Consider the following 60,948-nt stretch of genomic DNA (forward strand, 5'->3'; position numbering starts at 1 on the left):
TAAGACGCAGAGTGATCTAAATGGGATCTTTTATATCTTAATAGAAAAGGACACATGCATTTTCCTTTCTTGGACATTTTTGCAAAATAAAACACCAGGCCACTTGCAAATGTCCTTTCCATAGGAAAGCAGCCCTCTCCCTGCCCCCTCAACACAAATGGCAACATAGTTGACTCAAGAATTGTATTGACATAAAGTCCTATTCTAAAGTTTGGCCATTTCTTCATGGTCATCTTACAGTGGCTGCTAGAACAAATTACTAATTAATCCTAGTGTAGACTTCACATTCATTGGCTTTCTAGCAATGAAACTTCTCTCAGGAATGAGAATTCACACATTAAAAGGTTTTCAGGATTAGGCTAAACTAATTATTGTAATGTACAATAATATAGTAAATCCCAATCTATTGTTCTCTTCAGTTTAGCTTCATAATATAGCAGACATTTTATAATACACATATTTTTGCATGCACAGAAAAACTTTCAATAGAGTAATTCAAGGCCACTGCAAAGGTAGGTAAATTACTATTATGTGCCAAGAAGTTATGTTTTTTCTGTCACTGCCAGAAGAAGAAACAAGGTTCCACTGTTTCTATTATGATATACTTGTATAACTGTAGTATCTACCAGCTCCTAATTGTAAGTCAGGTCTTCATTTTGAACATCATCGAAACTGTAGCCCCAAGTTAGATATTTTGATACTGATGGCTTTTGCTATCAAATTATGTTGCCTTTGCCTCAATTTCTCCAAATCAGAAAACATTTTTATGGTGGATTGGGGGTGGAGAGCAGAAAAAAATCGGAGAGTAGAGACAGCTGATTTTATTTTCTTTTGCCTTGTTCTGATGGTCCCTAGGACGAAATCTACATTCCTCTGAAGTCAACAGCAGCATTTCCAACAGTTTAAGTGGAACCACAGGTTCACCCCTAATAGTAAATGATAGCGTTACTGGTACATGGGATCTTTTTCTTTCTTTCTTGTTTTCGAGGATTTGTTTTTACTTATACAACACAGTGTAATTAACTGTCTAACACAGTGGATCACATCGCATACCTGATTTTTCCACCAAAACTCGTATCTTCATTTCAAATGCATGACAGAAATTTAAAGACTGGGAACTAATGTGGAAGGCAAACATTCCAAGTCATACTTAACTGTTCTGGATGAATGAATAAGCTTTACAGAGCAAATGTAAACCAAAACCAACTGAACATAAATAAGCTGGTTTCAGCAATTCCAGCCTCTGTCTAAATTTAAACTTCCCTTCAACAAAGTAGAAAAACTCCAAGCTTACAATTAAAAGAAGACAAAAAAAAAAAAAAAAAGCTAGTTTGAAATACAGGAAAGAAAAAAAATGAAATATTTTTAAAAATGCAATGGAAAATAACAAAGGTGCCTAGCTGAAAATTACCCAAGAGTATAAACAATAGCAAAGTGGGATGCACAGTTCTAATTGTCAAAATTACAGTAACTGTGGTATTTTGACAGAACTGAAGGCGTCTGAATGGTGACTGTGACTATTTCTAGCAAATAGGGTAAACAAATCTTATTACTATAGCAACAACAGTACTATTTTGTAAAGAAACTCCAATGCTGCCTGTCCCTATTTCAAGAGCTGTATCTAAACATCTGGGACAATTTTATTTTTAAGGCAAAGAGAAGAAACCCAAATGTCTTGCTACATACTAAGTTACATATAAATTACAGGCTGCAAGTCTCAAAGAAATTATAGTCAGGGAAAATATGCCTCTAATTGGTTTAATGATTCTCCAGTATAACAGAGGTTTAAGACATGTATTATATTGCAAAGAGACTATATTTCTATTTATGGAATAAAATTACAATAAGGTCTAAAATTACAATAGGGACTCAACAATATATTTTAATATGGAGCTATTTAGCAACTGAACTCTTCCAATAAAAAAGCCCATGTATTCTGATGTATTTCAAATTATGCAAAAGTAAGCAAAGTAAAAAATCCTTCATATTCATAATTTTTAATATTTTATTCAAGCAACAGAACAAAATACACCTGATGCGAGGTATGATAAAGAAAGCATTATAAGCAGAAAATTCAAGAAATTAGGAAGCTTTTAATGGTTCTATAACCTCAAAATAAAGAGGAAAAAATTGGAGATCAGGTGTCATTCTCATAACAAAAAGGTTTTATTTCTTACTCGACACTATTTCAGTCACAGAAAAATTACACAACTATAGTCTCTTTTCATCTCTAAAGCCAAAAGGAAGGAAAGAAAGCAAAAGTCATGTGTATTTTCTTCTAATAACATTTGGCTTGTACTCAGCTATTTACAGAAAATATAATCACAAAGAGTTCATTCATATGAGAAACCAAGAGTATTACAGATTATTGCTTGTATTTCAAAAGTGAAAGGAAAGCAAGAGTTTAGGTCTGTCCTCTCTACTGCTTTTCATGAAATAACAAGACTGCTGCTGATTTAATTTTACGCCTATTTTTAAGTCTGGAAATTAGTACTAGATAGGATCCAAGTACATTGGAAAGATGATCAGAGCACTGTTAAGACAGAGGATATGAATAGGCTGTAAGGTGAGTTCTTCAGCACTAAGGCCTTGTCTACAGGAAAACTTGTACCATGTAACTTAGTCCATGATTCTACATTCATTAATACCAGCATCTGCGCATTAGTGGAGAGTCTGATAGTATAAATTTGATCTGGATTAAGCAAAGTATAGTCAAGAAAACATGTACCTCCTTTTTCATTTAATCAAATTAGTGTTTAAACAATTCTCACTGCTCAGCCTGGAGTATCAAACAGGCTAGTTTATTTACTTTTTACTCACTGCGCAAGTGCTACAGTGCTGGCATAAAAGTACGATCACCGTTTTGACAGATTAGTTAGCAAACATTATGCTTTGCTTATACTGGCTTTTTGTTAGCTGCTGGAGAGCAGATACGTAAACCAGCAAACCTACCAAAAGAAAATTAACTCTACAGAGTTTTCAGGGGGCCTTTTTATACAGGCTTGGTGCTTTTCATCATGGGGGCAAAGGGTTTTTGTCCAGAACAAGGCTTTCATGACTGACAAAGTAAATGAACGACACTTAGAGAGAAATAACATGTTAAATTAAATTGTCAGGGCAGAGAACAAGTATTTTTTAATGTTTCTGCTTTAGACAGACATGATTTTAGTTTACCTTTCATCCTGCAAGCCCTTATATACGCACTGAACTACTAGCACATACATAGAACTAGTCTTTTGGGACCGTGGCCTAAAATACATTAGACTTAAATAAAACAGAGAGCAACAACGACAAAAATCTTACAAACCTTTCTTTGAAGTAGCCTTTCATTTTATTCAGCTTTTTGAAATATTAACATAAGTCAAACAATACATTTCTTATTGACTTAACTGTATTTTCATTCTACCCTGAAAATAAATTACCTCTATTTTATCCCCTGTCTAATATTAAGCAATAATTTAGTTACAGATCCCAAGATAATTTCAGAGTACTATACAAATACATCCTTTTGCAACTGAAACTACTCCTAATCAAAATTAGAAGATTTGCTTCAAAAGCATCAAATTATCACGGCATGATTACATTTGTAAGTAATTGATTGCAGAAGTGGATAATGTCCTTTTTGCCAGATAAACTACTGATTGGTTTTCCTAGTTCTTCATCCAAACCTTGGTTACCTTAGCAACTTCCCATTATCCAAAGGAATGTAAAAGATATCAAAGCTACAGAACTTCTGCTAAAACAAAGAAGGCATGTTATGCTGTGTAAGGTAGGTGTTTTCTAATAGTTACCATGCCTATATGTAATGCTGTTAGTATATAGGACAGTGTTTAACCACGTGATTCTTTGTCTACCACATTCTAATTTTTTCTTTGAGTAGAATAAAGAAAGGGTTGTATTTAATGGCAGGAAAGATCGTAGGAGTCAAGAATAATTGCAGTGTACGTTGTACAGGTGTGCTTCTGTTCTACAATTCTGCTGAATCCCAAGGGGAAAAAAATAACAGTGATGACTAGTATATTTACACTATCACAAAACAAATTCCAGTTCTTGTATTTTTTCAACAGACTTCTGAAAAAAGAAACCTTGCTTATGCTTTGATACACATATGTATGCCACAGAAATAAACACCATGCATACAAGTATATACATATATAGGCACAAACACATTTAGCGCTGAGAGAAAACAACCATTAGTTTAAAACACTGCATAGAGAGTGTGTATGAAGTAAAATAATTATACTTCCTAAATGCTTCTCAATCTTTCATGTGCATCATATGGCCCACTAACATGCCGAAATGATCCATTTAGGTAATTTAAAAATGACATGCCTCTCAATTTCACAGTCAGTAAACAATAGTAAAAATAACATACAAGCCCCAAATTATGGAAGTCCAACCTTAGCACTGTACAGATTTACGAGGAAGCTATACAAAGGACTAGGAATACATAGGAATTATGCATTTGGAGGCTTTATGAGACTTGCTGTGGGCCATGCAAACTCACAAAGAAGTAACAGGGAGGTTTTATTTTTTGCTACAGTGATGAATGACTCCATATAGAACAGGCCTTTAGGGATTACAGTGATAGTTATAAAAACACGGACGATACAGGTAATTCAGCATAGCTGACATGCTAGATAGTATTTAACTAACTTACACTGACATTTCATGAAGACAGTTCAAGAGTTTTGTAAGTGGTTAAGTACACTACAAAGTCAGTAATGCACTGAAATTTTTAAGCAGCATGTTCAGTTTTTATTTTTATAACTAATTGACTACTTAAGATTACATAAAACTAAATACAATCCTTTCTTATGTACATTTAAAGATCTTGTTTCCACCATCTGTAGAAGAGTATTTCTCTGTAGAAGAGTACTTTTAAGCTGTATAATGACAAAATGGAGACTTTTGTTGGCAGACCACAAAAAACGTCCACATCATTCACCACTCCATCAGCAGCATGAATTATCACCGAAGTCTCCATTTGCTTCTAAACTACAGAGAGCTCACAGTGCATTAAAGATGGCGCAAATAATGCAATTGGCTGCTTTGCAGCAGTAATTGGCTGTGTCTCCCAAACACTGGCCACTTAAATTAAAGTGCATTCATTAGAATAAATGCTGGCCAAAAGAACTTTAGGAATCTTGTTCATCCAAGTAGGCCACATGTTTCACTCTCCAGTGAGTTTTGAATTCGAAGTAATCAAGTAACAATGAAAACAAACTACAAAAACTATTATACATATTTAAAAAAAAAAGTGAAGTGGTAAATGTACCTGGTGATACAGGGAATACAGAGAAGGCAGCAATATTTTCAATATTTGGGGTTTTTTTTTCTCCTGATCTCAGTGCTTATGATTACGCACCATAATAAGAGTGGCCAGGACTGAAGCCCTTTAAACTTTGGTTATAGTAACTAACAATTACAAAAAAGAAATAAAAGGCATCTCCCAAAAAATACACACTGGGTCACGGCTACTGCCTGTGAGATATGATCCTACCGGTGTAGAAGTGTGTGCAAGTCCTGCCATTGATCTTAATGAGAGGAAGATCACACTGAAGACTTTTGATTGTAAAAGTTCTTTGCAGTTACAGTCGTCTTTAGCAGGATCCTATCAGTCTGTCCAGGGTCTATGGTGCTGCATTCTCTTAAGCTAGTGTGACTTTAGCAGTGCTTTTGTACTCATAAACACCATCCCGCTCACAAGTGTGGTACTCAAGAGGACCCCTTGCTACAAATGAAGAATTTCCAAAATAGAACCATCTCCTTTCTCCCTTTATGAACACAAAACAAAGCAGCATGGGTTTATGATAACAGCATCACTGGAACTATAGCCTGATTCTTACCGTCTGTGAAGTAAGCCGAGGGCTGCAGCACTGCAGAAACTAACATGCCATGTATCTTACGACTGCTGCTAATGCTTGCTTTTTGATATTTGTTTTTTGCATAAATGAACTACGGTGTTGAAAAAACTGTAAATCACTTTTGCTCATTTCAGTATTGAGTGAAATAAGGGAAAATCTTCAGAAGGAATGCAAATAATCTGTTTTTATCCATCATTTCCCTTTGGTTTTTAAATCTTCTATCAGTATAATTGTGCATCTCTGAATCACATCTGTTTTTTTCCACGTTCCCCTCCTTCATCCTTTCTGCATATACGCCAGTCTGTCACACCTCAATAGGCAATGGATGAATGACTCCGTTGCCCAGCTACCAAGCTTCTTACTTTACAGTTCCTTTCTCCAAGCAGCTCTTCTTGGGCAAAACAGACGACAGAAGAGGAAATGATACACAAAAGTATCAGTATAATCACCCCCTTTCCTTCATGTCCTCTCCTTTTCCACTTCAAACAGCAATAACAAAAAATAACCAAATCTTACATAGGAACAGATGTTGTCCCCTATTTACACAAAGCAACCTTCAGAAAGAAACAAGTAAAATATTTTAAGCTTTTTAAAATGAACTTAGCTTGTTGACCTTGGCATCTTCAGTATGCTCTTTGAAAAAAATACTAGTTATCAGAAGAAGATATAGAAATTGCACAAATCTTAAAACTCATCTGAACGTAGAACCTGCACTTTAAATGACTGAAAAAAATGCCTTCTTTCAGATCCATCTGTATCAGGAGAGGAGATTACCTACTGTTTGCCGCTAAAGCAGTTTGTGTCAACATTTTTTAATTCACTTTTGCAAGATAAGCTTAAACAATTTGCAGTGAAAGAAAACCTCTGTCATTAGCCTACAGGTGTCCACTTAAAAAAGCTGCACCAGTTTAAGTAGCTCAGCATGAAATCACACCTTTAATTAAACAGGTGCAACTTCAAACATTGGCAAGACCACAGGTTCTTCTCTATATAGGTAAGCCCTAAAGAAACCAAAATCCGTGGCATTGAAAACACAAGTCCATTAACTTAAATGGGACACTACGCAGGGTTTTCTTCTGAGGCTGTTTTCAGGAATAGGCCTTACAATCTCACTTTACAAAACAAAAGAAAAAGCTTTGATAGAGTCATTAACCTGGTCCATTATTTTTACAAGTCTCATATCAATCAGCTGCAGGTTTGTATCCTTATTCACTATGATTCTGATAATAAACAGAAGCTGGACCAGCTCCTAAGTTAACTGAATGACCAGAAATGTTTCATTTCCTGCAAAAGATTACTTACATGCTGCATCTTCTCAGATATGAAAATTAACAGCAAAAAAAAAAAAAATTGAAAGTAGATTAAATAAGGATAAGGCTTTGCTTTTGCTATTGCTGAACACGTTTATTTTTCTCAAGATAAACATTTGTCACAGCCTATTTTATTATATCCCCTGTTTCTATAGCTTACAGACAAGGTTCTTGTTGCTGTTCATGGAGCTGTTTGGGGAAAAAATGCATCTGCTTTCTTGCCAGAGTTCCTGCCGTGAAGTGTTTGAGAGATTACTAAAGGGGGGGGCTAACAGAAAAGTCTCAAAGTCATAACCTGAAGCAGACTGCTCAGTTCTTAGTTTTTGGTTTTCTCGATATCTGAAAATATTGAGGAAATGATTATATACCAAACACACACACAAACTAAAATGGAAGGAAAGTAAAAAAGTATTCCCTAAAGGACTGAGAAATAACAGAATGTGTTAGGGAATACAGAACTTGGATAAGGAGGAGGAACACGCTGGTTTCTCAAAAGCATGAACTCTCTTCAGCCCTCTCAAACAAAATACTTTTCCTTCTACCTTCTCCTCTTTATTTTTGTACAGGCTCTGAATTGCCACTTGCTGCACATGGTATGACATGGTGAAATGTACCTTTGCGCCAAACTTCAAGACCTACACATTGAGTTCTTTGAAGAAATCACTGAGGCCTGCTGTCTATATCCTATTGTTTCCTGTGATGTTATTTATATAATAACATAGTCATGTTAAGAAAGATTTACATTCCAGAGAACCAGTCTTGCAAAGAAATATACACAGGCAATGTTGATTTCAGCAGGGCACTGCACAGAGGCACATCTATATGTATAGTCTATATAGGAGTTACTTAAACCTTTCTTAAATAAGGAATGACACAGTATGGATAGAACTATGCATTATATGGTCAAAAGGTTGTGATAGTTCTTCTATTATTATTACAATGTATTTTACTTGCTTAGTTTGGCCAGTAAATGATCATCATTAAAAAGAGAAGCTAAAGAGGTATATACTGAGAAATAATCTGAAGAGGGTTGTATGACATATGATGAGAAAAGATATTTTATTCTAGGGCAGTCTAGAAGAAACAGCAACTACTAGGGGAGAACAAGAACAAAGCTGGTGGGGATGAAAGCTGAAATGATAAATCAGAATCTGAACATGGCAGTCAGGAGAGGTCAGACCAGGAGAGCGTCTTGAAGGTGAAGCCAAGTTCTGAATTTCTGACATAATGAAGGGTATCCTAAGCAGCCCCTCCCCTACAATAAAAAAATGCTTTTGAAAATGATAGCCAACCTATTTTAACTAACATGCTTTAACCCTGTAAAGATTGGGCAATTTTTTTTGTTTTTGTTCTTTTTTTAATGTCAGCTGATTGAGATGAATCGTAGAGCAGCAGTAAGACTGGGAATGGGAGAAATGAAATTAAAACTATTTCAAGCTCCCTACAAAATTCTTTCCACATGCAGAAGTAACTTGAACGGCAACCTGCCGTCAGTAGAATTATCAGCGTATGATTTTGGTAAGTGCTCTTTAATGTCAGCTCCTTTTCTGCCAAGCACATGTAAGCTTTTGCATTTTTCGAAAACTGTGGGGCAAGAGGAGACAAGTGGCCTCTGATCTTTTCTCTCATTTTTTTCCCAGAAGAATTAAATAGATGGCATTTAAATGATCCTCACGGGGCACCTGCATTAGTAGTTTCCAGGCTCCTTGTAAATTGACATATCCTCCTAAGAATCAGGACTGGTCTGCATTAGAAAAAGCTATATGTAATTGTTCTGGTTACAAGTATTAAGCTGCTGTTTTACATATGACATAATAAAGAGAAAAGTTTTCTAGAGAGGCAGTCAGTTATACTTGATTCAAACTATAAAGCCTCTTTGACAACTTGAATAGCCAGCATCTTCTTTTAAAAAAACAGTAATTTGTCATAGTGGAGAAGCAGGTGCAAAGCTGGCAAAAATATACTAAAGCGTCAAAACACGCTAGGCAATATATTTTCTGATGTTTGTGTATATGTTGGCTGGTTTTTAGGGCCTGTGTAGTCTGACAGCTTGCATAACACAAGCCAGAGACTATAATTTGCTATGCTCTATATATGCTCCATCTGATGTATAGCATACCTTGAGGACAGCAGCCAGCCCTGCCCTGAGAGACTTCAGGGGACAGAGGACCCTCTCAACTGTAGAGTAGCGTTTTTGTTAAAAATGTAGATCTTAGTTCTACCTGAATTTGTCTAACTTCAGATTCCAGCAGCTACTTCCAATGCCTTCTCTTCTAGATTAAGACGCTGCCATCAGAACACTTTCCCTCATTTTCGGCAGCCTGCTGGTCCTGGTCAAGTCACTTCATAGCCTGCTCTGGGGTGAGGAAACAGAATGAACATTTTAGACTTCCCCACAAGGCAAGTTAGCCAAACCTTCAATCATTCTTGCATTGTTATTTCCAAATCTCTTCCCTTTTTGTAAGAACATTTTTGAGCTGTTACCACATCTGAACAGCTTTAGTAGCTTACTTTCATATCATATACAAATGTAGTACGTTTTTACACCTTATTGATTTGATCCTCACTTAGATACCTGCCTAGTGTATTCACCCTTTGATTACAGCATCACACTAACAGCTTTTACTACTACTATATATCTGGACACAGACGACACCTCTCAGATGGGGTCTTTGGAGACACGTCATCTGGTTAATCAATTAACTCAAATTAGAAGATTCCAAGCACGGGAAACCCAGAGGATTACTTAACTGTGGAAGTGTGAGGTGTAGGCAAATGGGGTGGTGATGTTTTAGAAAGCCAATATGTTATTAGCACCTAGATTGTTTTGAAAGAGCCTAATTGGAGGCTAGCAGAGGAGTGTGTTTGGTTTAAAGGAGAAGGAGCAGCAGCAGTAACTTTGAACAAGCCGGGATACTGAAATGCAGGTTTGCAGGTCTATTTTGCCACTTTGCTTCAAGAGGGAATCTCCGACGACAGGAGAGTGAACCAAGAGACTGTGCCAGCAGCCAGGGAAACAAGAGAGCCCGTTTTCCAAGCAAAATGGGTAAATAAAACCCGAACCCAACCTCCAGCTTCGCATGGGCAGAAGGGCGCAGGCAGCTTAGATGGGTCGGGGGCCTGCACCCGCCTCACGTGGTGACACAGCTGTTTTCCAGGGACAACTCTAGCTGTATTTCAAAAAAACACTCCTGGGGGCTCTCTTTAAATGCGTTGTATTTGCTGTGCCAAGCGCCGAGGCGGGCGCATCCCCAGCCCCGCGCCAGGGAAGCCCTCGCCGTCGGGCGCGGCGGGGCCGAGGCTGCGCGCGGGGCTGCCGCTGCCCAACCGCCCCCAACCGCCGCCCCGCGCGGCGAGAACCACGTGACAGCCGCCGGCCCACTCACTGGGAACGTCAACAATGACATCAAACATGCTTTAACGCACTCTCTGCTGACGTCAGCCGCGCGCTCCTCCCCCGTCCCCCCCCCGCCTCTAACCGCCGGCGAGCCCCGCCCCGGCCGCCGGGGGCTCCTCCCCGCTCGGCCAATCGGCGCGGCGGGCCGGGCCGGTGGGCGGGCCCGCGGCGCGGCGGGGGCGGGGCGCGGCGGCGGCTGCGCGGTGGCGGGGATGGCTGGGACGTCAGCGCCAGGATGGCTGTAGCTGCGGCGGCGGCGGCAGCGGCAGGAGGTGGTGGCGGCGGCGCGCGGCCCCGGCGGCGGCGGCGGCGGCGGCGGCAGTAGTAGCGGGGCGGCGGCGGGGGCGGCGGCGGCGGAAGAGGGGGAGCGTAAGATGGCGGCGCTGCGGGAGGGGGGCAGGTACGGCGTGTCCTGCGGGAGAGTCACGGCGGACAACATCACGGTGCTGCACGTCAAGCTGACCGAGACCGCCGTGCGGGCGCTGGAGAGCTACCAGGGCAGCAAGGTGAGGCGGGGGCCCGGCCCGGCCCGGCTCGCCGCGCCCCCTCCCTGCCCGAGGGGGGCGCCCGCCCGCGGGCAGGTGGCGGCGGCGGCGGCGCCCCGTCCCCCGCGGTGCCCGCCGCCCCCTCGCGGCCGACCTGCCGCCCCCCGCGTCACGTAGGCACCACCGGCCGCGCTGGGCAGAAGCGGGGGGCGGGCGGCCCTTGCCGGTTTGGCCGCGCTGCCCCTGCAGGGCGGCGGCTCTTTCCCCTCCCCACGGCCTCCGGCAACGTTGCCCCCCCCCCGCCCCCCCCGGTGCGGCTCCGGCGGGGCTCGCCGAAGGGCCCGAGGGACAATGGCCTCCGTGGCAGGGCTGTTACGCGTCCGCGGGGGGCGCCCCCCTCCCACCGGGCTCCTGGCCCCCCCCGGGGAGCGGGCCGCCCTGGCGGTTGTCACCGGGCAGGGCTCGTCCAGCGCCCGCAGGGGCGGCTGCGGGGCTCGGCGCCTTCCCGCAGAGGCGAAGCCTTGGCAAGGGGCACCCCTCGGTCCGTGGGGGAGGCTTCGTAGGCTTCGCTGTGAGAGATAACTTGGCTTTTTTTAGTATCATGTTCTTTTATTTGATTTTTTTTTTTTCTGGCGAGGGTAACCTGACTATGCTCAGCTCTTTCAAAAAGATGATTGAGCGGTTTAAAATTCCTGATAGCTTTTGCCAAAATTAAATCTTGTATGCTATTCGGAAGCTATGTACACTGGTGGGGTGGCTTCTCTAATTTCTTTCCTTTTTTTTTTTTTTAACTGTAGTTTTCCTATAGAAATTTGAGACCTCAGTATGTTTATTGGAGTTAAAAGCAGCTATGTACAGCTGTGTGTTGCAAGGAGGGAAGGATTAAGCTCTAATTTGCCTATATCCTTCTATTACTTTTCAACTTAAATACCTATTTCTTTTTTTTCTTTATACTCTGTCCTTTCTGTATAATGATGAATAGTGGAGTTCTGGGGAGTGGTGTGTTTTTCTTGGTGGTGTGCAATGCAGGACCTGGGGAGAGAGGTGCTGATGTAGCATTTCTTTTCTTTTCTCTTTTTTTCTTCTGTGCCAGCAGGCTTTTATCCAAAAGGCCTTGCTTGTTGAATCAGCTTCTAGCAGCATGTCTTAAAGATAAGAGAAAAGTTAAAAGTCGTTATGTCAAAATGAGACATAAAGCTCAATGGTGACTTGTTTGCAAATAATAAGCTCCTGACTGATACCAGATTCTTTTCTCCGAACCCAGTTGCTCTTTTTCCCCTTTACATCCTCCTTCACACTAAGGACTGACTCAGACTTGGGCTTCCCAGAACTGACCCCCAAATTGCTCCTTTCCCTATGACTAATGACTGCTTCTCCTTCCTCCATAATAAGTGGGTTACTTTAAAATAGAGCATTCAAGTGTGCTGCCCTGTCTCCTCCGGTGTGCTGGCATCCTCTGTTTGTTTTAACGTGTTTGGCAGCTTGCTTCCATGTTGCGCTTGCGATTTAGCAGTGTCTAGTTGGCCCCCGTTTCCCTGCTGCATAATTACACCACTGCTTGACTCTTCTCTTGCCTGTCTGTGATTCTTAGCAGTTGTAAAGCTGCCAGCTGTAGGGGAATCAAATCTTGATTTGCAGTTCCTATTCTCTTTCTAAGTGAGAATTTGCAGCTATTTCTGGGAAACGCTTAGTTTTGGAATTTGCACTTTTCTTTTTTTTTCTCCTCCTCTGGGTAGATGTCACGCTGGTGGAGTGCATTGATTACTGCAGCCCTAAGCCTTAGCCATCCCTCCCACCCTTTCAGTCCCTTTGGGTCTTATGCATTATTCACAGTAGTGAGAGCTCAGATGCCAGAGCCAACTCCAGGGAAGGCTGGCTGGGCAGAGTTAGATGTCACTCATGCTTTGTAGGCTTTTAAAGACACAGCTGTTCTTCTGAACCACAGGCTTAAAAATGATGGCTTTCAGGTCTTAAATGCTAAATAAAAGTTGTAAATTGTTGCATATTCTGCATGTCGTGCACTTAATTCATTAATTCATAAACTTTCAGCAGCTCTTCAGTAGGCTTTCTGACTAAATTGGTTGTTCTCATTGTTTATACAATTAGAAAGCATTTCTTTGCTGTCCTCTGGAAGTCATGGTGGGTTATGTAATTTCGTAAGCTGGCTGTGGAGGTGATTTTTATCACTGTAAATGCTGTAAAAGGTTTAAAGTGAGCATATGTGTATACAGTGTTTAAAAGTGACTAAGATATCTGATATTTGCAGTTGCAGCTGTGTTTCAAGGTGTGAGGATCCTTAAAGCGTAAAGCTAATTCAAAGTAATTATTCAGGATGAACAAGTTCTATGGTTTTGAAAAGGCTGCCTTTTTACAGGTAGCATAATACAGATGAAACATACTTTTTGGGCTGGGATATTTCCCTTGTGATTGGAGCCAAGCATCAAGGAGTTCAAATAATTCCATGTTAGAAATTAGTGTTGTAATTTGGAGTTGATTTCTGAAGGGTTATCCACACACTATAAAAGTGATATATGTAATGTTGTAGTTTGAAATTGGACACTTTTGCATGTTAGAACATATGACAGCTTGGAAATTGTGCTGACTGAAATAAAACTGCTTTCTTTAGTGCGGGTAAATACTTCTTGGAAGAGGCTTACTTATTTGTAATTAGCTGTGGTAAACTATTTCCCTGTCTTTTTTCTAAACGAAGATCAATTTCCAAGTTCATATCATTTCATGTAAAAATGAGTATGCCTAGTCTTCAGGATTTAACAAACTTAGTAAAGAACTTTGTGATTATGATCAAGAAAATATTGAAATAATATTTCATATTTCACTATTTCTTCATCTCCGTAACTGTAAATGGGACTCCAGCTTTTCCCACAGACCCACTTATCATAATACTGCGGGAGCTAGAATGTGAGGGGCAGTGCAAACTGTTCCATTTGCATAGTGGTAAGTGAAAAAATAAATCTATCATGTAAAACTGTAAACTTTGTTGTTTTAGCCACTGAAATGTATGTTTTTAAAAATGACTCAACTTATAAAATGACCAAATAATACAATCTTAAGTTTTTTTTTTTTTTTTTGGCCAGTATAAAAATTATCAATGCTATTTGAGAAGTGCTTCTCAGGTTATTACATTTGCGATACCTTTCAGTTTTGGTGAGGAGGATCTTTGAGGATGACTGCATTTTTTGGGGGGCTAAGAAGAAACACTATCCATTTAACTTTTAAAGAAGCTCCAGTTATAATATGCTAGTTTACACAGATCTGCAGTGTCTGAGGAAGGCAGAATTTACGGATCTGTAGTTAATACCTTTCTTCTACTTTAATACTCAGCTACATTGCTGACCTATCTCATTTCTCGCTGTGCAATTGAAAAAATGTGTAATGAAGGCTTAAAGGCATTGCAGAGAACTGAAGAACGCTGTAAAGTGAATGCAAAGAACAACCTACAGCTCTGCCACTGCCCCCGTTCTGTGTTGGAAGACCTTATCTACGTAACACAAGCACTATTTCAAAAAGAGTGTAGAGGTGAGAATTCAGGATAACCCTCAAATGACCTGCTTATCCCATCACTTGTAGAAGCTAGGCAACATGTAATCAGGCTCTATAATTGCTGAACATTGAAATTTAAATAGTTTGCATAAAGAATGAAGCGCTTGCTCTGTGTTGTTACCTTTGCTAAGCATCTGTTCAACTTGTATGAAAACTAAAGAAAACTCAGGCTTTTGAATTCTCTTATGAAAAAATCTATGCTCCCCTTCCTCTCTACCTCTAACTTCAGAAATATATATGAAGGTCATATTTTCAGCAGGCCTAATCTGTTCAGCTTAGTGTAGGTAGTGAGAAATTCTGGTTCCCTACTTAGCTTTATACGCTCTGCTTTCAAGGCATCGGGTAGACTGAATTCGAATGACAGAACATTATTTTTGTTTAGAATTGCTTGGATAGTGTTAAGTAGTATGAGTAAAAATACTTGAGCATTATCTGTGACAGTATTAATTTAAAGCATGACTAATTGTTTTTTAATCAAGTTCTGGTTAGCAGGAAGTAATACTTTGGCTCTAGTTCAGTGAAGTGCTGCATGTTGCCATCAGAGATCAGAACTGTAGCAGTGTTTTGGAGCTGCTCTCCAGGACAGTGAAAAGAATAGTGAGAAATGCAGGATCGCTTACAGGGATATGATATATTTGTCCCATATTTGAGGATATATAGGCACAATGTCAGCAATGTTTAGATGCAGACTCTGGGGTCTTTAGTTAGCAGATCTGATCTAAAAGTAGTGCTAAACCACATAAAACACTGCTCAGAAGTAAATAAACATGACATTGTAAGGATGGTGTTTTCCAAATCTGTCTGTGCCAGCTGAGGTTAGGGTAAGCAGGCCCCAAAAGACATGGTGTGAACAGGCCCTCATCTGTTTCAGGCACAGCCATGTGGCTTAGCTCAGGTGTGCTTGCAGGTGAGGCCGCACAGCAAGGCTTAGCTGGTTTGGCATCCCACCATTGCCAAATAAGACTTCCCTGGCCATGATATGTTTCCCTTCCTACCCCGTTCCCCCCCACCCCAAGTCTCTTGCATAGTACTCTGGGACTTGCTTGAACCATTTTATTTTGTTGCAGGGTTCATTTTTCTGCTGCTTTAGCGCTGGACTGACAAGCATGACAGACATAATGGAAGGGAGTAGAGACCCTATGTCTAGGAAGAAATGGGAGAAGAACCTCCCTTTTCCAGTGGTTTTCTTTTAACTGTTAGATTAGCTCAAGTCATAGCATGCAACCCTGCCCTGGGTCCAACAGAAACTAAAAAATCTTTTTTTGTTGGTTTAGCTATAAAGTTGGCCTATTCTGCAGTCATCAGAGTAGTGTAAGGAGAACAGGTTCAAGAGAAATAGAATCATCTTCCTGCGGTGCACAGTGAGCGTCTAGGTCCTCATTGGTGGTGGGCTGACCTAACCTGCTGACTGTTTCTGAAGCAGATCAGGGAATACTGCCTTGATCTCCTTTGTCTGCAGAGCGGTGGGGCAGTACTGTCTTCAACTGACACGGCTTTTGATGAAATGAGCATCCATCTCCAGTCGCGTTTCAGCTTTGATTCCCCACGTAAAGCAATTTGAATACTAAGTCTTAAACTGCATGGTATTAAAGCAAATGTTTTTGGCCTGTTAAATCAGAGCTCCTCAGATCAGAGGATAACTGTGAGTCTTGGGACTGTGTGCCTTGTATTTGTGTACTTCAATTCCAAATGGTTTTGAGTTTAGGTGAGTATTTATTCCTTGAATAATCATTCAGATGTTCCAGCTGTAGAGATTCTAGATTAGTAAGCGTATGAAATGCAATGTTTGCTCAAGTTGCCTGATGTTACTGTGTTCTGAGCAATTGAAATGAAGTCATAGGACTCTGCCATATTTCGTTTAGCAGGGTTGAATTCTCCATGACTAATATGTGCTGTAAACTGCTGGGGCTTGGGGTGGGTGGTTGAGAAACTCTTCTTAGTTTTAAAGGTTTGGCCTTTTGGAAGAGTCTCGCAATATTCTGCTTCGAATAAGGAGAATTTCTGTTAATAGATGTGGCCATTTTCTTAGGTTTTTTCCCTTATGCATATACTGAGAGTTTTGCTGATGCTCCAGATGGAGTTATAAGGACTGGCCCTGGGACTTGGGAAAAGTGCAAGGGAGCCTGAGAGCCTGCCACAGGGAGGAGCTACCTCTAGATGAACAACTTGGGAGTTAATGAGGTAGGAGGGACTGAAAAAGAGTTGGTTGGAGGGAGAACTAAAGATGATGAAGCAAGGAAATAGAGAAGATAAGCCCTAGAAGACCGAAAAAGCAGACTGCAAACTGAGGTAATCAGGACTGCTTGAAAAGCCTGGGAGCCAGAATTATTTGGAGCTTTGAGTGGGGAGCCCTTGGCCTGAGGTCAGTTGGTTCCCATTCCTCACCTTTCTAAGGGAAGAGAATGAGAGTGCAGTGGACAAAAGCAGGGCAGGAATTACGTTAAGGAAAGAAACATAACATCGATTTAGGAACTGGAGTAAGCAAAAGGGTCTCTTAACCACAGTGCACTTCCAGAGCCCAGAGTGCAGGTAAGAATGCTTGAGTCACTCCTTTCTGCTGTCAGCAAATAAGTAAAAATCCACTTCTAGTACCTTTGCTATCACTATGTAAGCTAGTCTTACAGGGGAATAATATTCACTTTTATGCAAAAGAAGAGATGCCTTTGTGATGTGTCTGCATTTTGCCTCTAAGTTGCCAGTTTAAATGTACTGATTAAGAGTTGATGATATGTTGTGTAATTTATTTTTGTTTCATTTCTTGAAGTCTAAGACTGCATATGTCTTAAAATGGTGCAGCTGATATTGCAAAGTTAATTGCTGATTTAAGCAATACAGGTATTCATTATAAATGCATTTTCATCATTAATTGGTTGATCACAAACTATTTTTAGCCTGGTTTCTTATGGCAACAAGGCCTGGGTGATGTTACTCTGCATGTTTTTGTATCCTTACAAACTGTTAGTGGAAAAATCTTAATTCCTGCAGTTTCTGTGAAGTAGCTAAATGGAGGAGAGGCACCATTTAACAGGTGAGTTAAGAAAAAGGCTGCAGTGTAAGCTCACATCTGTGTTAGAGATAACAGGCTGCACTTGGGGAGAACTCAAATGGCTGAGTCTGTTTAATCAGCGCCCACCCTTGAGCTCTTATTTGTGCCCCCTTCTGGGAGCTGATGGATGTGTTGCACAGCTACCATATTGGCTAATCGGTCTGTATGACAAATAATACTGTATTTTGATACATATTTAGGGTGGCTCTGCCACAAAGAAGCCTAGAAGCCCTTCTTGCCACTTTCCATCCTCTCTCTTACTTTTTTACCCTTCCAGTGCAGTCTTCATTTTCTTTTTGCAAAGATTTGACCAGCAGGAAGCTGAATTGAAGGGGGAAGGGTGACTGCCTACTTGAGTTAGAGCAGTGCCAAAACAACCAATCTATTGTGAGAGAGACAACTCTAGAAAACAGATTTTTCTTTTGCTTCCAGTACTGTTGTTAGCATTATTTTTTTTTCTGCCCGTCACAGAACCTTGACCTTGTTTAGTGTGCAGGATGGCCTGTGCTCTGGACAAGGATCTGGTTATGAAGATGACTAAGATCACCTATCCTACTGTGGATGTCAGAAGACTGTAGTTAATGAGATGAGACTGCGGGGAAAAACGTGAGGCAATTAGACTGTGTCCTAACAGACTGGATTGTTTCTGTCCCTACCATGGAGTTGCTTTAGTGCTGGTCCTTTACCTGCATTCTGCACAGGTGTTCAGTAAAGGCATAACTGAGCTGAATATTAGTAGTGAAATTGTGAGGTAACTTGAGCAGATCTGAGTTCTCAGGGCCCCTGAGGGGAGGAGTCCTAATTCTTTCCACTGCAGAAAACTATTTTTTGGGAAACTTTCTTCTGGGCTAGTGAGGTGAATAAGTTTATGGAAGAGTTGCACAAATGCCAGAAGGGACAGTCTACCAGGAATACGTGGAGAGAGGAGCGAGACCTTCCTGTTCTAGGAACTGTGAGCTCTTAAGCAGTGTGCCTGAGTTGATGCAACTCTGACTTTGGTTTGAGACTAGTTCATACATCAGTTTAAGGTAAATTGTGGGTCGCTATGAAAAGGAGTTGTCTTATATACCCTCCAACACACATGCACCCTTCTGTTGGTAGTGGCAGTTGATGGCCATGCAGCAGTAATGCAACTTTTTTCTGTAATAGTTTAATAGGCTTAATATACTGTCTGTCTTACTAAGTGCCTTTTTTTTTTTGTGAGGCCTCTGTAATTCCACAGCACAAGTTGTGCTGGTGTAAGGCCATGCTGTGAATTAAATAATTTTTTTACAGGCCCAATGAGTGATTGTAAGCCCTGAGGCAGGAATGAGAACCTACTGAAAGGTTGAGGAGGAAAGGGAGGACCTCCATAGGTTGGCACTGCTACTGACGCACCTATATTCTGGGACTGCATCTTATCCTAACCTCCTTCTGCATGACAGCTCTTTAAAAGTTATTAAAACATATGCAATTCTCATTATATGTCAGAATCTCTAACGTGCTGATTATAAAGGCATCTTTTGTTCACTGTGAGTCAACTTACCTGCAAAACAGTAAATAATTAGCCTTATACACAAGGATGCTACCTTGTAAAAGTCGAGTTATTTACAAAGAACCAAATGAGTGCATGGACCTTGACTCTTGCAAGCAGACATAGTCCCTGCCCAAAGACTGTTAAGCGGCATGGTGAATGTGGACTGTTAAGCGGCATGGTGAATGTGGACTGTTAAGCGGCATGGTGAATGTGGACTGTTAAGCGGCATGGTGAATGTGGACTGTTAAGCGGCATGGTGAATGTGGACTGTTAAGCGGCATGGTGAATGTGGACTGTTAAGCGGCATGGTGAATGTGGACTGTTAAGCGGCATGGTGAATGTGGACTGAACAAGCTGGATAACCCTTGAGTTTTTTCTCCAAAACTGGAGATTTCAGATGTGATTGTAGTACCTCCTCTTAGTAACATTTTTTAACTAGTTCTCTGTAGGAAATGTCTTTAATAAAATCTTAAGATGAAAATAAAGAGTAGTTACTTTAGTAAAATGTGCTTAGAGTTGTTTACAACTTTGATTTTTGGCTGAGTTGACATGGAGTTGATTACTCCTCTTACCTCAGTGAGGTGACATGCAAGTTGCTTCAGCTCTTTGTTTAGGGTATTAGCAGTTCTTCCAGGTCACTTCCTTTGATTGCTAAGCAGGATTCTAGAGTTTACGCTCAGGCTGTAGGATCACAGGGATTTTAAGTTTGCATTGTTACACAGGTCTTAGGCTGAACTAGCAAAGCTATGTGGTTATTTCAGGGGGCAGAGAAAGGGAGGAGGTGGAGGAGGATCAGCTGGATGCAAGTTAAGTGAGAGTTGGTGTCAAATTGTTATCAAAGAAATGATATGAAGAAATGGGTAGGGCTTAGTGGTCACTCTTCAGGATGGAAACGAATCAGCTTTAGTTTCCCAGGGATCAGTCCTGGATCCAGTTGTTTTTGCCTGGAGTGGTGACCTGGAGAAGGTATTGAACAGTGAAATGTCCAGGCTTGCAGATGATACTCGGCTTTTTCACATGATCAGAAGCTGATGTTGAGGAACTCCAGAAAGACCTCACAAACCTGAATAAGAGGCAAAAAAGGTGGCAGGTGATGCATAGATAAACATAAGGTAACACATCTACAGAAAAATAAATTGTGTGACACTAAACTCAGAGGCAGTAGCGACTGAGGGAAGATATCTTAGAGTCATGATTTTTGGTCCTCCAAAATCATGAAGTAAATGTGCAGCAGTCAGAAAAGCTAGAAAAAGTTGAGCATTATCAGGAAGGGCATTAAGAATGATGCAGAGGTGTAATTTCTAATATGTCTAGAGGACCAGTGGCTGCTGCACAGTTGTGCTCTGTCAAGAGATAGGACAAGAGAGTGGAAACAGGCCCACATTTGCTGGGATTCCACCTTTGCCACGTGTGTCTCCCACCTAGGTTCAAGATCCCTTCTTTTGGTGAGCTGAATGACAAGTTTGCCCAGTGTTAGCCATCAAACTGCCTGGGTGGACCGTTGGTCTGAGCTAGGAGGACGTTTGTTCTGTTCCAATAATCATGCCCTGAGTTAAAGCTTAATGTGGATCTCTGATAGAAATGCTTGTTCAAAGTGGTAGGCTCATCAGAATTTGAAATAGACTAGTGGAAGGTTTGGTTATGGGCAGTCGTCTTCCCTTCTCCCCACCATAAGGTCCAGTGCTGCAGATAATGTGCTAGTGAGTAGGTGAACCTATATAATAACCTGTTAAATTTAGACTTTTCATGGCATTTCCTCTAACTGAAGTAGAAAACATTGCTGGTTCAGTCAGCATTCTTCCTCTGGATCAGAAACTAGCTTATGTTAAATTCTGTGAGCTACTGTAAGAACATGATGGCTGCCACATTAGCCTACACAATCGTTGCATTACAATGTCTGACTGAGTGTTTTGTGAAGTACTTTTGTACATAGCTTTTTTTATAGAACATTAAATTTCACTTTGGAAAACTGAAGCTGCAGGTGAATATTAGGATTTGTAACCGTGTATGTTAGTATGTAAAAGTAACCCATGTGTAACCCATCACATTTTTTAGAGGTTACTTTCCCTTGCTGGATGAAGGGATGCATTAATAATTTAAGCCTCAGCTCACTTAAAAAATTTCAGCTTTAAGTCAGAAGGCTTGTGAATGGGAAACAGCAACAGAAATAGACAAATCTGTAGCAAACCATTTCAGCTGTGTGAATCTCCTGCTGTGAAAAATAAACATAGTCATTATTAATGACTCTGCCCTCCTTGTTCATTTGGGAACTTCATCCTTTTCTGTACTCATGTATATGATGGTATTATTTGTGCTTGAGCTCTTCTGCATTTTCTAATGCTAGATGTTGCTTACATTGAACGCTCACATAATATTACATGCTCTCAGGATCTACTGATCTTGAGTTGATCCTTCTTGCCTATATGTACCTTGTGGGCTCAGGTAGTGCTCAGTACCCAAGCACAAGAAACCTCACTGATGGTGATACCTCAGCATTGCTTAGGTTGAAGTTTTGAGACACCTTCAGCTGATGTAATGGCTTGTTGCTGCTCACAGAGTGAGACTCAGCTGTTAATCTTATACACTTGCTACTTACACTGGGCTGACTCTAACAGTTGTCAGACTCCTCCATGAACAGGTTTGCTTCATTACCAAGCCTGAAGAAGTGGATAGTTTTCTGTTGGATTAGCAAGTTGAATTTTTATTGCAGAGGGGTGAGGCAGGAGTGAGTGAAGAAGCAGAAACTTCTGGTTGGAAGCAGGAAAGGACGGAAGTGGGACCTAACTTCCCATTTTAGTGATGATGAGCTATTTTATTTGCTTATACAGCTTCACCCTCCTGAATGGCACCAAAATGTTAAGTTTGTAATCACTTGGTTTTTTAGGAATAGAAAGTGTATTAATTAGGATTTCATCCTTCAATGTGACTCTTTCACTATGAAAATGTTTACAGTAGGCTAACAATACAATCCAATTGACAAAGCCTGGTAAACTGAGTTAGCCAGTGTCAATGCTATATATTTTTTTTCTACAGCAATGTAATTTCAGAAGTCGTTAAAGCTAAACAAAGTCAGCCTTTCTGCTTAAAGGGGATGTTCTTGTTAGTAGGCGCTTGCTGGCACTGGTGTTTTTGCTGTTATATGGCAAGATGCATCAAGGCAGTTGATCTGACTACAAGCCAGCTTATGACAAAGAAGTAGTTTTCAACCAGACAAGCTTCCTGATTTTACTCAACACTTAAGTCTTCATGGATGGTAATGTCAGCACAGGAGAAGTGCAGGACACGTCCATCCTCAGTATTCAGGAGCAGGCTGCGCTTACTATTGTGAAATTACAGATGCAAGGCACAGGCAGCTCTTAGGCTATTTGGCTATGTTACATATTTCTTTTGGCAGATATGTAGCTGAAGAAAGCAGGGTTGTTTGAGGGAGCTCAGGGTTCATTGGAGCCTGCTTGATTATGTTGATCTGCTTTCATCTTTAAAATGTGTGTGAGCTGAGATGTTTAGCTTAGCTTGAGAATGGTTAAGTTCAAAAGGGTGGTAATCCTTGCATTTCTGGGGAAAGCAGGGTGCCCTGTACTACTGAGAGCAGCCTGAAAGTTCCATTGATGGGAAGTTTTGTTTGCAGTGTTTCAAATATTCTTCACGTTATTGGTGCACAGAATGTAAGTTAAAACCCCTGCATCAACGTTTCTCTCTGTGTGATAGAGAACTTGCTGTTCTATCAGAACCATGGTATTTGTATGTTTGGAGGGGTCTGGACAAAGTTGGTAGTCTGTTGAAGCTGGGAAGTAATAGAGGCATTAATGCTGTCCTAGTGATTAGGGACGTGTGTTTTTTATCTTTCAAGTAGGGCACACTGTGTAATTATACAATTCAAGCTGATACCCAAAACTCAAGTACACTTAAAAATGTAATCATTGAATAGTCTCTTCAAAAACTAAGCAGATACCAAACTGTAAGTGTCCAGGACTTAAGGACACTTTGTGAAGAACCCCACTACCACCACCTTTTTTTGAATTCTTATATTTCAGTAATATTTAGAGAGGAGAGGGAGTTGTTTTTTCTTTCAGTGATAGCAGTGCCTAGTATGCTCAAGTACAACTTTGGGCATAACTTTTTGGACTCCCCACAGTGCCCAAGTGTTCTAGCTGAGAACGGCAGAACATCAGATGTCAAACTTTTAGGTGCTTAGTGGAACGGTTCAGAGCTGCTGGGAGCTTAGTTTTAGTGCTGGGGAGCAACTGGTAGGAGCTTGGGTGTTTGCTTATGTGGAGGGTCTGCGTCATAGGAGGGCATTTGAAAAGTAGTCTAGTTGGTTGTGATTGTATCCATCGTATGCGTTATATTCATGCAGCAAAACTTTTACCAAAGCATGGAGGTTTGTAATTTTTCTGTTAGCTTTCTAAAAACTTTTAGGCAGTTAAATGAGTAGCTAGTTTTAGAATATTTATTTTTTTAATTAGCACTGCTCAAAATCATTAACATTGCAACACAAACCCTTTTCCTACTTGTTGTTGTTCAGTAGTCATAGTACTATTAGACAAAGTTATATTTGCTCTTTTAGTGAAACTTGTGTTTTCATTCCTATTCAAGTTTTTATTTACATTTTAATGTGTAGAATGTTAGAGAGAGGTTTAATCTTCTTGTTTATCAAGGTTTATTTAGGGAAAACCTTAAGGGTTTTTAAATTCAAAAGCTCTTCTGCTTCTTTTTTCGTGTACTAGTTAGTCTAATAAAACACCCTGCCCCTACTTAGTAACTTTGTCTTGAATATGTCCTTAACAAAAATAATAGAAGTGCAAGTCTCTTGTTTTTCTTAGCTTGCATGTTCATTTTCAAATAAAGATGGATTAAATCTTCAGTTAATAGTTCTGGTTGTACAAATTAACAATTTCTTGCTCCGTTCAATATCTTTTTTGATAACACATACAGAAGTGGTTTTGCTTGGTGGTACTTTAGAATTCATTGTTTATGAGTTTAGTTAAAGCATTCTAAACAGGTCTTGAGCTATACATGTCAACCAACAGTCTCATTTTTATATAGATAATTTGTATCTCTAGCTTCTAGTACATAAAAAATAGATTTTACTGTTCACATTGTCCTGAATACGCTAATCCCAGGTACTAAATTTGCTATCATCTGTGTGCCTCTCTTGTTAGAGGCATTTTTCTTTCAAAAAAAAAGAATCTTTTTATATTGTCCTTATTTTCTAGTAGGTTTTAAGATGTGTAATTTTAAATGCTTGTTTTTGTCTGTGTTTAAGTTGAAATAAGCATATAATCTGAAGATAACTTGGCTGTAATGTGTTTAGCTTATTTAAACTTGCTGTCTGTGCAAGCATCTAGCTGTAGAGACGTAAAGCTGAGTGAAAGAACGTAACTCCCATCTGAAAACAAGTGACAAGATTAAAGGCTCAAATCTGCACTGAATAGCTTCAAAATCTTAGACTATATTAGGCCTTTAACTGTTTCTAATCATTAGTTTCTAATGTGTGACAGTAATAAAAATTGTACGGTAATCCCAACTTAGATGTAAAGAGTTAAACTATTGGAAGATGCAGAGAATCTGTAAATTACCAATAGTTATATCTGACTCTAACTTCTTTATATGTCCTTTGTGGATGAAGTTCAGTATCAATATATGCAAGAGTTGGAGAATTTCTGGCATAATTTCTAACATATCTTTAGTACAGAAACACATGGTCACTGTATTTTATCCTGACAAGTTTGGGTGGGAATGAAGCTATTTAAATTCCACTGCTTACATATTCTTTCTCTCATAGGATCTTATTTCTTCTCGACCTTCAATTCAGTTTCAAGGACTCCAAGGGGTGAGTATTTTATACTCTTGTTATATTGGTGAATAGATTCAGCATAAATTAATCTTAATTTAAAAAAAAAATCCTGCGAACTTTTTTTAATATGTGCTTCGTTGCAGATGTGTTTCATTGTATATTTAGTTGAGAGTTATAGCTCAACATGGAAAAGAATCATGCTTGAAATATGCTTTTTTTCTTGTTTGTATCACCTTTTAGCCTAAATTTGAAAGGAAAAGAAACTGTAAGACAATACTACTTCCACAAATACGGGAAACTGTGATCCTGTTCCAGCCTAAGTCTGACTGAATAGTAGTCAGATTTTTTGGAGAATCATATCTGTAACAAAGCTATTTATATGGGCAAAATTGTCTTAACACGGGAGTATTTCTAAGAAAACCTTTTCTCAGTATAGCTTATTCTCAATACAAATTCTACTGGCAAAAGAATTTCCTTGCCAGAATAAATAACCATCTTGGCTAAGATGGTTAACCAAAATAGCTGTACCAGAAGCTAGTCAAGGATGGAGTGACTGGGAGTACAGTTCAATTTGAATCCATGCTACCATCAAAAGGGAAAGTCATACTTGCTAGTCTGGCTAAAAAGTAATCTGGTAAAACCAACCAACCAACCCAACTGATCAGCTTCTGGTCTGCTGAGTGTAGCAGCAAGAGTGCTAATGCTGCAAGGTGGGGAGCAGGAATGTGGACCTAAAACTGGCTCAGGCTTCTCATGAAATTGTGCTGTAGTGTAGACAAGTAACCTTAAGACATGGTTACAAAATTTCTGTAGTTCAGGTCTGGGCTGCTGGTGAGGGGCAAGTCCTGCCCTTATGCTCTGACTTGGACCAGTGCTAATGGTTATGCAGCTGCTTAGTGAGCTGTATCAGGGAAGTGATCCTGCTGAGGGAAGGGTGATGTTTTCCACCTCGCTTGCTCTATCTGCCCGAAGACTAGCCCTTACAAAGGGGGAGGCAGTGAGGAGAAATGCAGCAGCATCCTTTTAGGCACCTGCATGGATTTTTCGTGCCATGGCCATGTAACCATTCTGAAGTTTTGTTCAGTGTTTTGTTCTTGTTTACAAAACCTAAAACATTATGGTTTTACCTCATTTGTTCGAAATAAGTCCTCAGTTTATAAATAAGTAACCCGCCTATTGGTATGCAGTCCTGCAAATATTGCGTTGTGAAAGAAAAATTGTCAGCACTCTTATCTACCCTACACGTTCTCTTTTTCTGCAAAAGCTTATGTGCTTGTATTTTCTCAAGTAACTACTTTAAAGCAGTAGCATGAGAGTTTGGAGACACTGGTAGACTGGAGGTACCTTTATTCCTAAGCTGTAAACATCTGAGGGTTTTGTTAAAGTACAGTAGTTATTAGAGCTTTCAGGTTCACCACATGTTAAATATGCATATGTCCCTAAGAATACTCTAATCGGAGCAGTAAGGATTGCTAGATCAGCATATCAGAGCATTCTGGAGGCTCATCCCTGTACTGTACATGGAAGGGAAATGCTGAGTTTATATACTCAATATCAGCACAGTTGCCTAACTAATTTTGAGGAGCTAAATTGGGAAGAAGTTTGAGTTGATGAGTTCTGGGCGGGATGATGTGGGGGTGCCCTGCTTTTACCTGACCCGGCTTTGCTTCTCTGTGGGGAAAGTGGGGGCTGCAGGGGACAGTGCTCCTTGTTTTCCTTCCTCAGCTCCAGCAATGCTGGATCTGGGCTGGGAAAGGGGTGAGGCTCCCTGGTGTTCTGCTCTCTCCCCTTTCCTCCAGAAAACGAAGAAACGGAGGGAGGACACTTGCCACCACCTCGGACTGTGATGGGCACAGGATGCTATAGTGTGAGATAGAATCACAAACTTTTTCCCATCTCTCCTCCTCCTCCACTGATTCATGCACACATCTGAAGTCATATCCGTATCTAACAAAAATGTGTGATCTACAGAAAGTTTTCGATGTTTTAATTACCTGAATTGTCTTTTAGAAGGAAAGTAATACTACAGTTGGTAACTTGCAGCCTTTATCAGCTTGTGTTCAAGTCAGCAAGAAATAATTACTCTATCAGTTACTACTTTTTAAAGACAAAGGAACAGTTCTCGAGACTGAAGTAACAACCGTTATTAATTAATAATGTTGTCATCCTTGTTTCTATTAAAAATTAGTCAGGGTCTGAGTTCTCTCAAGAGTGAAACTCAACAGCGAAGTCTGTTCCCACACTGTGTGAGATGGAAATGTTTGCAAGGACTTAGATTTTGCTTCTGTAGCAAGTATTTACAGAACTCTTCAGATCTACTCATAATTAATGAAATTCAAACTGAGGAATTTATTGAAGGAGAATCCTATATCCGAAGTATCTGCAATAGGGACAGGAATGTAAATTCATTAAGACAGGTGATTAAATGTTATGAAGTTTACTGCTGTGCATACAATAGGAGGAAGATCTTAAACTCATTCTTTCGGCATATTGTGTGGCCATGTTCTAAGTTTCCCAGAGCGCACAAAATTGCATGATAGGCTACCAGTCTAGCTTCTTTGGAAGCTCTTTTATTTGCTACCTATTTTTACAGTTGGAGCTCTGGGTGGTGAAGAATGTTAGAAGCGCATTCCACAGAATGTAGCCATTTCTTAGGTGCCGGTGCATTGCAAGTTATCTACGATGGCAAAAGTATCTTCCTTTCCCTGAAAATGTTTTTAAAAACAAGTACTGATTTTATTTGTATTCAGTATCTTCAGAATAATTCCTCTGCAATTCAGGCAGCTGTGTAATGCTCAGCAGAGACTATAATACTAACATTAAAAAAAATTTTCAAAAAAAAAAAAACTCCACCTCTAGTTATTGCATATTCTAGTCCCCTTCTGTGGGTGATCAGAAGCACTTGACGGGAGAAATAAAAGGGTTATGCTTGGGGTGATCGAAAGCTGTGTTAGATACAGGAATTGAAAGCTGAGCCTTAAGCTGGAAGAGTTTTGTTTTATTCACGTCTGATTAGAAGCCAAGACTGGCGTCGAATAGTTTTCCACAAATCTTTTAATTCTGCCTCGCCTCTAAGGTAGTCTCAGATCTGTGGACTCTGTCAGTTAGTGCTCTTATTGTTTTAAGTGATCCACAGTAAGTGCTACTTACTTGAAATTTCAGTATTTAACTTACCTTGTGTTTGTTCTATGGTTGGTCTGTGCTGTTGGTGTGGTGAGAGTGAAAGAGGCTGGATCACAAAAGTAAAACTTGATGAACGATTACATTAATGCCTTTTGAAATCTTGTCAATGTACATGTTCAGAATATTCAAGAGGAGACTTAGTCACAATCTGGTCTTCCAGATATCTTCAACCCCAACTAATTAACTTACCTGGATTATGAAAATCTTAATTTCTCAAATGCCAGTGCAGTTGATGTATTAGTATTTCTGATAGTAAAATATTGGAGTATTGTGAAAGTCGTTAAGAAAAAATAGCTCGAGAGAGCTAGGTTTCATGTCACATCAATAATTTAGCATTAATAGAAATGGCATTCTTTACAGATACTGGAACTGCTGCTGACTGAGCTTAACATTGCGAAGACAGACTTTGTATCAATGTATTTCCTAATTTGAACGTCTGCCTTTTTGGTTCCTTGGTCATGTCTCATACAAACACTTAAAAAGCAAGCTTAATTTCTTTTTCTGTTGTAGGATAGAGTTGCTCTGAAGGGATCTGAAAAGGGGTGGAAGTATATTGGCAGCCTCAGAAGGTACAATAGAAAACTCAGTGATACAGAAAGGTGGTGTGCATTTGAAATGAAAATGATTGGAGATCTTCTGTATGTGAAGCGTAATTAGCCTCTAGATGCTTTTCAGTAAGATACCATTGAAACAGTACTAAAACTTTCAGTTGTTTGTTAATTAATGAAATATATGTGAGTGTTAGAATAAACTTTTACCCCAGAGCGCACGGTTCCCCTTTCCCCCTCCCCCCCCCAAGGCGGGGGGACTTTTCTCCTGGGACATCTTACTCATAAACTATTTGGGCTATAACTTATATCTTCTGACGTAGCTGTAGGACAAAACTGCAAGAAATGGATCGTTATCCTCTTTTAGATTCAGAGCAAGCATCCACAAAGTACAGAACAGTCATGAGAAATAAAGGGGGGTGATTGTTTGCTTTTTGGAATGCATGTGCAACTTCATGACTCAGGATAATTTTAAAGAAATATCTTTTAATTAAATATTGCATTTTACACATTGTCAGTCTGGAGAATGTAGAAGCTTTGCTGTTCTAGGTAGACTATATCTAACTGATTTGAACAATGGCAATATATGCTTCATTATTACATAGTAGGGGTAAGTAAAGAAATGTGTTGTAAGTCCACAGTGATATTCATTTTTAAACAAGTATGTTCTTCCCTCCTGTGTTTTTGCTGTTGTGTTTTTAACTGTTTCTCTGCCATGTCCTGTAACTTGCTGATACCTTTCTTACATAGAGAATTTAAAGACAAAATTGATGGAAAGTACACCGTATCCCAAACTGGCAGGAGTCTTGGTTTCTTTTTATAATGCATCGGCCTTTAGCATGTTTCTGCTTTGGTTGCTATATGTATTTGGGGGAGTTGCAGCAATGCTTGTCTTTCTCCAGTAAGCTTATAAATGGAGTTGTCTAGTTTGGGGAATTGAGTATTATGCTGAAATTTGCTTGTAACTGCGTCAATTTTCTTCTGCTCTGCAAGGTAAAATTACTTTTTCTGCGAAACTCAGCCCTATGACAGTTTACAGGATAAATGGTTCTTGGGAGATGAAGATTTGATTGTCTAAAAAGGCCTAATTATGTTCCTTTGTATATCTGTTTCTAGACTAATGCTTACAGTATTCATCTTGTCAAATGCTACTTCATTTCGTGCACATCAGTGACAGTCTGGTGCCTGACTCTAGTTTCCAACTGACTTAATATTAAGGGAAATATTCTTTGCTGTGAGATCATTTAACTAAACAAAAACATTTATTTTCATCTAAGAGCTGAAGTGCTGCTTAACTGTCATGTCAAAACAAGTAGTAAAGCAATTTGAAATCAGTCTTACTTGAATTTATACACATTATCTGTTGGGGCTTTTGTCAAGATGGTTACCTTGAACACTGAATTGAGAAATATCAGCTCTAGTTATTTCTCTAAACACTGCTTGAGTGGCTGGGAATGAGACTCGTTCATGAGAAACTGAATACGGCACAGTAAGTAGGTGTTTTCGACGGCTAGGCAGTGCCTTGCATATGAGCTTTCTGAGTTATTTTAGCCCTACTTATGCTGGACTGCTGTCAGGCCTGTGGCTGAAAGCCCTCTGCAATCAGTCAGTGTTTCAGCCAGCTCGGTTTGCAGAGCATTAGCTCTGCAGTTTGCCAGCACCTTGATGTAAGGCTAGCAGAATGAACTCAAAGGTGTGGGTCTGCAGGGTGTCGCATGCAGAGGTGGAACGATTAGAGGTGTTATTGCAGAGAGTCAAACTGTAGTATCTGCAGGTTTATTGGGCAAAGACTGCCAGATGTTTCTTAGTAAAGGTGTATAACCCTGCCACAGAGCAAAGCAGAATGTTATCAACTGCTGCTGATATCACTCTAGGGAAACAATTCTTTGACCCCAAATCTATTAATGATTTTTAACCAGAGCAGGAGTAGACGTCTGAGAACTTTCTTAGCACCAGTTTTGAGTATCAATGCATGCAACTAATTAGCTGATCTCTAGCTGTGGAAAGATTGTTGTTTTGGCAGGAGCATGGGTATGTGTGGAAACAGCAATGCTAAACTCTGTGACAGAGGAGAGGAGAGAGGAACATGATTATTTCTGGAAGCTGCAGGCAGCCAGCTGAACTTCTGTAGAATTTTCATCACCTTCCTGGGAACTGAAGTCAGATACAAAGCATCTTAATTGTGCAGCTCCTTCCATAAATTTACCAAGTGGTATCTTTTAAAACGGTTCTGGTTCAAGTGTCCATTACTGTTTAAACAAATCTTTTACACTTACTTTTTCATATGTTGCAGGAATTATTGCTTATTCATTGGTAATCTCATAAAAAGCCTTTCTGAAAACACAGAATATGAAATGCCATTGTTTTACAAGGTTTTGTAATGTATTATTTGAGTGGTGGCATTACAGATTAGAGTCAGCATGGTAATATTCTTATTTGCTCATTTTTACAAGATGCTGAAACTTAGTGTTGGACCCTAGTTTAAGGGTCCCTGTCTTATTCTCTGTTCCTGTGCAAACCTTTGGTCTTCTCTCCCTGACTAATTACTTTCTGCGCAAATACTATTATCCTCCTTCATGTTGCTTGTGCACCTTGCCCTGACAAAAAAAGACCTCCAAGTGTTGTATTACTAAATACCTATTACTGCGCTGTTTCTGGAGGATTAAATCTCCTTTCACCGCTGGCCAGAAGCGTATATACTCTTAGGAAGAAATGCATGGCTGCCAGAAAGCAGAAAAAGCCTTAGTGCTTCACTGGAAACAATATAGGAAGATGGTAGACACAGCTACGCTATATAGTTTCAGTGCAGCAAAAAGAATCTAGTGGCCAACTTGCAGCTTCTTATGTTGGTGGGCGGTACAGCAGCGTAGGTGTAGGAGAGCACTGCTGCTAGCTCTATTCTGAACACAATTTTTCTGCAGAGGATTTAGAAAGGTGATGAGGAATTCCTGTTGGCAGGCAGTGAAAACAACACTATTAATTCTAAAATTCATAAAGATGAGCTGTGTGGACTTTAAGAGAGCAAGCAAATATTGCCAATGGATAGAAAAGAGGCCAGAGAATTGGGTAGGTGAAGCTAGATGAAAGCTTTTTTCCCTTTAGCGTCCTCCAGTGGTCTACAGATCAGGAAAATTGGTAAAATATATGCATCGGAAAGGGATTTTATGTGGGAAGATGTTTAAATTTGTTTGCAAGGCAGCCACGTGTAATTGTGTCCTTTCTGTAGAAAGGCATCTCAATTTCCATTTAGAAGGGGGCATTGACTATTTTTGAAGTTCTGTAGTGCAGCTTTAACAAAGGAGGAGGTTTGGTACTTGAGGGAAACAGCATTTTGCAAATGGTATGATTGCTTATTTTAAAATGAAAATAATATAAATCAATGCTAAAGTATTTTTCTTGCACTTAAGTGTTTTGATATTTCAAATCGGGCATGCCGTTTCTCGGAACACTTCTGTCCCCTTGAAGGTACAGGCTAGAGATCTGTGCTGACACAAGAGAAAGAGCAAAATTTTGAGCTTGGGAACAAGGAACCTTGGGCAAAAGCTACTGCGGCCAAGAGCCAAAGGCTGCTATGGTAAAAATTGTCCCTTTTGGGATTTGTGAAACTGGAAGGTATGTAAAATATGATAGAATGGCCCAGTTAAGGACACTACTGCCCTTTTCCAGTAACAGGATTTTGCTGTAGATGTACGTTTATTTGCCCCTTTATTTATAAAGGGGCAAGTTGAGGGAAGGTCCTTACTTACAAATAGGGACTTGTGCTCTTGTCTAAAAAAGCTGTTAGCCAGTTTCAGCCTGTAGAAAGTCAGGGACAGAGCTGCTGAGAAAATGCCTTGCTTTGAGCTGTCTGTCTCCAAAAGTTGGAACCTAATTTGTGAGACCCTGTAACTGCTTTTTTTTTTTTTTTTTTTTGATAGATTGTAGGAATTGTAGGCTTATGGAGAGAGATGTGTCTTTGAGTGAATGACTTGCATGGGACAGTGGGCAGATGTCAGTTTAGGCTTGTGAACTACCAAACCTTGTTTTTTAAAGGTAATTAAGGCTTAGAGGGGGGGAAAAATAGTGGTAAGAATAATGAGAAGAAATAACAGGAGGAGTGGCCTTACCTGCTAAGCAGCAGCTTAAAATAGAGCACTGTAAATACTCTTAACCTGCATGACATGCTACTATACCGCGGAAGAGCAAAAAGAGAGAATGGGTAGATGTATTCAGAAAGGACGATTAAATGTCTCAGGCTTGGAAAGCAAAACGTGTCTATCCTTAATTAAGGCCACTGTAACGGTATATGGTATTGCCAGAAGTGATGGAATAGTATAGGACAAAAGTTAAGAAAACTACAAGCTGGTGAAAGTGGAATCTTCAGCTTTGAAAGGAGGGAGGCTGTGGAGAAGCATCAGGAGAAAATTCCAAAAAATTGTTCTTATGTTAAAGAATCAGTGAGGACAATGTGACAGTAAAAGATTAATGATACATCTGGAAATAATTTATAAAGAGGCAGGGGATTAAAGTCAAGGGTCTGAGTTGTTCTAGTGGATATCCTCTGTTCTTAAATCCGTTAGATTATAAGAAATTGTTAGTTGGGGACATAAAATTGAAAATAATATTTTATAATTTGACTGCAGAGAGTCACAATAGTGTTTGGTGCTCATGCTCGAGTGCTCCAAGCTGGTAGTTTGTGACACTAAGGCTGGGTCAGCAAAAGCACAGCATGTAGGTTGGAGTACTCTTCAGACTGGTATGATGATGCAAATAAAATGTTCTGTAAGTAAAGTTTTTGTAGGGAAAACTCTACCTATAGAAGGGTGAAAAGAGGAGACAAAAATAGCGTGCTCATTGTGTGCTTCAAGGCACAGTTCTCTCAATATAGTCATCTGCCCGGCTTGTTTCAAGCCTTGTCTTTTTGGTCACTTAAACATGGAAGCTTATTTTCATTTAAGAAGACTTAAAAGCACTCTTGGTTGTGCCCTTTTGTTTTTGAACGGCTAGCAGAAAGCTTTACTGCTTTGTCTGAACTCTCAAATTTCATAAGAATTTTAAAATTAAACTACTACAAAACGTTTATTTTCTCATTTTTGGCTACAGTTAAAAGTGTTTGTTAATTCAGAAGGACCCTGTACCAGCTCAGTTCTGTCTTGTTGGGTTTTCCTTTAGCATATCCAAGCTGGCATCTCAATTTTCGCTATGTATGAATAAATAGCTCTGGTATCCCTTCTGTCTTATGCACAGGTGTACTTCATTTCTTTGCCCTTTGATGCTATCCATATCTTACCACAACACAGCTGTTGTTCTGGTTTTGTTTTTAGCTAGTGATGCTCTAAGAAGGGAAGGCCCTTCTGCAAATAATGCCGCTGTGTGATCACTGTAGTGAAAAATAGTTCAGGAAGCTAGCCTAGTAAAAAAATCTTTCTTCTGTAAGGTTAGTTTTCTGCCAGACTGGCACTCAATCTGTGCAGTTGCTCTCCTTCCAGAATCTGAAAGCAACTCTTCTGGCCGTGATTGAAAGCAACTCTTCTGGCCACCACCTTTTTCAGACCTCACCTTTGACAGAGGGAGGAAATAGATAAAAGGTGTGAGGAGGCAGTTCTGAAGTAAAGCTGAGAGGAAGTATGAGAAAGGAAGGATTTGAAATGAATAGCTAATCATTAGAGAGCAGAAAGTTCAGTCAAAACCATTGGAAAACTGTTAGCGTTCACCTGTCGATGCATAAACTGCATCTTCTGCTGCTTTTTCTTGTCTTCAGTCTGTGTTCTCCCTGTGTAGTCTCCTGACAGTGCAGGAAAGTCAAGGTTTGGGGATACACCTAGCCTCATCTTGATCTAGGAACTGTAGGCGTGAACAGGCAGTATTTACTGTTTTGTAAATCCTTGGCTATAGGAAGTTTCCTGCCTGAGTTATTTTCTGAAATATTACCAGTCAATTGGCTGCGAGCTAGCTGTGAGTTATCTCCTGAGACAAGTGTTAAGAGGGATCCGAGCTGAACGTTAGTAGAACCACAGCTGCTAACCTATTTGTTAGAATAATTCAAATGAGAAGGGCAATATTAGGGGGAAGACACACACGGTTCGTTTTATTAGGAGTGTGCCTAAGCCGGGGGGGAGAAGTTGTTTTGAAATATGTTTATGTAAAAAAAAAAAAAAAAAAAAAATTGTTTTCAAGGTGGCTTGTTTCATTGTTTAGACACATCCCGAGTGATTCTTTGTGGGTAAGGTGTACATAGATGCAACTTCACTTCAGAGCTTTCTACGTTCATTGCCTTTTTTGGTTGCCTGCTAGGAAGTAGACAATAGATCTAATGAAGGGTTGTAACAAAGACTTCACTGTTTCTACAAGAGCATAGATCAGCTATAAATAATGCATTGTATCAGTTCTTATTGTAGAGAAGGCTTTTACTCTTTAGAAATCTTTCTCTTTGCTGCAAGAGAATATAGCAAATTCCTTTTCAATATTAAGCAGCTTTTTAAAAATGAAAGTATTGACAACTGGCTTGTAGTGCTGCTTCCTGATACTAATAAGAATTTCTGTTCTGGACTAATACAGTTGCAATGTGTGCTTTCTTAGTTAAGGCTCCCTGGCCTTCTGCTGAAAGCGTAGCTCAAATAGGAAAAACAAACTTTGGGTCACTATGCTTATCTCAGTCGGGATTAAGTACAGCATTCAACTTAAATCAGAAGTCCTTGAACTACCTATTGAACTTCTAAGGACTATATAAACTCACAGAGTAAAAGCAGGACTGTGTATTCAAAGTAGGAAGTTTATGTGCAGGAGTTAAGTCTATAAACTAGTTTAAAGTGTTACTTGTTTCCTGTTTTTTTTTTTCCCTTACTTTGCAAAGGATGTCAGCTGCATCAAAACTTGAACTGAAGAATGTGTAGTGGCAGTAGGTCTACTCTGCAAAGCTACATGTTGTCCCCAGGCTTACGTATTTATGCTAAAAATGAGTAAATAGCATAGAACTCTAAGCAAATATATTCCAGACTTCATATTGCCTAAGTGGAAGTTGTACGTGTGCCCCTAAGAAAAGGTTACTCAGTTTAACAGGAGATAAGATCTTCCTTGTGAAGAAATAAAGAAAAAGCCTTGGAGCCTATTGAGTTGAATTCTATAGTAGTGCATGGCAGGAGGACGTTCGGTAGCGTGCAGTGCCCCAGGGTTGAGACTTGCCTGGAGGGGCCCAGGGAGCCCTGTGCTCCCTTGGAGAGATGGTGTTTGATGTGGATTTGGGGGCGGGGGGCCAGAACTGCAAAAAGCAGCAGTAACCTCTGAAGAGCAAGAAGGCGGATCAAGAGAGGCAGCAAAGAATGCTACTTACAAGTGTAGGGAAAACAGGTGGATAGCAAAACAGAGTGACACTTTGGTGACACTGGAGGATTTTGAATGTTATCCTATAAAAATTAGGATTTAAAAGGACCTTATGAGATTGTCTACTGTCCATTGTGTGGCACGTGCTTTCTGTTCCCGTCCTCCAGTTTCAGCAGCAGTCCAGTTTCTGAGATCTGTCTAGTTCTTCAGGAGATCCTTTATTGCCCAGTTGTCTTGCCTCAGGGACGATAGCCATCTCTGCAAATGAAGTCTTGCCTACCCACCATGCACATGGTGAGCAAATGATGCCCTTCTCTGATACAACTCTGTGTTTGGAGCCAGTCATCAGACCGGTCTGTGTTCTCACCTTGGGCTGGCCTGCAGCTCCTGATGTGGCAGTGCCTGGCTTTCTGGGGCTGTGCCTGCCCTTGTCCTCCTTGCTGTGGGCTCTCACGAGGTATCTGCATCTGTCTTCAACTGCTGACCTAAATAGACCTCTTCAGTGCTGAGAAGCAGAAAGACCACTTTCCATGCGCAGTCTCGCATCATCTTGCTGCAGTTGATGCTGTTATTTCTTGTTGCTGTATTCATGTTTGTATGTTCTAGTATCATAAAAATGTGATGCTACTAGCCTGCGTTCGTTTTGTTTGTCTGTAATATGCAGATCGGTTGCTGTAGAACTGCCTCCCTAGTCAGTTGATCCCCATCTGTTACTTCAAAGTACTTTACACTGCCTCTTTGAATAGTAGAATACTTCTATTTTCAGACCTCTTCTCCAATTTTTCAAGACTACTTTGCATTGTAATTCCATCATCGTATACTTTGTCCCTGCCAGCTTTGTCTTATCTGCAGATTTAATAATTACACTTCATTCCACTTCGTAAATGTTTTGGCTTTCACTTTTGAACCATCATGTGGAAAGTAGGCTTATCTGATTTAATTGGTGTAATATAATTTAAAATGCTTTTTTCATTGAGAGCTTTTGCAAAGTTTAATAAAACTGGGTTATCTGAGTTATGATGGAGTTTTCTTCAATAAATTTGCTTGTATGAGGGACAGAGCTTTGACTCTGGATACTCTGAACAGGTGCTTTTCCAATGCTGCAATAGCTACTGCTGGGTCCTTCATTCCACTGGATTCACATACCCTTAGAGAGAAACACCATGTCAACGTCCCCTCTCTCCCACTATGTTCTTGTTTTGTGTTCTTCAAAAAAGACTGCTATTTCTAACTGTAAGAACTTAAAGGTCCCCCTCATTTTTATGAATGAAAATGGTGCATTACAGATGCAATAATATAATTCTGCAATAAAACAGGCAATTGTATATGAATATAGAATGATTAAGAGTTTTTTAATACTCTAGACCTAGTCAGAAACCTTTTCCATTATATCTCTTCCTTGCTCTGTTTGAAAGTGGAAGTAACAAATAATCTGATGGTTGAAATTGAAGATGAAAGCATTAAATTGTTGTCCTCCGTTGCAGTTGGTGTGTAATTTTAAGTCTTAGATAAACATCCCCCACAATTCTTTCTGCTTTGTCCAATTTAGTGAATGCCTGAGGAATGATTATGTGGTTCTAGTGAAATTTTTGAAAAAGATATCCTAAAAATTTGAGAATGAAAGTAAATTTCTAAGTAATTTAATTGTGCAATTAAAAAAGAGCTGTCACGATGGCTGCAGTAGTTGATTCCCTCATCAGTGTCTTGTATACAGATTTTTTTTTGTGTATGTGTGTATTGGGGTGATCTGAGAGTCCTGTTTCCTAAATCTTGCATCACTTGAGGTAAATGGGGGACAGGGGAATTGTCATAAAAGTTCAGATCTTCCCTTTTAGTTTACTCCTAGTAAATCATTGTTGGTGATAAGCTTCGTAGGCCTCTATATGTTTTTGAATGTCCTCTTAGGTCAACTTCTGTCTTCACATTATCAACGTTATCATATCAAAACAGATTTAGCCCATTATGTAACCTTAATATCCACAGAAATCTTTTAGAATTATAAATCTAAACGTGAGGGTGTAAGTATTTCTGATCTTAATGTGTTTGCATGCGTATGCAGTCTCTAGGCTGCTCAACTGAAAATAGAAAGATTTATACAAGATAAGCTTTGAAAATAAAGTCCAAGTATATGTGTTAACAGTTGTCTACTTCCCTATTTGCTTGTGTTTTCTGAGGCATAGTCTTAAGAGGGCAGTGCATATTTCTCGGTTTTCCAAAAGGTGTAGCATGTTAAAGCATTACCTCTTCTTCAGTGGGCTGTGTTTTTAATTCTCTGTTTATGGTGCTGTCAAATTCATATATACACATCTGTGGGGAATTTTTATACTTGCCATATATATTGTTAAATCAATATACTAAAACTTTTAGTAAGTGATAGCTAATTTTCTAGAACATAGATAAATTCAATTTCATTTGGGTGCCTGATTTTTTTTTTAGATTGATATATACACTATCTAATTATTATGAACTTTACTGTAAAGTTGCATACATAATCCAAAATTTTGCATTTGGTAACTTAACTGCCTTATTTTCATTCTTATTTCAAATGCACAAATAGCTCTTTTTAAGAATGCTAATGTTTTAAGTTTAGGTAACTGAATATGGTGGTCAGGTAACTTATCTGTCGTCTTCATGCCTGTTCGTTGTCCCAAGCTGTTGCTAAGCTCTGCCAGTATTGATAATTTAACATATAAATAGTAGTAGACTTTCTTGGTTTTATATTATACTTTGTGCAAATGATATCATGACATTTATGAAGATTCGCCAAACAAGCAAAAAGTTGAGAAGGATTTCTAAATATCGAATATTGCTTATAAATATCTTCCTTTGTCCAATGCATTTCCTAATCTGTTAAAAGTTCAAGCAACATTTGGAAGAACAGCTTTTTAGACTTATTGCAAGCTAATTTTGCCTTCAGAATACTGTAGTTGGATGGCAGTAGTTTCTGTGCTTCAGTATTGTTTTTGTAAAGCAGCACACTGAAAAATGTAATGATGTCAAAAAGCATTTTAATTATTTCTCATAATTTACATTTTTAAGCTTCAGTAGATTACAGTACACCCTATTCTAAATGATCTGTGCTACCAACAAAAGCAACTTTTGTTACATCTGACTAAATGTACTGAAAGCTCTATACACTTTTACACAAATAATTTAATCTAGAGGTGAGCAAAAGAAAAAGTTTTAATGCCTGTTGGAGTTGAAATTCATCACTAAAATAAGTTTTAGTCTCATAACTTGGTTATGGTCTCTTTTTCTTCCATTCCTGTTTTCTTATTTTATCCTATAACTGAATCCTGTATAAACTTCATTAGGACTGAATAAGCTAAAAAGTCAGGGAAGTTTCCTGTAGGTTCTGTGTGAATTGCTCTGATCTGTATTGTTAGTTGAAGTTTGGTTCATTTAACTATACTCAAGTATTTGCATTAAAGTTAAGTACATGCATGTTAATTCCACTAAATTTGAAAGGATTGTTTGCTGCTTTAAGAAATGCTTTGCTGAGTTGGACCCTGAATGACTGCAGCTTTTCTAGTATGGTTACAAGTCTAAGACATAGCCAGTGTGGAGAATTATGCCAAAGCAGACTTTATAGTGATATGACTGAAATCATACAAAAACTGCTTTCTAAGTATAGTTTGTCATTTCAAATTAAATCTCCAGAAGGCTTACAGTTGTAGTTTATTGTGAGCAAAGGAGTGTAGATTTAAGTTTTTACATAAACTTTTTTTTCCTTTTAGCTTGTTAAAATTCCCAAAGTTGATCTCCCAAATGAAGTACATAATTTTAACTTCTACTTGTCAAATGTTGGCAAAGATAATCCTCAGGGAAGCTTTGACTGTGTCCAGCAAACGGTCTCAAGGTAAGTTTTTTACTTAACATTTTCTTTCATAGCAAATTTAAGTAGATTCTGTGGCTTTGAATATGTAGTGGAAAGGTTTACCAGAAGCATGTTCTTAGTGATGAGCTGCAGTAGCAAATTAATTCCTAGCAAAAGCATGATTTTTTGCTAATTTTAGATACTTGCTTTTACATAGAACTCTTCTTGGTTTTGCTTTTTTTAAGTAACCTTTTGAGTCCTTTCTCACCTCTTGGTGCTATTTTTAAAAGTATTTGGAATTAAGCATCGTCCAAGCTAAACCAGATCCATTCTATGACCATATGTAAATATGATTATAGCTGGCAGCTAGCTAGCGTGCTGGCCATGATGGATAGTTGTCTTATTTTAAGAACCACATAAATCAAGAACCTCATCCATAATTGCATGACTATCGTGTTTCAGAACCCAAATGCAATACAGCAGTGCCTTGTCCTTGTTCATTTGAATTAGTAACAAAGTGAACAGTGTTAATGCCTACCTATTAGGCAAGGGAGTACCATGCTTTCACAATAAGTTTGCTTCAGCTCCTGGAATATGGTATTTACCCGTAATGTAGACAGTTGGGTGCTGTAGAACAACTGCCTATCCTGCTCGATTAGTAGCAAATTGCAGGCAGATTTTATGTATTAATCTGGGAAACTAATAGCAAACATCCATTTTTGTGTGTATCTGTGAAAGATGCTGTTCAGGTTCTTGGTCACAGGAGAGCTGCTGCTCTCGTCCTTGAAATAGGGATTTGTCTAGAAGAAGAATATTGAGAGCAGTAAGAAAATGAGCTGATTTAATACCTCTCTGCCACCTAAGGTGGGGAGGTCTCTGAGTACCCTCATCTTCTTTCTACTTTTCTTGTATCAGTTCACTTCTACTATAATACAGCCTTTTTGTGAACTGATTTAACTGATGGAAGTGACAAAAAGCTGAATGGTTTTGTGTCAGACTAAGACACTGTTTTGGGGTGGTGGTAGGGATTAAACTATCTGAAAGGGGTCAGACAGCTGCTGAGGCTGGCACAAAGTAAGGAGCCAGAGTGCATGCAGAGAGTGAGAGAAGGTCCTGCTTCCTCTCTGTCCAATGAAGCAGTCCCAAAGGCCTGCTGCAGCAGCTGGTGTACTGAAACTCCTGCATACTGTTAGAAAACCTTTAAGTGGCCCTCAAGGGAACCATTGTATAAGATCTCTCATTCGTCTGAGAGAAATGGCATAAGCTACCATGTGTAGACAAACCTAATGTATAGGGATACTCAAGTCTGACTCAAGTGTTTCATGGAACCTCTGTGTGCACGCTTTCTTGTTTGCGAATTAGTTGCTTCAGTTAAGCTAAGCTGAATTCATTGTGTAAGTGAAATTAAATTTAAGTCACTAATTCTCTGAAGAAAATGCCTATGTAGTTTTAATGTGGCTTTACTAATCTGCTTCAAAATCTAATTCATACTAGCCTTTGAGTCCCTTTGTAATCAACTCTCTGTACAAAGTGTAAAGATAGTACAAGACTTATGTGATATTATGTGATAATTATGTGATTATGTGATAATATGTGATCATATTATGTGATATGAAGCTTATAGAATCATAAACAGTTAGGTCAGGAAAGACCTCTGGAGGCTGTCTAGTCCAATTTTTTGCTCAAGGCAGGTCTAGTTTCAAAATTGTCTCGAGGTCTTGACCGCTCAACTTGTAAAAATATCCAGCCCAAGGAGGGAGATTACACAGCCTCTCTGGTCAGTGTTTAGCTGCTCGCACAGTGAAAAACTGTCTCACTTAGGTCTGAGCGTTAACGCTTCCATGTAGGTGAACGTGCTCTGTGTATTAGAATGAGTTGGTTTAGGAGCTAATCCGTGCTGTAGACTTCCCCAGTGGGGCCCTTTTTCTCTTACAGTTCCACTTGGAGTCTGGCCACTGCAATCTTGGAAGTGATAGCATGCCATGTATAGTTAAGTGATGTACAGTGCTTAAATGCTAGTTGATTTTTTTTTTTTCTTTTAAATGTTGAATTTGTATGAGGTGTTAAGACAGCGGCATTCAAAGAACTAGGCAACAGGTAGAGCTTGTGTTTTGGGTAAATGTGTGATTTGAGAGCAAGGCATAATGTCTAACAGCCTCTGTTTGGACAAATCATCACTGTAAATTCTTGAAATGAAATATTGTGCAGTGTAAAGGCTTGGCTTGATCCAGCTTTCTGACTTTCAGAAATAACCTGGTGGGAAACTAATGTCAAATCTTCCTAAACTTTTCTTTTTTGGAACCCTAACTGGAGAGTTTTAGGGTTGTTAAAAATGTTTCAGATTAGCTAAACCTGTTATCCTCTGTCTGATCAGAGTTATTTGGATGTTGCAATGGCAAGAGCAGCACAAAAGATTTGTTGCAGCTGTAATACTTGAGCCAGTTTAAATGAAGTCATTGTTCAACTGCTGCTCTCTTGGCTGAGTGTAGACATGCACTGTGTTATAACAATACATGTACAACTGACCCAGAGGAAATGAGGGTACAAAATTCTGGGGAGAACCCCCCTCTCCGAGTCAGTAAAACACAAACCCTCACCTTTTGGGAACTTCAGTAAGCAACTCTGTCCATGAACCACTGCTGATACCTGCTGCTTGTATGAATGCAAAGTATTCATTGACCCCGAAGAACCATATTATTTAAGAAACTGTTTCTGAAATCTAGTGCCTTTATTAACTCTATCAAAGAGGTCGCATCTGCCCTTAAATTTGTTCCAGTTGTGGATGTGTTGGGGGGGGGGGGGGGAACCAAGTGTCTCTTATTAAATATAAATCCTCACAACAACAGATAGCACTGAAGAATGTTTATGGTTAACCTATCAAATGTACAAAACAAGCAGAGAGAAAAGGGAACTTCTTTTTTTTAAAGAAAGAAACATGAAGAGAGACTGGCAAAGCAACAAGTAAAAATTGTGTTTTGCGAGGTGGCTGACTTAACCTTCTTCAACTTCTAGAGGATTTGAACATTCATAAGTGAGACAGACTACCTATTGACAAGCAGAGGAAGCATGTGACTTTCAAATGTTTACTTCATTAAGAGTTGAACATTATTTGAAAAGCCCTTAAGGCATAATGTGTGTACGGTTAGGATACCGATATAGCTGCTTCCATTCAGATTTAATTTTTATTGCAGTAGTTATCAGTACAGCTGCTATCACGAAGTTACTGTACATCTGTATATGAGAAAATTGTAGTTGTATTGACAGGTAAAATCGGTACAATTTGGGTGTTTGTGTAGAGAGGTTCTGAAACACTTGAAATATATTTACGTGTTAGCTAGCAGTCAAGAAATGAAAAACACTTCTCTTTGCCTGTTAAGACAGGCTTTAAAGTTTCTAATGCAACCGCGCTTCCAAACTTGAAATAGTGCTTGGCCTCAATTATTTTTTCAATGTTCTTATAGTTCTGGAGCCTCTCAACTCAGTTTCCTGGGATTTATACAGGATAAAATTACAGTATGTGCAACAAATGATTCCTATCAGATGACCAGAGAGCGCATGACCCAGGCAGAAGAGGAATCGCGCAATCGAAGTGCAAAGGTTATTAAACCTGGTGGACCATTTGTAGGTATGGTTGTATTCAATTTTCTAATAGATGGCTGTAAGGTGGTGGGGGTCCCCCCTCCCCCAATTCAGTAATTAATCTTGTCAACTTGTTGGCAAAGTTATACATTGAAAGGTCTCAATTTTAGGTAGCTCACCCTCACGTTGTAGATTGAGTCTCCTGTTGTTCCATTCAGACGTTAGCTCTTTTCCCTTCCTTCGATTCCTTATTCCCATGTTGCTTGGCTGTTGGAAATTTTGTCCGTTGAGATGAGTTTTTAACTTTCTGTACACTTATTCTCTTCAATAGCTAATGTTTTTGTAACAACACTTCTGAATAACTAAATACTGTGCTAACTTGTACTTAACTTGTAGAGTAAGAAAAAATTGGGAAATTCTCATATACAGATTTTTAAGCTTAATAGTTGGAGAAAACTGCTTTTCACGCATGCTTATGCTAATTAGGTTTTATTTAACAAGATTAGTTTTTAACAATAAATTGTTTGATGTTTAGCCTCATAGTTTCATCATTAATAAGCAACGGTTACTGTGAGACCATGACATTTTTAAATAAAAATGTTAAGTAACGTTGGAGTCCTCCTGAGGATTTGTAGTTTTCTGCAAAAGGAAGTCACCTAAACACTTCCATGGGGAGTCTAAAGTCCAGTGGAAATAGGCCTGACGTGAGGACTCCATGTTACAGGTGGACGTTATTCTGCGTACTCCAACGTACTCCACGTTACACTTTATAGGCAATGGCAGTCCTGCCCGCAGTACTGATGCGTACCCCTTATAGCGGTAACTGCTCTGACTTCCAGATATAAAGGCTAGACAGTTTCCTCAGGCAAAACTGAAGGTGACCCGACCAAAGGCATTTCTTGCTGTCTGCCCCACAGTTGGGTGTGAGGCCTTTGCTTATCCTATCCTCTGGACACTTGCATTCATTAGCCTTTGTAATGTGCAAGCAGGCTTTCACTTAACAGCTTTAACTGCAGTACTTCCTCCAGCGTGAACGTTCATGCCAGTGATGTTGCAACGCTTGCTCAATTTGCCTTGTTTTACAGCGGGGCGTTTTAAGTAGGCACCTTCATGGCTTCTGGAATACAAAACTAAATGTTTGTGACCTTGGCACTAATGGCATTGGACAAGGCATTTGTTAACATTAGGATGTAAAAATCACATCTGCTTCCCATGTATTATCTAAACTGATCTTTAATAGCAATTTAATATCTACCACTTTATTTTAAAACTTGCAATGGGGTTGTCAGTTCTGTTTTACGTGTAAATCATTACATAATTCTCAGTGGTTGTTTAAATAGAACTTGAGGGACTATATTAAAGAAACAGAGTTTAAACACAGTAATGCTAGGCAGCCTTCTGGGATACTTTTTGTTTCAGAGTTTTGTGAGATACCTTGTTTCAGACTGGCATAGCTGAAGCTCTGATACCAGACAGGTCTAGTTGCTGTTGGGGCATGTGAGGGTTACTTAAGTGTTTTGATATGCAATACAGTATAAATTAGAAACCAGTGTTAACCATGTTAAGGTTTGGTTATGTTTTAAGTTAACTTTTCTAAAGTGATTCACAGACTTGGCAGTGTAGGTAGTATTCAAACACTTTCTTATCTGTTATTCTGGGGGTTGGGGGGGGGTATCTAAATAGAATTTAACTTGTCAAAATATTTATAATTCAGTTAAACAACTGACAGGTTCATACTGTGCTAAAAATGTAACCATGTATGTTTATATGACTCAGTTTGTTCTTGAAAGCTAGAAGGGCAAGGTCCAGTGCACATGTGTGCTTCTAAGAAAGGTTATAAAGCTTTGGTCTGCACTGCAAAATAAAACAAGTTTTTACTATTCCTGGGTATAGCAATACAAACACAACTGAGTCCTATGTGTTTTGCTTCAGAAATGTCCTGAATTTCAAGCCCCTCTGATAGAGGTAGAGCTTCAGGTTTTCTCTCACATATTCATTAGTTTGACAACATGTGTCAGTTGCTAGTTTGAAGGAATGCCCCATTTGTCTCACCTTTCTATTAGATTGCAAGTAATTTTCACTGCAGTAATTTTCTTTAATGCTTTGGTAGATTGTTCTGCACCGTAGGCAGTGCCTTAGACATGGCTAGCTATGAGGAGAAGTTGGGGCTTTTTCCAGAAAACTCAAATTTAAGGGAGGCATTACTGTTTGTTTTGGATGTGTTGTTTACAGAGTTATTCCCCCAGTTGAGGGAGACAGCTTTTTAGAGTCTGAATGAGAATGCCGTTCGGGCTTTGTTTTAAAACTTCTCTGAACTAGGTCCCAAGAACTGTTGCATTTTTGATGTATTGTTTCTGACAAACTTGGTGCCATGTATGTGGAGGTATTGAGTAGCAGAGGTGAACCCTTTAGTTTGAAATGTGGAACAAATTGTAACTTGGGTGATTAATACCAAGTGTTGGTAGTTTCTTTAAGCAGTGATGCAATTATTTGTACAGACTCGGGCTCCGAAGGCATTCGTGGGGAACTTTTTAATTATGTAGAAGAGCTTTGCCTCATACTTTAGAGTGCTCTTTTTCTAAAGGTAGCCTGATTTTAGGGTATTCAGGGTTTGAGCCTACAAACTGGAAAAAATAATAAAAGCATCTATATAAAGAAATTAGTAAGATCTTCCTACAAATATTGCTCATTTGCCTGTTTTTTTTAATACTGAATATTTCCTGGTTAATTCCTAGCTTGATGCGTCTTTACTGCCTCTATATGCTAATAGGTCTTGATCTTAAAATGCTGACTAAATACAGCTTTTACAATTCATCTGGCTTAGTAATTTTTTTAAAATTACCTTGCTTGTCTTTTCTCATGTCACTTTTTTTTACTCTTACTTTAGGAAAAAGAGTACAGATAAGAAAAGCACCACAAAGCATTCCAGATGCTGCGCCTGAGAGGAAGAGGTCAACACCCATGAACCCAGCAAATACAATACGGAAGACTCATATAAATAACACCGTTTCTCAGCGACCGTACAGGGACAGGGTGATTCACTTACTCGCACTGAAGACTTACAAGAAACCAGAGTTGCTTGCTCGCTTACAGAGAGATGGTGTTAACCAAAAGGACAAGAATTCCCTTGCAGCTATCCTTCAACAGGTGAGACCATTGAGGTTTTTGTCAGCTTTTTCTTCTCCTGCTGTTCTTCTAATTGTAACTTTGAGGTATGTTGCTCCTGTATTTAAGCTAGAAAATGGTAAACACCGTATATGATGCTCTTCTCATTTAAGTTTTTTCCAATCAACTTTGACTTGCAGTTTGAGGCATTTGTATAAAGTGAGGGAAGGAAGGAAAGGCTGAAAGATTTTGGGGGTGTTCCTGTTTTGTTAGAATGTTAGGCAGTGACTAACTATTGTTAGCTCTTTTGCTCCTAATGCCTTTTTTCCCCTCTTTCTGTTACTTTGGAGTGCTTAATGGGTGACCATAGTTTCTCTCAGTTGCTTAAAACAATTCATCACAGTGCTTTATATTTCTTGTGCTGAGTTTATGGAGGGAGAAGTTTGGTAATCAAATAGATTGGTATTTCATTTGGATGTATTGGCCTGTAAGTGACACTTGACTCCGCTCGTCTTTCTGTTAGAATTGCAATCCTATGAAGGCTCTTTCAGCCTAACAGTAAATGAAAAAAGTGGTCAGTTTTTCTGAGCATAGTTGTTTTTTTTTTTTTTTTTTTTTTTTTTTGCTATCATGTGAATTCTGTCTTTATCTTGCTTGGAAGCTTTTTTTTATCCAGTAGCTTTTCCAATGAGTGAGTTCTCCTTTGAGTCCAGTTCCATTAGTATCATAGGCATCAACAATTTGGTAAGTTTGTAGCATTATATAGGTGAAACTCTTAAACTCTGTATTCAAGAGTATCATATTTAATTTTCTACTAAAACAGCTCTGAGAATGCTTGTTAAGGGAGCTGCCACAACCTTATCTTATTTCTTAATGCTACCTGTTCCCACACATTGTGGCTGAATTACATGTGTATTAATATTTAAGGTAGGAATATTTCCTGTTTGTCTAAGCAAGTGTTTTGAAAACAAAGCAAGTAAAATTTAACACTTCTACAGTTTTGGCTGATCTTGCATTAAATTTTAAGTCATTGCTTGAGTATGTTTAGCGTTGTTGCTTTAAGTTTGCCCAGTGCAAAATGGTATGTACCGTCAAGATCAAACAAATGACAATTTAGTGAAAGCAATGTTCTTACGTGAATTTGAAACACTCAATTTATATTTTAAATTGATCAGCACATTTTTTGCATCCTCCAGAACACTGAGCTTTTAAACTTTCTTATGTCCCATTATTTCTGGCAACATTTAAGAAAACTGTCTTGGAACCTTTTCCCAGTATGCAGTGCAAAGTACTTGAAGGTACTTGGTTCGCATTCACACATTAACAGGATGGTTACAGTACCATAGCACTGCAATCTTGTAGGTCATAGGAGCAATGATTGAGCACTATACTATGAAAAATCATGCTCACCTTTCTCTTATCTTCATAATCAATTCTTTTGTAGAAATGTAAAGTTTGAAACTTAAACATGTTAAGATCCAATATGCACACGTGTGCTTCTCTGGGAATACTGTTTTAATTCTGTTTTTAACAAATTGCTGTTTCTGGGTATCTTATAGTTTAGCAATGCTTGTTTGCAGTGTGTCAAAGAATAAAATTAAAATCAGCTCTGAGAATCTCAGAAAATACATCAAAATAAAACATACTTTAATCCACAAGCACGTATTGAAATCCTTTGAGCACCTGCGTTTACATTTTGAGCAAATATTTTGGAGAGGGGAAAAGTCAAAGCTACATAAAGCACTAGTTTTGTGTTCAAGAGTAATCTAGCATTTTGTCTGGGGTAAAAAGACAGACTGTTTTACTCCCAGGTTTTCTCTGAAACTCTGAACAGGTCTCAGATGAGGAAGTCTAAAACAACATTTTAGGCACCAGTGGTCATAAGGTTTTAATAGCTTATTTTACCATTTGGGTATAATTTTCTTAAGGAAAATAGAAAACCATTTAACTTTCAAAGGTACAGCAATGCACGCACATAGCCGTCTCATGAAATTGAATGGCTGTAATGAACGCTACGTGTAAAACTGAAGAATGGATCTGGGCTCGTATAGCTCTTCATAACTGTTTTAGCACTAAATTTTGTTTTCAAAACAGTTTGTTAGGTATATAAATGGAGTTACTTTTTTTTATCAGTAAATCTTTGATATGGCTTAAAACTAATGAGCTGGACAAATAATTCATCAAGAAAGATGAACTAGAAGAAAAAGTTTAGTGCTAGTTAGGTAATCACTTAGGAGTTTTGCTAGGAAGCTATCGTTTCTTGTGGCACCTCGTGCATCGCATGTACTAAGCTATGCGACTCGGTCACTTCCGAAAGACAAGCCACTTATTTGTCATCATTTGTTCTGATAAATAAAGCTGCTCTTGCTTGTACTACGGCAATTAATAAGTTAATGGAAAGCATATGTTGTTCCAGTAATAGTTTGTGCTCTAGAATTGTTTATGACAGAGGATCCTGTTTGCACAGTATACCTATATGAAACAAAAGAGCAGGAGGCTTCCTCCTGAAATTAAACAAAACCAAATTTGGATTTGGAAGTACATATTCAGGCATCTCAACCCATTTAGTGCAGTGAAAACTGAAAATGTTGCTGTAGTTTGCCTTGATTCTTAATGCTGTATTAAAGACAAGAAAACAGAGTTAGTGTTTCGGAGAGCTTTTTCACAGAATACGTTTCCTATATACTTAGAGTAATTTTGGATTCACTTAAATTTTTAGATCCAAAATTGACCATGTTTTGAGAATCAGGGCCTATTAGATGAGAGCTACCTTGATGAAAACCATCTACAACCTGGAAAACTGTTACTTGCTTTTGTTTTCGGCTTATATTTAGCTCTCCAGTATTAATCTTACTACTGTAGTTGTTAAGTATACAAATGTATTTAAGTATAATAAATGTATTTGCTTTTTAAATGTCTGCCTGTAGGTAGCCAACTTGAATCCCAAGGATAACTCTTACACTCTGAAGGATTATGTGTTTAAAGAGATTCAAAAAGACTGGCCTGGATACAATGAAATAGATAAACAGTCATTGGAGTTAATACTTGCTAGGTAAGTTGAGCTTCCAGGGGAAGGAAAGTAGCAACCTTTAAAACATGTCTGCTGGAAAATGAGTGTGTGTCTTCCCAAATAATGAAAGAATTATGACACAGACATTTTTGCCTTGTAACCTGAAATGTGGGTAATCCTTACAGAAAAGTAAATTCATCTCAGAATACCACCAGCAGCAGTCATATGGAATCTCCAGTAACTTCTAATAAAGATACTGCATCAACTTCTCCTTCTCAGGTATTTAAATTTGTGGCTTTTTTAACATTACTTAGTGTATTAAGATTTAACCCACTTTATATTGATGTAAAAGCTGCAATATGAGGCAGTAATACGCTGTCTTTAACATATGAAAAATCAAAGCATTTATTTCTAATTTGATGATTACTTTTTAAAAACGGTTGCACTGTGGAAGACTTTAAAAACTTAGGGTCACATAGCCTAAGGACTACTAATTTAGATTCCCGTGTAGACAGTATTTTGTAAATGCATGCATATCTCTGGACAGTGGCCATCCCTGTAATGTTTGAACAGCTAACACGTCGACCTAGAATTTAACTATCAATAGCATGTTGACCTTACTGAAGCTTAAACTCGTCCGTAGAAGCTTAACTTCTTAGTTATCTATTATTGTTACGCAATCGTTTGCTTTCTAGTTAAATACTTAAAATTGTTTTGTATTGCCAAATGACTTGTTTATCTTTGTGTACAGGGAATTCTAAAGACAAGCGATACGTATTTTTGTTATACCGTTACATGTGTTCAAGGTTTTGTGATATGTTAGTTTTAATATGCCAAATACGCACAAACCTTCTTGTGCTACTTTTAAGCACTGTTTAAACACACAATTCAGAAGACTCCAGAATAAGCAACAAATAATAGTAGTATTCTGCTCCTTTGAGATATTGGTAGAATATTTCTTTTTCTATAGGCATTATTTAAATTCCGTCATGATTCAGTGTAGCCTAGGTGTTAAGACAGCTGAGTCAATGGTTAGTACCTCAGTCTTCCCTTAGGCTTTTCAGACTTAAAAGCCTTTTGTCCTCTTCTCCTATCAATAAAACAGGACAATACAGACTTTCTAGAAGGAGCTTGAAAACCTTCATGTAGAAGGCATTACTTTGAGGAAAAGTGTCCTTGATACTTTCTGTGACTAAAACTGCACTTCAGTAAATCTAATTGAAATTTGAAGGTAGTGGGGGACACAAGAGCTTGTCTGTATAGAGTGATGAACTAGTAAGTACTGAAAATATCTTACCATTAAGGTATTTCTGTTTAAAAAAAACAAAAACACGGAGGGTGGGTGTTACATTCCTGCTTCTTCCTAATTTGCTGCCCGTCAGAAACGGTGAAATGGTACAAGTCTCATGGACCTCTTCACGTCTACTTCGGTATACACGGAATCTGGGATTATTTCAGCTGAGCAGTATAAAGCTGTGCCTGGCGCTTCTGGTCAAAGCTGCTGCTTTGTACATCAACATACGCAGTATATGCTTGTTAAACAAGAGGACACAAGCTAGTGTTTCAGCTGGAGAAAAGCTAGAACCGCAACTATAGCAAAACCTGGCTCTTTACCTGCTCTCTATCGGCTTGGCACTGTACATGTTCTCATAAGTACACAGTGTCACATGCTGCTTAGAACTGCTTTAATAATCATTTTGTGGCAGCAAATGTTTATTCTTACCAGATATATCTGTACTGAAATTGATACCTAAACAATACTGGCCTGACCTTATTTTAGTAAAGGCTTTGATAGAGTGTCTGAGTGGAGCATCTTTTTTCCAAAAGCCTTAGCTGTAGATCCGAAGAAGAACTTGCCACATCATAAGAAGTTAAAAACTAAATATGAAATATGGCATATATGTAGCTGCCATAATTTTTTTGCTGGTTATTTATAGATAAGAAAGACGTTTTCAATAATTACTTGTTTGGAAATGTACCTTTCAGCATCAGAGCAAAATTAATGTTGTTTTTTACAGAAACGGCTTTTGGATTCCGATTTTATCGATCCGTTAATGAATAAAAAACCAAGGATATCTCACCTTACCAATCGAGTTCAGCCAACGTTCAATGGTCACTTGCCTGCCTCCAGCGAGAAAGCTGCTGCAGCCCCCCCGCCGCCACCTCCCCCTGCAGCTGCCGCTACTCCCACTCCTCCACCGCTTCCCTCTACTCACCTTCCTGTTTCAAACCCTCCTCAGACTGTAAACTCTAACTCCAATTCCCCCAGCACTCCCGAAGGCCGGGGGACTCAAGATCTGCCTGTAGACAGCTTTAGTCAGAATGGCAGCAGCATCTATGAGGACCAGCAAGAAAAATATACCTCTAGGACTCCTTTGGAAATCCCAGCATCCACTGCAGTTCAGTCAGAGTGTCCAAAGTCCACAGATGAGAAGCATTCAGTGTTGCACAAAAAATCCAAAAAGAAAGCAAAAAAGCATAAGGAGAAGGACCAAATCAAAAAGCATGATGTTGTGAGTATGGACGAAAAGGAGAAAGACCCTAGGAAAGAAGAAACTGCCAAGCTGAAAAGCTCCTCCAGTTTGGAGTCAAGTGAAGGTATTAATATGCTGCTTTTTCTATCTGTAATGTGGGTAGCCCTTATAATTTGATCAGTGAAACCAGGGACTGGAAATGGGAATGATCTAGTTCTCCCTTTAATTAATTTAATTTCCATTAAATTGGTAACTCATTGAAACCTGCTCTGCTTCTTAAATCGACAAGTCCTTGAAGCCTGCACACTCAAATTAGATGATCAAAAGCTTGTCGCACACACTTGTTGCTATTTACTTGTTTATTGAAACACATGCCACAGATGCAAACATATTTCACCATATGTGAATGTTCATGGTACTGTGCCTTTGGGACATAAATTGGCATATGGTTCACTAGAGTTCTGGTATGGACAGTGCTATGAACTCTTCTCCCTCTTGGCTACCAAAAATTTTTACTTCAAAAAAACAAATACAAAATATGAACACTTTTAAAATGCCTCTGCAAAGCTAAATGGAAACTCACAAATTATACTTGATTTCTTTTTTTAAAAAAAAAATCATAGGGCAGAGGTCAATTCCTTTGTTAAACCTGCGTCTTGCGTTTTAGAGGTTTGCCTAACAACCTGGAAGTCAAATTCGGCCTTTACCTACAACAATCACAAGGCTTGTTTAGAGTATACAGGGTGCCTCTCTGAAATACTGTTGTGCTTATAGATGAAGGTGCTTTGAGGTGGTCTTCTCACGTTTATGCTGGACATATTACACAGTGTCCACCTGTGGCCCAGGATTGTCTTGAAAACATTCATGCTGAATTGGCAAGCATGAGAACTTTTCTCCAGAGGCCACTAACAAAATTTGGAATGGCTAAAGCAGGGGGGAATCAATCTTATGCTTCAGGTTGGTGCTTGTATTGAAGTTCCTAAGCGTGCTGAATCAGTCAGACAAATAATACTTGAGTTTCTGGAAATGAAATGTTCACAGCAAAGCCATATTCACGTAAGTTGTACTGTATATAGGTACAACAAGCAGTTCTACTACTGTTTGCATTTATCTCAGAAATTTTGTTCCCGCTTCTACCTTTTATACCATGATTCTTTTGCTTTTAATAATAAAAACATTACAAGTAGAACGTAGTATGATAGCTTTTTACTCTCCTTGATGTATGAGGCTCAAATAGCTTAGAGGTTGGTAAGGCTGTTTGAGTTTTAACAGAAATACTGCGTTTATACTATCTTACGTTATCCCTATTTAAAGGATTGTGTGGGGCTTTTAAAACTTCCCAACAAACTCTAAATAAAAAGTAGAGATGTATTAAGTTATTGAACGTTTCTTCCTGTTCCAGGCAACCTTTCCTTACAGTAGCTCTTTTTCTTATTTAGCAAAAAGATAAGTGTTGTTCAAAATATTACTTAAAACAGAGGGATTAGGGATTAAGTGTGCTCTGCTTTCATTATGCCAACTCAAAGAGCAATTTACAAATGCAAAAAACTGTATCAAACCCAGTATTGACACATTAATGAGGAACAAATTGTTGCACATGTATGTATAATATATTATTGCAGTCCTCTGGAACCTGAGTGTGGACACATGTGTGTGTATATACGTGTGTGTGTGTGTGTATATCTCCAGCTATCTTAAGTTGTGCAGCTACATCTGTTGCTGCATAACTTGAAGTGCTGTGCAGATGCCACATCAGGTCTTGAAATAAGAAAGGTTGACCTTGAGTTAATGATGTGCTACCTGTAGACTAAAGCAGCTGTGCTTTTAAATTCTGGTACTGCCTACTATGAGTAAGGCCATGTGAGCTCTATTATTAAATTGTAGAGCTTATTCCTAGTAATCTACTGTGAGAATACAGGCCTATCAGACTGGTATTGTTTGGCTACGTTAAATCTGTTTCATGAATGTTGTGAAAGCGTTTATCATGAGTGTCAAACTTCTGCCTTTCTATAGGAGATAAAGAAGCTTGCACTGCCTCCACGGATCATCCTTCATCAACAAGTGAACTACCAGATTACTTCATGTGAGTAAAATAATGATCAAGAATCTCTCACCACTCATTGAAGCAGTTGAAAAATCACTTGTAAAAACTCTTGCTTATCCACAAAATTGAATATTTGCCAAAATATATCTCTGGAATAATGACAAGTTCCTTTAATGGTAAAATAACCAGGAGCCTTATTTGAATATCTCTTTTGAACTCTGAGGTAGTCCTTAAGGATTTTGAGCAAAAAGTGTTAAAACCAAGGGGTTTTTTTATATACTTCAGAAGAAGACTCAAGTTATTTAATGTCATGCTCCTCCTTCATAATAGTAGAATAGAAAAGGAATATCAATATGTGCTGCTCTCTTTTTAGAGGTAAGGCAACACAGGAGGACAGCTGAATGTTAAAATACTGAATATGTGAAGTTCAGGCATCTTTTCTGTATTTTCAGTGCTTAGACCATCTAAGTAGGGTAGGTGGGAGGGGAAAATAGCAAACTCTAAAGTTAAAATTTACATATTAAAGAGAATTTTCAGCCGTTGTTGCAGTAAGACAAGTGTTAATGAAATAGCTCTAATAGTAGAATCAATTGGTTGCCTACATACTTTTTTCTTATAATATTATAAGTTGACTTTTGCCAGAAGGTTTATTTTCTTACTGCTGTAAAACTGCACCGCCAATACCCAGGGCATGGAGGTTTTTCTGCTGTTTTAATGATACTTGTTTTTTTTTTTTTTTTTTTTTTAAAGGCTAAGTCACATGACTGCTGTGCAATTATTGGAAGGCTTTGGGCACTACAGCCTGAATTTCTAACAAAATACTGTGTCGGGGAGGGGAGGTGTCCAAGCCTCTTTCCTCAGCTGGAAAGATGATTTTTGAGAAGGTTTTGATGGCTGTTGATCCGAGCTTGAATGAGCAACGTGATCTGTCAGCCAGCGGGTGCTCGAGGCGTTCTAGCAGTGCAATGACATGGCGGCAGCTGCAACAGTGACGCTGGGCCCTTGTTGTCACATTTGCAGTGCAGAAGGGGAGAGACTGCTGTCCCTGTCTGCTAAAATGCCGCTAATTGCCTGGTTCTCCAGATCCTATCAGAGGAAAGGATCAGTTATACTAGGAATAATGTCAGCTGTATTAAATGAGTGAGTTGAGGCCTCCCTGCAGCCAAACACTTCAACTTTGGTACGTCTTCCGTTTGTGTTAAAGCAGACGGTGCAGTAATGCCCTTTATCGTATTTAATACAGTAAGTAATACTTCATGGAAAGACTGAAAATACGTCTAGCCCTGCAGAGAAGCAGTTTAACGCTTAAAAGTGTTAGGCTGAGGATTCAAACCTAGATTTTAATTCCCAGTCTCTGCTTAGCTGGGGCACTTATGTCCTTTGCTAGGACTGTGTTGCTGCGGTGTTGCTTGCTCTTGTGATGTACCTGTTTGTAGGCCGATATTCCATGCTGTCATGTCACTGGCATCTCCTGAAAAGTTGAAGAGCATCTTTAGTTTTATTGAAGAGACTGTATAGTAATATGTGACTGGAAAAAACAAACAAACAAAAAAAGCCAAGATCATATCTATTACTTGCATTGCTACCTTATCTTGGATTTGTATAATAAGCTTATTATATCCTCTTATGTTTATTTGGAGGAGAGAAGAACAAGGAAAGCGTGTCGATAGCATCAGTGGCTTTAAGCGTTTGCATTGTATGTTCCCCTAGGGAGGGGATGTGATTGTTTTTTCCAGGTTTCAGAATTCACTGCAATTATTTGCTGTATTTCAAGTAGGGTGGACTTCTGTTTACCGAAATAATTAATGTTATCAACAACTATGATTTATGTTAGATTGGCACAAATCTAGAAAAACCTAAACTGCATCCCAGTTCATAAATTTAGTCCCTTCCAAAAAGGCAACAAAAATGAATTTTCAAAAGGAAGTAAGACTATTAATCTGTCCCTTCACAGAACCAGACTATAATCTAGCAGTTTCCCCTTTCACTTAGGTTGATGCATCAATTGGTCTTTCTAAATTTGAGTGATTGCTTATGTTATGTAAATATGCTACAGTCTGCACGACTTATGAATGAAATCTCCAAAAAGCAAAACAGTACCAAGTCACTGACATAAAAATACAGTAGATTATTATGAAGATTTTATGTACAATTATACGTAAATATGTTCTTTCGCATCATATGTGCTAACATGTAGAAAAGCCAAGTCAGTCAAATAGTTAACTGACTTTAAAAGCAAGCTTGGGCATCTATTTGATACTGACTAATTATGAAATTTCCATGGTATAAAAATTCAAGTTGTACACTCACTTTTTCCATTAGAAAATACATAGCTATAGTCTCATATGAGCAACGCCAGAGTTACAAGGATGACTTCAATGCAGAGTATGATGAGTACAGGAATTTGCATGCTCGAATGGAGAATGTCACTAGGAGATTCATGAAGCTTGATGCACAGCGGAAACTTCTTTCTCCAGGATCCAAGGAATATCAGGTAAAGAAGAATAAATCTCTACCGAATGTCCACATTTTCAGCACAGACAGATGCTTCAACATATACATCTATTAAATTATATTGAAATGGTTTTAAAAGGCTTGTCAAGTTGAATGTCTGTAGTCATATAACTGAAGTTATCAGATTACGTCAGGCTCTAATGAATGTTTGGCAGCATCTTGGTGAGATAAAGAGTGCCTCTATACAAATGCCGAGGTTGGCGGGGGGAAAGCACGTAGAATTAAATGACCATAATCCCAAGGCTTTCCTGAAACCCCATTCCCCCTGATTTTAGCAGATATTATAACTAGACTGAGATTCACAAACGTGTTCAGCTCCTACGTGACTGGCCCAAATCATAGTTGATGTTTTTAGCAAAGTGTATTAAAAACTGGTATTCCTGCTTTCAAGCCTAGATTCCTATTATTTGGACAAATAAATCCCAAGTGTTCAGTACCAGTGTTCAGTGCCACAATTATTTAATTCTGTGTGTATCCTTTGGATTTTTGGCAGTATCTGCCTGGCTTTTATAAGTTTTTGGATAGATTGCAGATGAATTTGTGAGCAGAAGGAATAATTTAAAATCTTAGGTACCGTACAATCTGACAAATGTGAAAACCCTTCACAACTCCCATATAATTAGCGATTCCACGATGACAGTGATGAGAGACGTACCTAAGCTGCTGCTGTTTTCTCTCATCTGTGCTCTGGCTCTACAAGGGCTAACTGTGATTTTTGTAGCTTGTCAAAATCCTACAGAAGTTTAGTCCTTAATTCAAGATTCCACCCACTTCTGAGCCGACTGTGAATGCAAGTATTTTACAGTGGCATTCAAGTGACTTCACAAAGGGGATCTTCAAACACATGCTTCTTGTTGCTTATTTACAGACTTAATGGCAGAGCTGGGGGGGTTTTGGTAACATAGCAGGAGCGGTGGCTTATGGATAAGAAAATTCATTTAGTAAAACTGTTTTTTTTCATAAAGTTTTAAGTCGTGTTGCATTTTGTAGTAGTAGTAGTAGTGAAAATGGTCTTCACTTTTTTTTTTCCATGAAGATCCTTCACGAGGAAGTCCTAGAAGAGTATCGAAAGATAAAACAGGTATGTGCAATAACTTGATCTGTGGGAGGTGGAAAGAACTGTGTCTGGCCTGAGGCCATCTTTAAAGCAATGGGCATGGAAAAATTAAACTCTGTAGAAACATTTCCATGCCCTAATTTTCTTTTTGTCTTTACAGTCTAGCCCCAACTACCATGAAGAGAAGTATAGATGTGAATATCTTCATAACAAGCTGGCTCATATTAAAAGACTAATAGGTGAATTTGACCAACGGCAAGCAGAGTCATGGCACTAGTCTTCTGCTTGGACCAGGAGATGTGAATGAACCTACGCTTATTTATTTAAAATTCCAAATGAGTTGCTCTAAGATTCTAAAAAGATTAAACTTTTGCATTACAAAAGTTTCAGTATTAGCAGACTTGAGTTACTACTTTTGTTGTTGTTGATGTTGCTTATATGCATATTTGAAGCTGCTTTTTCTGGTCCCTTCTTTTCTTCAAAACTTATGTTTGTCCATGGAAATCATTTTATCGGTAGACGCTGGGGATCCAGTACATCTACTTTGAAGTTGTGCACATTTTAAGAAAATATTGTAGCAAATTGAAATGCTTTTGGATAAATATAAGGCTGTTTTCTGACCTTTCTTGTTAATGCAAACTCTTTGCCTTAAATGGTAGAAGGTTTAGAAATTTGCACAAAAATAAAAATAAAAAAAAACGAAAACATTGTTTTGGAGGGTTAAAAGAGGCGTGTATATAATGCTATATACAGCCCATCTTTGTTACAACAGAAACTTACCCCTGCGACTTAAACCCCCCATTGCAATGATTGCCTTAAGGTGTTTGCTTGTGTATATTTAGTGTAGTTAAATTATTAGCTACACTGCTTCCCGCTTTACTGAAGCACCTGGGAAGCACTACGTGGCCTACCAGTGTCTGAAAGTGTGTGCTTGTACTGTATGTGTGCAAGAATGTGTGGGTGTGAGCATGCATGATGGGGGAAGGAAAAAAAGCTGCTACTCTAAGTAGGCCAAACGCTCAGGTTAAAACAACTGATGAGTGTTGCTGTAGGTTTTTTCCTATAAAATTGCTACTTCTATTGTGGAAGATGAGAACATTTCCATTTCAATAGTTTGTCAGCTTTATTAATGTTGGAAATTGATACTTTACGAAATTAAACAGATATATAGTTTTTGGGCAAGATTATAAAATTAAACATGTAGGTTACCTATTTATATACTGCTATAAAGTATTTTTTGAAGAGAGATATGCAAAGAAGCTATTGCCTACATGAAATGTATATTTAAAGATTTTTTGTCCTGGGTGCCAGGAATATAACAAAGAACAGATGTATTTAACTATAAAATACTGTGATCACCAAACAGCACAAACTTTCATTTCATGCAGTTTTTTGGTTTAATTTGATTTAAACCATTGCTTACTTTATCATGTGGAAACACAGGTTATTTGGTCAAAATTAAGCAAAATCTTTGTTTGTCTTATTGTATTTGTCTTTTCAAAGTGCTGCCAATTGAAAAGGGAAGCATTATGTTTACAAATCTGATTTTGGAATGTTTGCCAAAAATTTGGTAGTATCTCTAATAAACTTTGTCTCCAGCATCAAAAACTGTTGTGTATCACTGTAAACCAGAAAATGTTGAAAATTGCCAGAAAAAAATGCATTCAGGGAAATGGGAGCATTGGAGTTTTCACCTTTAATTTGTGTTCAGAAATGTTATGCTCAACAATGTTATGCTCATGAAGATGAAATAGTATGCAAGGTACACCACAGCACACAGTGTGCATCATAGCTGTGTCTTATTACTTCCTTGAGACCAACTTGATTTTTGGGTCCCTTAGATTGGTACAGTTGTCTTCAACTTCACATTTCAAATAGTAAAACAAAGAGGAGATTTCTTGCTTCCCGTTAACAGTGGCGTGCATGTGGATTTTGAGACTGACTTCAATCCAGAGTGTGTACACAGTTATGCCCAAATACAAGTGCAGGAGTTGTTAACTTCACTGCAGTTCTGGTGCAACTGCACTGGATGCTTAGATTTCAATCTTAGAAACAACTTGGCTGTGTTAAGGTTAAAACAATGTGAAGTTCCGGGTATTGGGACTGATTTAGGCAGCAAGCGTTCTTTTGTAAAGTCCGTATGCACCAATCTGACATTGGCTGCCATTGTGGACACACAGTGCTGCTGCAACTTCTAAATATGTTGTTACCATTTATAGTACTATCACTGTATAACTGAGACCCTGTGCAGTTAACTAATTTTTTTTCCCCTCCTCTTGTGTAGAAAATGACCTACCTGTATTGGCATGCATCTTCTGGTTTACAGGCTGTGTATCTTTTGCAGCTGGAGGCTAATACTACTTCAGAGGTCCAGCACTGCGTATCATCATGAGACCTGACAAGCTACTGTAAAGGCCTTAAGTGAAGATTTTTGCCCATTTGTATTGATTATTTCTTAAGCCTTGCAAGTATGCCTAGCAGCCTACATATTGCAAAATAGTGCTGTAAATCTACGTATCTCTTGTTTCCCTTGAGTTGACATTCCTGTTCAGCACATGTTGAGAGCCCATAAGTAGGGCCTCTGAAACTGTACTGCCTTTCCTGTAAAACTGGCCTACTCACTCATAGAAACAAACGTTGCAGATGGTGGCATCTTGGCTTGGGTTACACTACTATAAAGCTGAAGCAAAAGATTGATGTAGAGAAGGGGCAACTGTGCATGTCTCCTTTATGGAAACTGTGAATCTCTGCAGTTTAAAGGAAAGAAAAAAAAAAAAGTTAAAAGGGAGGCAATAGTCCTTTCCAGTTGGCTAAAAAGCAAAAAAAAAAAAAAAAAAAAAAAAAACATAGGCTAGGAGGATTGGTTTCCAATTTTATTGTAGTTTGGGGAAGGAAAACCTGTGCTCAAAGTAAAATATATATTTTTTTTAATTGTAGATATGCTCTGAACTTTCATTTAAAGCAGCTCACTGTTGACTGCTTTTAAGTCTTCAGTTGACTTGGTCAGCTAGCAAAAGAGAAAAATCTTTTGGAAGTATTTTATAAAATCACATAAGTGTTGGAGGCAAGTTACTTAAACAGGATTTAAACAAAAGTTGGATTAAAGTGTTGATATTGTAACTTTGCTCATTCCATTAGCTTTTTTTAAAAAAAAATAGTAATGTTACAACCAGTCTTTCTGAATATGTAAATGTTGGTTCATGCTGAGACCTATGGCTACTTTGAAGTATAATTCTTTTCATAAGTTTTAATATAATTTGTTTGTGTACTTGAGGGGGGAGGGATGTGGCCAGCAATTCCATAACCTTCTTTCTTTTAGGGAAGGATATGAAATTGAAA

At 38.8% G+C, this 60,948-nt stretch overlaps 1 protein-coding gene across 5 annotated transcripts; it reads left to right on the forward strand.

Moving 5' to 3' along the window:
- Positions 1-10,739: 10,739 nt before the first annotated feature.
- On the forward strand, positions 10,740-60,421 carry ELL2 (elongation factor for RNA polymerase II 2). Of its 5 annotated transcripts, none has more exons than XM_068927439.1 (12): positions 10,740-10,846; positions 24,968-25,015; positions 39,747-39,868; positions 43,288-43,451; positions 46,293-46,552; positions 49,438-49,562; positions 49,706-49,799; positions 51,539-52,118; positions 54,008-54,077; positions 56,361-56,532; positions 57,589-57,633; positions 57,770-60,421. In XM_068927439.1, the coding sequence occupies exons 4-12, from the start codon at positions 43,367-43,369 to the stop codon at positions 57,884-57,886; spliced, it is 1,548 nt and encodes a 515-aa protein (XP_068783540.1). In that variant the 5' UTR covers positions 10,740-10,846; positions 24,968-25,015; positions 39,747-39,868; positions 43,288-43,366; the 3' UTR covers positions 57,887-60,421. The 5 variants fall into 5 exon arrangements, with proteins under 5 accessions (XP_068783540.1, XP_068783542.1, XP_068783539.1 ...); XM_068927438.1 differs by lacking the exon at positions 10,740-10,846 and adding an exon at positions 10,880-11,080; XM_068927443.1 differs by lacking the exons at positions 10,740-10,846; positions 43,288-43,451 and adding an exon at positions 10,939-11,080.
- Positions 60,422-60,948: the final 527 nt, after the last annotated feature.

This window comes from Struthio camelus, chromosome Z (genome assembly GCF_040807025.1).
Source record: "Struthio camelus isolate bStrCam1 chromosome Z, bStrCam1.hap1, whole genome shotgun sequence".
NCBI classification, from domain to species: Eukaryota; Metazoa; Chordata; class Aves; order Struthioniformes; family Struthionidae; genus Struthio; species Struthio camelus.

Bases quoted from the DNA above. Each gene is read 5' to 3' on its own strand.
- ELL2 (XM_068927438.1), top strand. From the start codon at position 10,949: ATGGCGGCGCTGCGGGAGGGGGGCAGGTACGGCGTGTCCTGCGGGAGA. The intron at 52,119-54,007 runs GTATTAATATGC...GCCTTTCTATAG, and splicing joins CAGTTTGGAGTCAAGTGAAG to GAGATAAAGAAGCTTGCACT. The intron at 57,634-57,769 runs GTATGTGCAATA...TTGTCTTTACAG, and splicing joins AGTATCGAAAGATAAAACAG to TCTAGCCCCAACTACCATGA.